Source organism: Eumetopias jubatus, unplaced genomic scaffold (genome assembly GCF_037043125.1).
Source record: "Eumetopias jubatus isolate StellerSeaLion01/CBP00866 unplaced genomic scaffold, mEumJub1_p1.0 scaffold_1, whole genome shotgun sequence".
In the NCBI taxonomy this organism is placed as follows: Eukaryota; Metazoa; Chordata; class Mammalia; order Carnivora; family Otariidae; genus Eumetopias; species Eumetopias jubatus.
The window spans coordinates 28,821,885-28,882,832 of NW_028274807.1; the positions used below are offsets into that span (position 1 = coordinate 28,821,885).

The window sequence follows — 60,948 nt, forward strand, 5'->3', positions numbered from 1 at the left end:
TTCAGTCTTGAAGAAGGGGATGCTCCTTGTCTTAAGATGAGACAGTGCAAGGTGTGCGAGAGTGCCTGGGCCAAATGCCCTCACCACAGTATATTAGGCTTTGGGGCTCAGGGGCTGGGGACAGGGGCAAAATGAGCCTGTGACTCCTCTCTTTGATCATGAAGAGATCAGATTAAGAAAGCCAAATTTTGGCTATAATCATAGTGTAATGAAGGTAAAAAACAAGATTGTAATAGGCTAAATTCCACGAGGAAGCAAGCAGGGCAGCAGCAGAGGCTGGGAATTTTACTGATGAGGTCAAGGCTTATTCAAAGATGAGATGAATACTCAGTATCTGTTTTTTGAGAATCAACATTTCTCTTTTTCTTTTCATTCTCCTGAGAATAAGCATGTACAGAGTGGTCAAAATGAATGTTAACAATAACTTGCTTTCTTTAATTTTATTTTAAAATAAGACATGATGTCATACCTATTTCACAAAGGAAGAATCATTTTCCAACTCTTTTACCCATTTCATGCAGGACTTTACTTTTTTCCTGCCTTGATTGTATTTATTAGTAAGAATGGTATTATAAACTATAACTTTGTGGAATACAGAAAATATTTCATATTTTATATTTCATATTTTTCATTTGTCTTAAAACTGACTATATTTTTCAGAAAATATATTCATACAGAGTCCACTAAAAGAAACTTTTAGAAATGAGAGTAATGTAAAAGAACCAATATGTTCCAGAACATATTCTTAAAAATCATCATGTGCTATGTAGAGATGAAGGTGTTAACTTCGGTCCTCAGGTCCATTTTTATGTTACCAATGCGTCCACTGAATTATAGGTGTGAGAGCCATTATCTGTCAGGAGCACCTTGAAAAAGAGATGTCTAATCTCAATAATGTGACTTTCTGCATTAAATAAATCCACCATGTTCAGTAGTTCTTCATTCTTAAGAGAAAAAAATGCCCCCCCCATTCACCTCTTCTAATCTTGAAAAGAATATCAAAGAAATTTGAATTTTTACTAACCAGAATTGATTTTGTTTCATCCTACTTGGTATTCTGTATCACATGGTGTGTGCGTGTGTGTGTGTGTGTGTGTGTGTGTGTGTGTGTGTGTGTGATGTAATGGATGAATAAACTCAGGAAAATCCATTTGCTGGCCAAATGTTAACCATAGAAACTATTTTCCTTATATTGACTTTACTCTCTACTTCTTATACTAAAGTATATGCTTATAAAAAAAAGCAATTAGCCTAATAAGCCTAGTTTAATGAACACACCTCTGAGGTAATACTTGGGCAATGCCTAAGAAAGTATTTAACTGGGATTTTGAAAGGTTCAGGAGGCTTTCACTTCTGCATTGCACATGAGCTACATTAGAGGAGCATCCTGCAGAAGCTTTATTTTCTTTAAAAAAATAACTCTGTTCTACATACTTTCGACTAGTTCTACACTAATAATAATGTGTGGCTTGACATTTGCAGGAAAAGTTTCTGACCAACATCTATTCAATTTTGGCATCAAAGCCGTGTCTTCTCCCTTATAATCCCATGAGATACAGTTGATGGATTATATTGAATGATCATTTGAGCAATAGAAAGTAAAGAGAAAATGCTTTTTTCTGTAAATTTAACTTTAGATGACTTCTTTCTCTCTTTACACAAACCAGTATATCCACCCCACTTATAATATCCTCTTATAACACTGTCCTTGTAAACACAGCACTACAAAGTCTTAAATATTGAACACTGAAGGACTTTGACCAGTTGGCATGATCACCCTTGTCTGTGTTTACCAGCTTAATGCCGGCTCTGCTTGGTAATTATGAATGAAGATTTCTTCATGTTTCCTGGCACGCTGTTCACCTATTCATACAGCTAAGAATTGTGCTTCTCTTAGTTACAGCGCCATGTTATTATGCCAGGTTTCAAGAGCGGTCAGCTCTGACCTCAAATGCCTCTCTGGCTTACAAGCCAGTCTAGCTCTCTCTGGGTATTTTTTTCTTACCTAATGGACGTGGGCTGCACCTGGCACTATATTCTTACTTCATCCTATTTAGACCTACAGGGTATTTCAGCTTATAAAAGTCATGTCTTATTTTAGCTAGTTTCAGCTAATTCATAACCATCAGAAAATTATGTCAAGAGCAGATTCACTGAAGACTGTATCTATACCATGGCCAAACTTCCGGTGGATTCAGTCAAATTGGTAAAAAATCAGTCCAGACAGTTGTTTGGCTTTTTTGAATTAAACAACAGATTAATTTATTGTTTTACCTTTCGATAGTTGTGCTGGATTGTTAGTGAAAAACATGAATATTGTGTAAGGGTCTAACATCGGTGGAATGCCACCAGATTTTGACTGCTCGGATCAAAAATATCCACTAGTAAAACTCCTCCTTGGGAATGACCCCTAGCAGTTTTACAGGCACCTGCTGATAATTTGATTTAAATCACATTTCCTCAATCTGTTGGTGAGTACCATATGCCATTTAGGATAGGATGAAGAGATGCATTTTGGTGAGACATATTGTGTCTCTTTCTTTTCCAACCTAGTGAGTTTGTCAATGTAATAGAAAAAGATTATTTTTATAGCTTTTAGAACTTGGTGTTTGAAAGCTTTCTTAATTGGGTTCCATAATTTTTAACAGAAGCCACGTGGTCGACAGAAAACTGTAGTGACTAACTTGAGCATGATAGAAAGTAACGTTCTTTTAAATAATTAATAGCTGCTAAAAGGTCCCATGCATTATGGAGCGAGGAGGGAGAAGACTAGATTTAATCAGAAGATTCAGGAAGGAGGGTTGATGAGAGAGATTAATCAAACCAGAGCATAGTCATATAAGGGACAGGATCAGATGATTCACTCGCAAAAATGAGTAAGAGCAAAGGAAGTAGAGAATGGGGGGAGGGTGACATGATGGAGAAAGTCACATATGTGGTGGTAGTCAAATGTCAAACCTCATTAAAGAAGTTGTCCACAACATCTCTAATGAGCTGGAAACAATGTGTGACAAACCTGGTTAGAGGCTTTTTTGCACAAATTCAAACTCAGGCCAGGTTGCTTGATGGGTCTTCAGAGAAATTACAAACACTGGAGTGAATCCTTGCCAAGGAGAGCTGTGTTAGCAGACTTTCCCTAACCACATAACTTTGGCAATTGAGACAAAGATAGAGACACCTTAGCTCCTTGAGGTAATGCTGAATTGGCCTCACCTACACGTTGCCGCTGAGAATTGTGACAGAAGATATTAGGGTTAGAGAAACTAAAATAAGAGCAACCACAAACACCGCAACACGGTTTTTCTAAAATGTCAGGATCGAGCAAGGCCAGGGGCCAGATATCAGTGAGCAGAAGAAGGATTTGATGGAAATCTGTGTTCCTCTGCCAAAGGAGTTAACTACACTGAGCCACCTAAGCCATCTGTATATACAGAATGACCTTGGCAGAAGTGGAACACATTATTTGTTTCCATGGAAGGTTTTTTGTTTTTGTTTTTTTTCTCCCCTAAGTCAGGCTACATGGTCTAGCGCAGAGGTGTCCTCACTGTTCCTGCCAAGAACTCCTGGGCATCTGATGAAATATTGTGAACTTCTTTTGAGTTTTTGATCTAAGTCTGTCCTCCATGTAGGCTTTAGAATTAAGGGATTAAAAAATTCATCAGACCTCAACTCATTTTTTTCTCTTTTCTTCCTCCAACCATAAGTAGAAGGAATGATCCTCTGCCATCATCTTTCGATTATGTTACTCTCTTTAAGTAAACCTTTAAAAGAACTTCCAGTTTTAATTCACATCAAAATAAAATGTTCTGACTCTCTTGCTTTGTCCATCCTGTACCTTACTGTTCTTTCGTTTCACACACTACTCTCTCCTCCCTTCCGCAGCCAGACAGAAACTCTTTGCCATATTGCTTCCCCTATTATTTTCCTCCTTTTAGATTTACTATTGTTCTCACTTAAAGCAGCATGCACACCACTTTCCAGTAAAGCAGGTCACTTCTTCCTGCCCAAACTTCAATTTTTAGAACTTTCTCTCAACTGTCTTCTGTTGTGTGTACACACCTGTTTCTATACGTTTAAAAATTCATGTGCAGTTATATTGTTCTTTGCTCCACCAGTAGTTCATAAGTTCCTTCCCAACAGGAACACAATAACCTTCTTTTTTGCCATTATCTTAGTGCAAGGCTTATCAATGTCAGTTGATGATTGGTCCTGTTTATATACCAGACAAACCATGCTCCTTTGCTCTCCATTCAAGCTTGGGCAGACTCTATTGCTTTGTTCTCAGATTAATCTTTTTAATTTATTTTTTATTTATTTTTAAGATTTTATTTATTTGACAGAGAGAGACACAGTGAGAGAGGGAACACAGCAGGGGGAGGGGGAGAGGGGAAGCAGGCCTCCTGCTGAGCAGGGAGCCAGATGGGGGGCTCGATCCCAGGACCCTGGGATCATGACCTGAGCCAAAGGCAGTCACTTAATGACTGAGCCACCCAGGTGCCCCTAATCTTTTTTATTTTTTAGTTCTTCAGGTTTCTATCTCAAATCTTAAAATGTTTCCCTTGAAATAATCACAAGAGTGATCTCTGAGCACACTGTAGATGAATTCAGTGTGCCAGGTCATTCTTTGGAAGGCGGAGAGAGTGTCAGACAAGTAACAAACCCACAACTCTCTGTTCCACGCAAGAGTTACCTGACTCTGTGTTTATGTGCATAATGTTAGGTTCTTACTCACATACGCATCAGTAGCCAGTGTGCCTGTGATTTTGTTTATACTTATGGTGATACCAGAGTATCATTTTTCTGTTGATTAATTTATATTGTCTAATTCCTAGCATGTTGCTATGTTCCCAGTCTCTCTTAATGACTTATTGATGACAATTAAGCCACCAAACACATTTTCTTTAGCAAATAATTGCAGAGCAAAAAAACAAAAAAACACACATTGTAAATGATGCCATTTTCCACCTAAGCCTCTCTTGAGTCACAGTCATGATCATGTTACTTGTTATGACAGCCAGATCTCCTGGCAATAAGCTCTGCGTGCAGTGCATTGAGACTATGTAGACATTTAAATGTGAAGAATTTAGGCCTAAACATGTATTTGTGAAATACCCACTTCTTTTCAGAATGTCTCAGACTGACCCAAACAATGTTTTTGTGGAACCCTACCCTCGAGGACTAGTGTTAGTTATGTAATTGCCTTACTATCACCCTGTCTTTCAGGGTGTAAGCCTAACTCTGAGACCATTGTACTAATTTAAAATACCTGGAAACCAGCAAATAGACAGACTTGAGGATGTATTGACGAAGGTCCTATCCTAGGAGGTCATGTATTTTCCATTGTGCTGAAAATGTCAAACTTAGCCCCTCAACATCTCTCTCAATTCTTTTCTAATCAAATCTCAATAGCAAAAATAACCAGTAATTGAGAGAAAGGATTGAGATGGCCTGATGAGAATACTGCTCCGAAGTTTTATTACACTTCTGACTAGGCAATATATATATAAATATTCCTGTTGGGATCCCTGTGGCATGTGAGTTAGAGAGCACTAGAGAGCTTTGTGAGATGTGCCTGGGGAGGAAAGTTTTGATAAAATAATGAAGAAAGATGACAAGTTGATCCAGGCTATTACTTGTATTTATTTATTTATTTATTTATTTTTTATTTTTTTATTGTTATGTTAATCGCCATATATTACATCATTAGTTTTTGATGTAGTGTTCCATGATTCATTGTTTGTGCATAACACCCAGTGCTCCATGCAGAATGTGCCCTCTTTAATACCCATCACCAGGCTAACCCACCCCCCTACCCTCCTCCCCTCTAGAACCCTCAGTTTGTTTTTCAGAGTCCATCGTCTCTCGTGGTTCGTCTATTACTTGTATTTTTAATTTGAACATTATGTAAAGCTACCTCCCTCAGATTCAGGAGGAGCCTATTAACAATGCCCCACAGGCCTCCGGGTTAACTTCATTGGGGATTTTATTTAGAGAATTCACCTTCTAACAGGGTATTGTAAGTGATGCTCTGGTTCAGGGAAGTTTGAGGACCACTATATATGCTAAAATAGCAAATAGAAGTATTCATTGAGTGCTGTGTGCTGTACCAGATGCTGAAATACAAGAGTAAATAAACCAGACTCGCTTCAAGAATTCCCAAAGGCAAATTATAACACAAAGAAAGTGAACACAGTTATGTACTCCTATAGAATTTATTCAAACTGTACAACTTGAGGACTGAGTTTTTAAGTAGGTTACTTTTAGATACTTAAAATGCAAATGGATTTTCTTATCAATTAACTCAATCTAAATAATTTATTTAAAATGTTCTAACTGTTATAGTCAGAAAGTTTTGAAAACTTATTTGCCTAAACCAATCTGAGACATTTTGGCAGAACTGGTGGGCAAAGTTGTGTCTTTGGGGCCCCAGATTCTCCTTTCTTTGTTTCTAGCATCTCTCTGATGTTTCTTCGAGGGTCCCCTGACCTCGTGGTCCTTCCTTTGCTCTCCTGTCAAAATTGCTCACATGATATGGATATAATGAGAGTGCTAAGCTGATAGTCAAGAGAAATGGGTTTGCACTATGGCTCCGGTACTAAATAAATTATATGGCTTTGAGCAAGTTCCTTGAACTCTCTTTCAGTTTCCCTATCTGAAAAAAATAAAGTGTTGGGTTTTAGGAGCTCTGATATTCTTTCCAGTTCTCTCTCTATGATTCATTGAGTTCTCCGTGCATTGCACTTCAAGATGGGAACTGAGGTGTCCATTTGGCAGAAGGAGAGATTGCATGAGAAGGAGTCATGGATGAATTGCTTATGAATTTTGGAACAGGGATTTGAGCCGGGCCCTTTAGAGCTAGTGAGGAGTCAGAGCACTGGGTTTGAGTAAGCTTAGTTCTACCTCTGACTTGGTAAGTGAGATAGGAACATATCCTCTGGCTTCTTTTTATTTTCCTCATTTTGAGGTAGAGGCAGTAATGATAACTTTCCTCACAGTGTCATTGACATTAGCGAGGGGATGAGCAGATGTGTTTAAGGTACATGGTAGGCATTCCATAAATTTTTTTGGGGGGATTTATGTATATTTTACAGAAAGGGAGAGCGGGGGTGGGGGTGGAGGGGCAGAGGGAGATGGAGAGAGAGAGAGAGAGTCTCAAGCAGACTCCCTGCTGAGCACAGAGCCCAACGTGGGGCTGGATCTCACAACCCTGAGAACATGACCTGAGCTGAAACTAAGAGTCTGATGCTCAACCTACCAAGCCACCCAGGTACCCCCATAAATGTTTCTTTATTCACTGTGAAGGTGCAGTTTATTAAATGCCTCACTTCACTTTCCCAAAGTTGAGTTCTTTATTTAATAAGCACATACAGAGATCATAATGTTCCAGGAACTAATCTAAGGGCTTCACTTTAATAGTAACTCTTTTAATCTTCATAATAAGACTGCAAGGAACTATTATTATCCCATTAGACAGATAAAGAATTTAAGACAGGTAATCTGCCCATGGTCACCCACATAGCAAGCCAGTCAGTTGGGGTCCATAGTCTGTGCTCTCAATCATTGTTCTACTAGCTTATACAGAAGGTCAGAGAACAAGAAATGTAGTAGAATGTGGGCAAGCCAACTATATTATTTGTCAAAGGCTGCATAAATTTGGTATATCAGAAAGATATCATAGTAATTTAGAAAATATTTAAAATTGTAAGTGTTAACCTACAAATAGTCCAACCGTCAGGTGTTGCTTTTGAAGAGACGTTAGTCTGTTATCAGGAATATTTACAAAGCATTTTAAATATGTATGGCAATCCCTCACAGAAAAAGCAAAGGGTGAGGACATTCAAAATCTTGAAATAGGAGTTGCAACATTTCTTAAACACCCTCTTTCCCAAATGTCTTCCTCTCACACTTCTCCTAGGAATCATACTCACAAGGAAGGTCTCCCCTGCTCTTCTTATAGCTCCTAAAACTCTTCCCTAGCTCCACAGAAATAACACCCCACCTGCCGCCTCAGGATGCTAGCTAGCCTTATCTTCTCTCCTTTTATTACTTAGATCATTATATAGTATCTTATTTTCTTAAATCCCTTTTAAGAGATTTAAGGGATACTCTGAGAGAGTACAAATGTAACATGTAGGGATAAATCTTTTTACAGAAGTAATCATGAAGGCCTGTTGCTTACCTGGTTTCCCTTACTCTTGTACCTAGAATCTTGATTATGATAGGTTTTCTTTAAACTGGAGATTTTATAAAGCAACAAAATGATGAGTTAAGAATAACTCAGGTGTGGGAACTACTGTATCTACAACTTAAAATATCATAAAATCTAGCACAATTCTTCACAGTAAACTGATAGTTATTTCTAATGTCAATTTCCAGTCTTGTCTTATGAGTAAATGGCCCCAGTTAGCCAATTAGAACTAAGAAAATAATTCCGCTCAGGGTTGGTTTCAATTGTTAAATTTTTCTACTGTTCAAATTCTACCAAACTTCTTGGGTAACATGAGATTCTGCCCTGGGAGGTTACTTCCTTATTTCAGGTTCCTTTTGCTGTAAGCATGCCATTCTTGGCCTCTGCTTGTGTAATTGCTCAGAGCATACTTTCAGTAAAAACTTTCTATCATTCACATTTCTAAAGGGGTTCACTCCCAGCAACATGCTCTGCCAAATGCCTGCTATTAATTACTTGTTGCCCGGGGTTCAGTTTCCCTTGATTGAAACATGACCCTGAAGCTTTCCATCTCCACCTGAGTTCCCCATCTTTTTGCTCAAATACCTTATGCTTTTCATTCTTCAAGCTTTGACTGAGCACCTACTTACGCTAGATACCTCTGGGCACTGAGATTACCAACACAGATAAAATACAACCTCTGTGTTCTGGAAGCTCACCCTTCACCGTGGGACAGCTGTATAGACAGACACCTGTGATATTGTTTGATAAGTGCCATGATCTATTTCCAGGTACCATGGCAACTTAAAAGAAAGATACCAATTATACGCTATCAAGGTGAGGAGAAAGAAGGCTTCAGAAAAAAAGTGACCTCTAAGTCAAGTTTTGAGAAGGGGGTTGATATTAGGTAATGAATGGTGTTGGAGAGGCCAGAGCACTCTAGAAGGAGAAGCAGAATGTGCAAAAACATGAAAAAGAGAGTTGGTGCATTTATGAAACTAAAAGATATTTTCTATGGCTGGGCATAAAGTGTGCAGGACAGATGGTGACACTGGGATGACAGAAGCTATTGGGGCTAGGTCATGAGGGGTCTTGGACTTCATGCTGAGGTCTGTGGCTTTGTCCTGAAGGTATTAACCTTGATTGTACTTCTGGCCTGTTTCAGAATCCGAAGGAAACAGAGCAACTTCTCCCAAGAAAAATAAACATTCACACAGGAAAACTCAAATTCATACAGATTTCAGAAATCTTTCAAGTCTCCAGATTAAAATCCAGTACTTTAGATGAAGAAGCATTGACTTAGGTGGGAGGGAGGGCTGTCCAGATCTCTCAGCAAAGGAAGGAGTTTTCTGGTGGTATAGAGAGTGGTGTACACAGGATACCTTGGGCACAGACACGCAATTAAGAGATGGTTGCAGAGAGCCTGGTGAACAATTATGGAGGCATACGCTGAAACACTGGTCATTGACACTGAGCAGAAGTAATCATGGCCTCAGATGTGAGCCCTATTATGGTTGTAGTATTGTTAGAAAGTATTTATTAATTGGATATAGTGGAGAGCAAAGTGTCCCAGAAAAGAAGTGTAGAGTTAACTGACTTGAAGCCTCCACAAGAAGTCAGTTCAGTGTAGCCCTGGCTGAGGCCTTAGGTAGGTCGGAAGCCCAGAGTTTCACTAGTCAGAATTTTGCCCTTTTGTATTTTTAGATTTCTGCCCTTGCTGAACCTAAGGAATGGATTCTTTCCTTCTTTCCTTTCTTCCCTTCCTTCTTCCCTTCCTTCCTTATCTGTTTTAATTAGTCTGGATGAGTCCAAGGGTCTTCAGGCTTTAAAAGGTCCTCAGGTCCTTCTAATGTGCAATAAGGATTGCATAGCATTGCTTTAAACTCTCCCTATTGAATATCAGTATTCTGTCCGTTCAATATTCAGTATTTTTGCACGACCTATGTTTTCATACATGTTACCAGGATGCCCCAAATCCATTGTTGATCTGACAAATACAGACTGCTGCCATCATCTAACTAAGGAATATCACCAACCCCTGTTAGGTGGGACTGCCCCAGGATCATGAGTTCCTTTTGGGCTGCACTACCATTTTGGTCTGTGTAGTGTGGTTGTGTAGGGATGGGGATGGGGGCTGGCCAGTTATCTCAACATTTTCTATTGTTAGAATTTTCCTACTATTTCATAAAAGTAAGTGTTTCCAAAAGGCAAGATAGAATTAGAAATTTTATGAAATGTTTCAACTCTCAGAATGGAGCTCTTCTTAAAATGTCTAAGCCTATTGCTTGATTTTTATATCTTTGAATTTTACTCAAATATTCAGGAATTATCTTTGTTAAACAAGGTAAATCTGCGTAGTAGGCAATTTCATTACCAATAGTTTTGGAAGTACTTACCTAAAATGAATTATCTTCTTTTATATTTATAGTTTTGTGACCTGAGTTCACTCCTCTGGTTCAAACAGCTTTATTTAGGACCACAGAAAAACACGTGTCCTGCAGAGAGAAGTGTTCAAGGTTGTAGGACTGATATGTGTACAGTTCCCAGTGGGGATTCAGGGGAAGCACTGGTTAGTAGCTGTGGGAGCGTGAGGCCAGGATTAGTGACAGAGACGACAACTGAGGCGATCGTTAAACTATCAGGTGCCAATCAGCAAAGAGAGAAGGACACTCTAGAGAAGCATAGACCAGAACAACACATCACACAAGATCAAAGTTCTTCCTGATGCTTTGAGCATTGTGTGCAAGAAGAAGGAGAGACAGGGTGCTACAAGAGGTAAGTTAAGATGTAAAGAAAGCAAAAGACCTTTGTAAGCCATCTGTAGCAGATGCTGTCAGAACCTCACCCATATCCCTTGTACCATAACCAGCTCACTGTGTTCTAGTGCTGACTTCAAGCTGTGCCTAGGGCTTTACTAGTCATTCTGGGCACTCCTGGCAGGCTAGAAGTGCCAAGAAAAGTGAGACTTCTGTCCCAAGAGCATACTGACCGGAGTTGATACGTATATACCCCAGCAAACATACCCCCATAGTGAGATAACTCTGAGACATGGGTTTTGCAGCATGTCTCATTATTCCAGCAGGATTAAGTTTCAGTCACCCTGCCTTCCTGTCTCTTTATCAGTTCCTCATTCCCTTACTGGTATCCCTTGTCCTCCCAAATAAACAGTCAGCACATAAACCTTTATGTCAGGGTCTGCTTCTGGAAAAATTTAAGCTAACACAACATGATAAGGTGTTCTAGGAAGTTCAGATGTTTTAGATAAGAGTGATTTTGAGAGAGATCACATTGACAGGAAGGGGATAAATGAAGTGGAGGTAGAAAAGAGTAGAGGCAGCAATACCAGTGAGGAGAGACTTGCTAGAGTCTAAGGAAAGATGGTAAAAACTGAACTAAGGCACTAAGGGGTTAGAGGGTGGAGATAGATTTGGAGGTACTGCAGAAAGTTTATGGCAATAGATAGGGAGGTAGTAGAATTGAGGTCTTAGGGAGGACTGAGAGGGAATGGTCAAAGGAATAATAGAAGACCAGGAGAAGGGGTTATCCAGTCCAGGAGGGAAGGCGTAATCAACTGTGCCAAGAGCTGCAGAAATGACATCACAATCAATGCCTCTATTGGATTGGGAAACTTTGAATCATAAAAACCTTCTGCAAACCACTTTTCATCCAGAATGATGGGGCTGGAATTCTGACTGTAGCAGATTAAAAATAAATAATATGACCGAGCAATTATAAACCAGTCTTTGGAAGAACTTGGCTATGAGAGGAAGGAGCAAGAAAGTGATAGTTAATGGAAGGAGGCTTAAAGTCACAGAGGGTGTTTTTAAAGGCAGGGACAGGTTGAGCTGATGTATAGACTACAGTGATAAAACAAGTAGAGGAAAAAAGGCTGAAAATACATCGTTAGTAGTATACGGTCTTTGCTCTGGAAGAGGTAGAGGGGATGAAAGCATGAACACAGCAAGGAGTTTAACCTCACACTGTCAAGTTAAAGAGAAATTGTTCAAATGCCAGATACATGAGAGGATGAAGGAAGTCGGGAAGCTAGTGTAAGAGAAATGGCAAATTCAAAATCCCTTCTTCTGGTATTTTTATAGGCATTCCTGAGAACTCACATTCATGAAGAAAGTCAGAGTGTTTTTGCAGGTGCAACCATGGGTCTTCAGCTGTGTGCTATAGATACAGAAGGGGACTATAACCAGGGATTGGGAGTGGGGAAAGAAGGAAGCCAACTTGGGAAATGGGACTGTAAAGTTTATGATGCTAATGATTTTTAAACATTTTTGGAAGCAATGGAAAGAAGAATGCAAAGAAAATGAGTTTATTTTTTTAAATGCTTTTTTTTGTTTTGTAATTCCCATTTGCTAATGTCATCGAAATTGTGTTGCCTAAATTTTCTGTATTTTGAAAATATGAAGACGACATCATATATGTACATTACTCCTTATCACTCCAGCAGCGAACAAGTCAATGAATACTCTAAGTTTTAATGAAGCAGGTCATTACTTTACACCAATTTACTAACTTCTCTAAATTCTACCTAAGATGTGTACACTGATCACCCAAACATCTACCCCTCCTGCAAAAACGCACAAACAAACCCAGAGCTCTCAATATTAATCCTAAATATAGCTCTGCCTGACCTCTGTCTGCTATGTATAGGCTTAGTAGATTTTAGTTTTTCAGATCTTCTTTTTGGTGTCTAATTTCCTAAAGTTCAAGAGACAGCTGTCTGGGGCCTGAGAGCTAAGATGATGAACATGCGGATATCAAGGAAATGGTTTTCTTACATCAACAGCTCCATTTAGATCTGAGCATTTCCTCATTCTTGTCTGACAGTAAAGCTTCATAAGTTACAATATGTGCTGAATCCAGACATGTTCTTTCTTACTGATGGGAGTGGTTAGGGCTAACTTCTCTAGCCTGCTTAAATTTAAGTAAGACAAGATCTAATTAAAGTAATTTCCAGGTTCCAGTAGTTTGACATTTCAACTGTGTATCCTGTAGAAAAACAGAGCATTCAGATATTTGTAAATTACAACAATGGAAAATATTAAAGTTTTTTTTTTTTTAAAGCATTCAAAGAAGGCTTGTTTTTATTTCTGGGCAATGATGCTTTCTGTTTTAGCCTTTGTTTCCTCACCAGTCTAAGAAAAGTAAAGCATTTTGTCTTCTCTTGCAGTTGGGGTTTCTCGTAAGAGTACACTACTTTTCTTTTCTGCATATTAGAACAGGAAGTACGGTTGGCTAGTTGACTGACTTCCTTTGTTTAGTATCTGCGTGGCTAAAGTTTGGGCTTCATAAAACTGGTTGGATCTTTGTGATCCAAGTGAAATTGAAGATGAAGCAATTAACCACTTAATTCAAACTATGTTAACAGTTAATCCAAGTAATTTTAACATTGGGCACTTTCACACCCTGAATTATGGGTAAAGACAAATCTACATAGTAGAATATGGGTGATGAGCCAGTGTCAAATTGGGTCATTTAGGACATGAAGCAGACAGTCCAATTTCTAGCATAGAGGATTTGTAATCATACTGGATGACTTCTATCAGTGTTGTCAAATGGCTAAACTAGCAATTTTCAGTGATTTCCAACTTGCAGTACTATAACGCTGTTTGATTTTCTGACGTGCTCTGTCACTTCTATATTCTATATGGCACTTTTGCATTTTAGTAAGTGACTTTATATTTACAAGTGAGTTTAGCTAAGCAACTACATGCCGCTTTACTTGCAGATTTTCTTTTTCTTTGAGTTACCTAAAAACCCTCTAATTTGCCTGAAAGGCTGTTTTGGAAATCATTGCATTAGAAATAAAGAACTGTGAGGAGTCCTAGGGACCATCTGGTCCTCATCCTTATTTTAGAGATAAGGAAACAGGCCAAAAGAGGTGAAATGAACTGCCTAAAATCAAACATCTAGTTACTGGTTGTACCAATTACAAAACGGTTGTCAATATTCTTGCCCCTTGTGTCCGCATCCATTGCAATGTGACTTTGCAGCTTCTTCCATTAAAAGGAGGCATCTGCTTCCCCACACTTGAACCTGCATTTAGGCTTCCTTTGGAGGACAGAATGCAAAAGAAATAAGGTGCCAGTTCTGCTATAATAACTAACACATACTTTATTTTATTTTACTCTCTGTCCAACTCCCTGAGTATTCTAGAAAATCAGCAGTACTCAATTTTTTTTTCCTCAACTCTTGCTTTCAGCTGCTTGGCAAATTTTCAAATATTTGCTTTCTTTGTTTGTATATTGTATAATTCCTCTTACATCTTCTACCTCATGAAGCTTTTTACGTGTGTTCTTTTCTGGTTTGAGTTTTTAGGAACATCTTTGGCTGAGGTGAAATTTTTGACTATGCTTTGGGCATTACTTTGTGGCACAAAATTTTAATCCACTTAACAGCTTTCAGCACATGTATTTTTTTGGCAGGCAGGTGATGCTGTCAGCTATGTCCATACCAGCTGGCAAATTGCAGCAAGCAACTCTTGAAATGAATAGGAAAATATCTTTAACCAACGGGGAGGTCAACTAGCTGTGTCTGATAAATTTCAGTTCTTTGTTACCTGAAGCTATGCACATTAGCATAAGACATTATCATATGCGTGGCCTGAATAGAATCATATTATCTGAAATCCTCTATTTTGGATGGTTTACTCATTCTTATCTGAGGGGCCATATGATGTAATAAAATGAGCACTGAATTTTATGATTAGGACTCCTGCATTCATATTCCAGATCATCTGCGCATTAGCTGTGTCACTTTGGGAAAGTCGGTTAACTTCTCTTAAATCCAGTTTCTTTAGTTTTAGTTTCCGATTTACTTGGGTTTTTTGTTTGTTTGTATGAGAATAAGGTGAAGGATGCAAGGCATTTTGTAAGCTGCAAACTGCAACTTCTCATCTCTAGTCCTCTGAGCTCTACACATTTTTCATTTGCATATTGGACATTCTCTGCTGGCTGTCTCACATCTAAAATCCATCTCAACATGCATTGCTCAAGCTTTTATTTTCTCCTGACTTCTGAAATTCTATTACTTGGTACTCACATTTTTGCCATTATCTAGGTTTCAAATCTCTGAATAAGTTTTTGATGGCTCCCTCTTATTTATTCCTTATAAGACATGTATTTGTTTTTTTATCCAGCAAATGCTTATTAGTCACCTTTCTCTTTTCTGCTCCTGCACACCTTCCTTCTTCCAGTCCCATCTCTGTGTTTCAAAGCAGACTTTGCTCCATCTTATCTCTCTGTTTCAAACTCTTCTCCTCTGGATTTGGCATCCATCTTGGATCTCTCAGCTTAGACCTTGACCAGATTTGATTCCTTCTCTTCTTGGGCTTTTCTCCAGCTCCAGTGACTCTTGTCTCTGGTAGGAACACCTTGCTCCTAGTCTCCACCCTTTAGGACCTGTCTCCTACCCCCAAGAGCCCGCTGTGCCACTAAGCCACTTCTTTCCCACTCCCATCTCCCTGATGGAGGAAGAGATTCAAACACTCTAAGTGACACTGAGGGTGTTACCCAATTGTAATCAACGTTTCCTCCTTGATAAAATCAGAGGGATGCCGACCACCTCCCCAGGCCACCGTGAAATGGGGGGACACATACGACCGACAGAGAGGAAGCCTTCACAACCGAACAGTCTTTCCCAAGGACCTGGGTATGGTAGCGCTATGGTCGCGCAAAGCTAGATACAGTGCTCCTCATCTGACGAATCAAAATAAAAGCAGCTTAGACTCGAATTAGGGAGATGAGAATGAAATGTTTAGTACAATCTGTGTATACAGATAAAATATGAAAGGCAGTGTAGGTGGATGAGTACAAAGTGGAAAGGTAAGAAGTGTGAAATAGGGTCATTCAAGGGACACAAGCAGGCAGTGACTTGTAAAGAAACTAACAGACGTGAATTGGTGAAAAGACAGCAGGAGGATGTAGGTGTGGAGAATGACATAGGAAAAGGCTGGAGAACAAAACAGTGTGACGTTGTGCTGCCAGCCTGATGAATGAGAGGATACGTTTTATGTTAAAGATGGTGTTTAGAGTGGTAGAGTCGAACCAGTCACAGCCGACTTAAACTCCTGTCCTAGTAACAGAAATACATGTGAGCCAGTGTTTCCAGGAATATCCAAATTTTATTTCCAATAAAAGCTATGCATTTTGTTGTGTCATTAGGAACTTAATGAATTTGTAAATTCTTTGATTTATATTAAGCAATGGTCTCTAAGCCCACTTTCAAATGTGTTATTTTAAATGTGAAATAATATTTGTGGAGGGAAAATTTGGCTGTGTTTAAGCAACCATCCTTCCAAGGGAGGTTTCCTGTGTTTTATTTATGAACATTAATTGCCTTCCCTTTCTGTGTGAATTGGGCTAGAAAATCACAAATGCAAAAGTCTTTGGGTTTGTCTAATCCAAGCCCTGCAAATTCACAAATGAGGAGCAGGAGAGGGAGGTTAAATGTCTTTCACAAGGTAGCCAAGTATGAAATTTAAACTTGGCTAGACAGTAGCCAAGATGAAATCTAAACTTCCATCTAGATTTTCAATCTAATGCTTTAAAAAATTACTAGAGGATTTTGGATAGCCAAAGCAATATCAAAGACAAAGAGCACTGCCGTAGTACATCCACTACCAAATAGCAAGACCCGCTCTAAAGCTATCGTAATTAAGAAAGTGTAAATGTTGGCACAAAGACCAATGGAATGTGATAGAGATTCCAGAAGCATATCCCCACCGAAATGGTGCCTTGATAAGATGTGGTGTGGATACCACTGTATATCAACAGAGAATCGATGGTCTTCCCAATATATAGTGCTGGATCAATTGGGTATAGCAATGAAAGACAAACAGAAAAACCCCTCCTTGACTCCTACCTTATACGCAGCACAGAAATTAACTTGAGATAGATCACAAATATTGGATGTGAAAGCTAAATCAATCAAACTTCTAGAATAAAACATAGAGAATATCTTCTTGACTTTGAAGTAGGTAAAGATTTCTTAACCAAGACACAAAAGTCACTAATCAAAAATGATAATAATAAATAAAATAAATTTAATTATTTAATTAATAAATAACTAAGAACTTCTGTTATATTAAGTGATAGCATTAAGAGGATAAAAAGTCAAGCCATGGGCTGGTAAAAGATTTTTGTAATATATTACATCTATATATATTTGTCAAAGTTCTCATTAACAGAGCATAAAGTATGCCTCCTAATAAATAAGAAAAAAGCAGGTAACTTAAGAATGGGTTAAAGATTTGAACAGATAGGTGGGGATGCGGAGAAAGGGGAACCCTCCTACACTGTTGGTGGGAATGCAAGCTGGTGCAACCACTCTGGAAAACAGTATGGAGGTTCCTCAAAAAGTTGAAAATAGAGCTACCATACGATCCAGCAGTTGCACTACTGGGTATTTACCCCAAAGATACAAATGTAGGGATCTGAAGGGGTACGTGCACCCCGATGTTTATAGCAGCAATGTCCACAGTAGCCAAACTGTGGAAAGAGCCAAGATGTCCATCGACAGATGAATGGATAAAGAAGAGGTGGTAAATATACACAATGGAATATTATGCAGCCATCAAAAGGAATGAGATCTTGCCATTTGCAACGATGTGGATGGAACTGGAGGGTGTTATGCTGAGTGAAATAAGTCAGTGAGAGAAAGACATGTATCATATGACCTCACTGATACGAGGAATTCTTAATCTCAGGAAACAAACTGAGTGTTGCTAGAGTGGTGGGGGGTGGGAGGGATGGGGTGGCTGGGTGATAGACATTGGGGAGGGTATATGCTACGGTGAGCGCTGTGAATTGTGCAAGACTGTTGAATCACAGATCCGTACTTCTGAAACAAATAATGCAACATATGTTAAGAAAAAAGAAAAAGAACAAGATAACAGGAGGGGAAGAATGAAGGAGAGTAAGTCGGAGGGGGAGACAAACCATGAGAGACGATGGACTCTGAAAAACAAACTGAGGTTTCTAGAGGGGAGGAGGGTGGGGGGATGGGTTAGCCTGGTGATGGGTATTAAAGAGGGCACGTTCTGCGTGGAGCACTGGGTGTTATGCACAAACAATGAATCATGGAACACTACATCAAAAACGAATGATGTAATGTATGGTGATTAACATAACAATAAAAAATTTAAAAAAAAGATTTGAACAGATATGTCAGCGTCAAAATGGCTAACAAACATGAAAAGTAGCTCATTATTGTTAAAACCTCAATTGAAACACATATACCAGCACAGCTAAAATTAAGAAAACTAACAATGCCGAGTTTTCGTGGTGATATAAAATGACTGAAATTCTTCACTGCTGATAGGAGTGTAAACGGGTGCAATCACTTCAGAAAATTATTTGCTAGTATCTACCAAAGCAGACCATATACCTAATCTATGACCCAATTTTCCACTCTTAGTTATATATCAAAGAGGAATGAATGCAGATAACCACCAAAAGACCTCTATATGGATGTTCAGAAGAGCTTCATTCATAACAATTGAAATGAAAAAAAAAAACAAACCAATACCCATTGCCCATCAATAATACATGGGTAAATAAATTATGGAATACTTACATAATGGAATACCACACTGTAATGAAGAACACATTACAGCACGGATGATTGTCCCAGGCATAATGTTGAATAAAAATTCAGCTCTACATTAAAATTTTTAAAAAGTGGAACTGATATATGGTGATAGAAGTTAGAATAGTAGTTACCTTGGGAGGGGGGTGAAGAGGGTACTCGCTTGGCAGGGGTGGATATAAGTACCCTTCTGAACACTGGAGGCTTGATCTGATCTGGGCAGCTGTTGCATGAGTATACATATATGTAAACATTTATTGAGCTGTATTATATACTTATGGCTTACCATGTGAATGCTATATCTCAATTTTTCAAAAGTGGCAATGATGTTATTCCCTGAACCAAATAATTCACCAGTAGAAAATCTTGGAGAACATTTGCCTTACTTCTTTTGGGCTAATAAATGCTTCAAATATTTGCTGTTGTCATCCCACCACCGTACCTCCCCATCCTTGTCTCATCATGGCACACATGGATAATGCTGATATTTTTATGGCAGACTGACACTGTTCATAGCCAGAGGAGACAGGTGCAGAATCACTAGACCCTCTAGGGCCTGTGTGGTGGCCTGGAGGCATATCAGCATTTTGGTTTGGCCAATTCTATGAAAATCTAGGCTGTTTTAGCATTATCAAACAACGTATTGGCATAAAGGCAGATACAGTCAGATTGTTCTCAATAACGATACATAAAGGCTACTTAAACAAAATGAGAAGTTCAGCAAGCCGACACTGATGGCCCTCTCATGGCATATACTTTTCTTGATCCTGAATTTGTACTTTGCCCAAAGCAAAGAGATATTACATTAACAGCCACGTGCACTTCCTCGTGTCATCCTATTTATAAAGGAAAAGTATTTCAATTTGGGTTGGACAAATGCAGTCTTCCAGAGTCATCAGTACCAGGTAGCTAATATACAGTGCTCTCTGAGGCTAGTGATCAGGGCTTCTCTTGAAATCTGTTGGGCAGAAGATAATAGTTGTATTTGCTTTTACCTATCTGTATCTTTTCTATTAAATTAAAACTTTAAAAACTACTAATTTAAAAAAATGACTTTATTTGTAGTCATAGATCATTCTTTAAATTGAATACATTTTTTTCATTTAGTTTACTTTTGTCTGATTTTTTTTTTAAAGATTTTATTTATTTATTTGACAGAGAGATAGAAAGTGAGAGAGGGAACACAAGCAGGGAAGTGGGAGAGGGAGAAGCAGGCTTTCCGCTGAGCAGGGAGCCCGATGCGGGGCTCGATCCCAGGACCCTGGGATCATGACCTGAGCCGAAGGCAGACGCTTAACGACTGAGCCACCCAGGCGCCCTTGTCTGATATTTTTAAACTCTAATGTATTCCAGGTTGCTTACAGTTTTAAAGTCATCTTTCATTCATTGCAGTTTCTACGGAAATTTGAAAAAAAGATGAAGAATCTTAAGATTATCCAACTCTAGGCCATATGCTTTACGGATGAAATTGAGGCACAGATATATCATGTATGCACTCTTCCTCCGCTGGAATACCCTTTATTAAATGTTTCTCCTCTCCACCATGTCTGCAAATCACTCCTTTCTAAAACAAATCTTTTGAACTTCCTAAAAGCTTATTCCTTGTCCAATTCTACTTTGATTGCAAGAAATATTAAAAACCGCTACCAAATAAAGGTTGAAGTCTCAGCATTGCAAAATCAACACACTTCTGTAAACCTTTATCTAATAAACATGGCTTTCCCCAGCTTTCCTTGAAAATCAGTCCCTGAAAAAGCAAGATACTTATTGTCTATAACAAAAATGTACATACTGTTAGAGCTCTCGCTCTCCTCTTCTCTCTCTCTCCCTCTCTCACTCTCTCCCCCCCGTTTCTTTCATTGATACTGGATGCTTAAAAATGGGGAAACAGTGTTATCTCGGTTGACTAGCTAATAGATATGATAGATAAATAGATAATTTCTATGAATCACTTCAAAATTGTAGGTATTTGCATGTTCCACTATTCTAATTATGCCTCTTCAAAATGTGTTACTTTATGTTTGTGCTTTGTTTATGAAATTTCAGAAATAGATGAGATAATAAATGATTATTTATTAAGCTAAGACACTTCTTTGCAATGAAAGGACTGTATGATTTATAATTATTTCAATTTCATTTAAGGCAGTGCCCCCTGGAGATATGGTAGGGTCTCAGAATTGTCTGCAGGACAATTTCATGTAGTAGTCCACAAGACTTGAATATAAATATTAGATTTACCTCTCCAGCCTGAAGGATTTTTCCTCTCCTCCCCCACTCTAATTTAACCATTTTCCCTGTTCTGAAATAGCTATCATGAGTATCATGAGCTAGAGAGACTTTAGAATTCTCCAGATCCAGAGCTTCCCAGCTGGCGTGTGGTGACATGCTGAGATGCCAGGAACGGCTGTGGATGTGTTGAGATGTCATCTCCTTGGAATTTGAAGTGACTGGTGGAGCCTTGAAGAAACTTCCATTTGCTTTTGTGTGCGTGCTGTTATGTGAAAAATGTTTAGAAAAACGCATTCTATCTCTTTTCTTTTGTAGATGAAGAATTGAAAGCCCTTTGAGTTTTGAAGGCTTTGTTAGAGGCTTCCTTAGTTCTAAGCCTAGGTGCAGAATCCAAATCTTGTGGCTTTTGCTCTGATGCACGTGGGCCACGACACACTTCCTTCCTTCTTTTGGAGTGAGACAGTAAAATTTAGTGGCTGCTCTTGGTAAGCACTTTTATTGGAAGGCGCAACCAAACTAATTCATAACAGTTTGCTGAATTCTTCCTGGAATTCACTTTATATACATGTGTATCAACTCATATAAGAAGACTTTAGGACAGATTCTATTATCACTTTTTTATAGAAGTGGAAATTGGCATTCAGAGAAGTTAGGTGACTTGTCAGCGATTTCATAGTAAGTTACTGAATTCAAATGCAGATCTGTCTGGCTCCAAAGCTTATGCTCTTTGCACACTATCTTGATAAATACCTGTTGGAATGAAAAGTAATTGTCATCTCTATAACATACAGAAATTCTGCCTGCAGAAGAGATAGATAAAAGATAGTTAATTTTCAGTATATGAGAAGAGAAGGAGAGGGGAGGAGGAAATAGGGGCATTCGCTGTGCCTACCAGGACCTAATCTCCTCTTTGAATTGGTGATGGCTTTTGGGGAGTGGGTGTCCTGGTACAATTCCTTGGAGACCTTTTGCAAAAAGAATCTTAGGATATTTGATTATTTTTCTTGCTTCTACCAGGCATATGAATCAGGAAATATTCAAGTTGAAGAAAAGTATAGAGAGACAAATTTTTACAAAGATTTAAAATGTTAGATACTACAGTATTATCTTTAGATTCTGCTGATGGTAACAAGTTAGTGGCAAGGAAGAGAGAAAGAGAGAAAGAAAGGAAGAGAAAGAGAAGTTCTAGACTAAAGAGACTTAAGAGACATGATACCCGAAAGTGACATGTGGTCCTTTTTTATTTGGATCTTGATTCAAATGGAGCAAATGAAAGCAAAGATCCTTTTTTTTTTCTTAAGATTATTGGGGGATTTAATTATGGAAAATGCTTTGGCTATCTTGGCACATAGCAGACCACTTAGTGGCTTAAAACAATTTATTTTCTCACAATTTTGCAGTCAGGTCAGGTCTTTTGGGGATGCCTCTCTGCCCCATTGCCATAACTAGGGTGACTCATCTGGGACTTGAGGACTTTGTTCCAGGATGGCCTCACTCACAGGGCTAGCACCTTGGTGCTGGTCATCAACTTGCAGAGCAGTGGGAGCTGTTGCTAGAACCCTTTATGTTCCTTCATGGAGGTCTCTTCATGTGCTGCTTGGGCTTCCTCACAATAGGACAGCTGGGGTCCAAGAAGGAGGAAATGGAAGCTGGCAGTCCTCCTAAAAGCTAAGCTTAGATCTAGCACAGTGATATCTCTTCCATATTCCATTTATCAGTGTAGTCACAGCTTCAGCCCACGTTGAAGGAATTGGAGAAATAGACTCCATCTCTCTGTGGGGGGGAATGACATGGGGAGGTACTTGAAGTTATCAAGGAATAATTTTAAAGTGTAGCAATGGCACTCTGATTATCTAAGAAAATGTCAAAAAAATTTTAGAGATACAAAGTGAAGCATGTAGGAGTGAAATGACATGATGTCTGGGGTTTCAAATACTTGCACAGGAAGGAAAAATGATAAGGATAAAATGGGATAGATTTAGCAACTGTTGTAATATCTTGATAATTTTTGAATATAGTTGATGGGAATATGAAGGGATTAGTGAACTCCACTTTTGAGTATGTATGAAAAGCTCATCATCAATTTTTTAAAATATTCAGTCTTGAAATAATATTATAGTTCCTAAAAGAGACTCAAAGTTCTAGTCTCATCTGGTTTCGATTTTGATTAAATTTTAATATCACATCTTCTCAGGATACACTGTAAATAATACTCCCCCAAAGTACTAACTTGGGAAAGAATGCAGAAATGGAGAAACGTACAGGGGTACTATGGTGGCTATTGGGAGGAATAATAGAAGGCAGCCAAACATGGAAGACCACTTTACAATGGTGCCGATGATGTACTTTTTTCATTTGAAAGCAACTGTGTGAAGACTTCATGCACTGAGGTTCTGCATCCATCCTCAGAACATGAAGGGAAGGCAGGGGAACCGTAGAAAGTTACCATGACTGACCCCTTGCATCAATACCAGCTGTTGTCAATGCACAGACCAATCCTTATATGAGAAGAGTAACTCTTCTTAAGGAAGCATCCTCAGATATGTAATCTGTTACTTGGAATCGAAAGCATTCCTAACTCACAACACTCTTAAAAGCAGAAGGTGCCAATGTAATTCTCCAGGGTTTCCTAATTAAAGAATAAGGGACAACTGTAGATGCCTTTTCTGAGGGTATTAGAAATAAATGTTATTTAAAGGGAAAAAAAGTCCAGGATCAGCTGAAGAAGAAGCATATTTGCAAGATGAAAATTGAACTTTCCAGCAATTCCATCTCTGGATATGGACACAAAAGAATTGAAAGCAGAGACACTGGAAATTTGTACAGCCTTGTTTATCGCAGCATTATTTACAAAAGCCGAAAGGTAGAAGCAACCCAAGTGTCCATCAACAGATGAACGGATAAGCAAAATGTGGTATATACATGCAATGAATTTTAAAAGTCTTAAAAAAGAAGGAAATTCTGACATATACTACAACATGGGTGAGCCTCAAAGACATCATGCTGAGAGAAATAAGCCAGTCACCAAAGGACAAATATTGTATGATTTTACTTATATGAGGTACCTAGTGGAAAAGAGGAATTCATAGAGACAGAAAGTAGAATGGTGGATGCCAGGGGATGGTGAGGAGGGAGGAATGGGGAGTTAGTGTTTAAATGTTCAGAGTTTCACTTTTCCCAAAACGAAAGATTTTCTGGAGATGGATGGTGGTGATGGTCAATGACAATGTGAGTGTACTTAATGCCACAAAACTGTGCATTTTTAAATGGTGACAATGGTAAATTTTGTTATGTCTATTTTACCACCATAAAAAGTACTTATTTCAGTATCTTGTCATAGAAAAGATCCAACTTTTTTTTTTAATTAATGGAAGGTAATAGAGTGATGGAGATAGAGAGGCACACATGGGACCCAGCCTTGACCTACCACCTTTGAAGGGAAGGTGCTACTTTTATATTGAAGGATGGTCTTTTTGTTCAAGGTTTGCTTCATCTTTTCAATTTAGTTAGCTAGGTCTATGATTGTTTTCACTGCAGTTTTCCTTCAGATTTTAGTAATATTATTGCCACCTTGGCAATCTGTTTACACAGAACATGGCACGTCTCCTTCTCTCATTTTATTAGTCAGGCTTCCTCATTAGTTTAGAAAATTTTTTGTTCAATAAAGACCTATCTTATTTGATCCTGGTCTCTGAATCCCGTGGATTATGGCAGGGATTTTACTCTGTAATAATCTCCCATGAGAACTGCCCAAACAGCTGTGAAGCCAAGACAGAGCTACAAGGGGTGACCACATTCTCTCAGGCACAGCAACAAGGGACCGAAGCCTACCAAAATGAATCTTTTCTGCTTTTCACTGGTGAGTTTCTTTACATGCACCATCGATATCCACATTTTTATTTTATTGTATCAATTAAAAGGAATGGAGTTAGGGATACCCTAAACTTCCTATGTGGTGATTAATTAACACATTTAGGGTGTCATAAAAAAAATCCACATCAGAAAGAAGAAAAGGATGTTTTTATTAAAGCACTTAAGCCAACTCATTCAGAGGCAAGTAATTTAACTATATATATATATATATATATACACATATATATATACATTTATCTAAAATAATTAGTAGTTATTTAACATTTTGATGCTGAATTTTTTTGATGCTGAATTTCTAAGAAATGTAAACGGTATTTTTGAGGAATATTTTATTTATTATAAATATGAGAAAAATTTTTGCAAAATATGCTGCATTTAGGTTACTTGCCTTGCTCTGAGACATCCTGGGATCAAAATTTTTTCTTTATTGTTTAAGTAATGAATTCTGTTTAATGTTGGCTTTGTTAAACTACCATGGAGGCAGCCTTCTGAGTTACACAGCACTGTAAATGCGAGGTACAATAGATTATTCCAGACCTGCAGATGTGATCATTCAAGAGCATAAGCACTTCTCAAATTCTTTTTTACATTATTACTTTTTTTTTTTTTTTTTTTTTTTTTTTTTTTTTTTTTTTTAGTTTAGCCTGAAGTGGATCAGTGAAAGTTAGCAGGTAGTCATAGATCTGGAAATACTTTATAACTCTAACCTGCAGTTGTGACCATCTGCCAATGCTAAAAATGAATTTCAAAAATAATTTTATTCATTTCTATCTGTGTTTACAGCAGTACATTATGCCTATTCATTGGTGTTTCAAGATGTGGATGGGAGATCCGTGTCATTTGTGGAAATAAAATGGTTTACTTTGATGTTTGTTTTCTTTCCAAATTGCAAATAAGATTAACGTAAGTGCTAGAGATGGTGCTGACATAGGTTGTAATACCTAAACAGGAGGCATTTTAAGCCAAGATAAGGGATTTAATCTTGGAGTATCTTGAAAAATAAAATGCAATTGTGAGTTGTGGCAGGCTGAATCATCGAGTTCTGATTGCCTATATAGTCCCAATTTACAAAATAATTGCCAGTGCTCAACTTTGCTTTGTGCCAAATAAATCTGACTAGAGAAATCCCATTTCAGGTGATTTAAGTGGTATTGTGCATTCTTTTCTAGCCAATCTAAAAGAGCTATATGTGATTTATGTGAATATACTTTCCATGGAAATAGGCAGTGTAACAGCAGAGAGGACTGCATTCCGAAATCACTCGGAATGGCTCTATAATCAGTATGCTAATGTTAATGTAACATAGCATGGCTCAGCATAGTGTGGCATACGTTTGTAATCCTGCTATTGAAGACATCTAACCATCTAATGAGCATCACTGTCTTTCTCTGCAATAGAGGGAAAGGAGCATGTACTCCAAAAAGATTGCTTCAACACCATGCCTCATGGCCTCAGTCTGACTGCAACTCTTTTCCGTGTTTTAAAGTTATCCTTAAACATTTTCTCGTTCGGAAACATGTTTGATGAGACGGAACCATCATGAACACTGAAATATTTTGTTCAAGCATTCCAAAGTTTGTCAAAGTTAATTGCTCTCATAATAAAATGTCCACAAGGTACTTGGAAAAAAAAATCAAAATTATTTTAGGTGCTTTTTATTTCTTCCTGTGGGGTAAATAAATAAAATTGTTTAGTGTTTGGGCTCTCAACCAGGGTGTTGTGACACCCTACTGTGCTGTTATGAGCTGTGACAAAGGGGTGTGGCTACAGCTTTCGCCAGGAATTTGTGCATAATTCAAAACATATTTTGTCTGTGCCTGTAGGAATGTGAACATATGGGACAGGCATTTAAAATAAAGAGAATAAAAATCACTGATTTAGTGGAAAGAATGATTTCAGAATTAATAAGTAGAGGTTGTATATTTCTATATTGATCTTTAATTCTGTAGGAAGGAGGTGGTTTTAAATATTAAGCATCAAGTAAAGATTACCACTAAAGAAAGCCAGAGAAAGAGTTAAGCATTCTCTTATTTAAGTGGAGGGGGAAATTGTAAATCTTTTAGTAAATGGGGTTTTTAAGAGAAATAATAAAGCAAATTTAATGAACTACCCATTCTGAACCAAGGATCCTATAAATAATCCATTAAAGGTGATTGCTGTTATTTTGGATCTATAAACTTGAAATGGGGTCTGTCTTTCAAAAGGGAGGCAGGGATATCCTTTTATGTATGCCACTCTGACTCCAGAATTTTTCTTACAGTTTTAACACTGTGATAAGGCTTTTAGAAGACTTGCTCATTAGAAGCAGGATGATTTTCTTATTGAGCTCATCATATAATTACTGAGTTTAACATGATTTTGTAACCCAGTAAAGTTACAAATCAATTATCCCTGCACCATTTCTTCAGTGATTTGTAATAATGCTGCCTCTATTTTATTTGGACTATATTCTATCCCTTTGGTTTACCTCTACTCCTTTCCTTATACCTGTTCTTTTATTAGGGTAATTCTAATGCTAAGGGAGACATCTTATTCAACAGAATACCCTCTCCTTGTCCTTCTTCAAAATTTGGACTTCTTAAGTCTGTGCTTCTAGGTAAATTTCAAATAATATGAAAATCTTTGATGGGATTTTGGTTAAAATGGACTTAATCTCACATCATCTTTAGGGGAAATTGACTTAATTATGGAGTTGAGTCCTCCCATCCACAAACATGTGTAGCTTCTCACTTATTCAAGTTTTCTTTTATGGACTCTTAAGATATTGTATAATTTGCTCTATAAAATTCATGCACATCTTTTACTAAATTTATTGCTAGGGATCTAAGAATTTTGGTTGCTGTTGTGATTATTTGTTCCTAATTTGTTTCTGCTGATTTATAGATGCATTATTGACTTCCTGATATTGATATTGCAACTAAATAATTTTGCTGAATTAAAAAAATTCTGGTAGTCTATGTTTTTTTCTTAGATTTCCCATACAGATAATCTGTAAGTTTTCCTCTTCTTTGTTAATTATATCATTCTCAGCTTTTCTCTATCTTCTTGTCACATTGACAAGGAAGAGTGCCATAACAGCAGGCCCCCTAAACCTGTTTCTCACATTCAGGTAGTTACTCCTAATTGAGTCTTCCCGAGGCTTTTGATAAATAATCCTACTGAGGTTAAGGAAGTCCTGTCTTTTCCCGACTCGCTAAGATTTTATCACAGGTGAATAATAAATTTTTCAAATACCTTTATTATTTCAATAAATTTCAATAAATTTTCTGTTTAATATTTTTAAAAAGACATCTAAATGTTGAAACATCCTTATATTCCCATATTAAATACTGATTGACCATGGTGTATTTTTTTTAAAGATTTTATTTATTTATTTGACAGAGAGAGACACAGGAAGAGAGGGAACACAAGCAGGGGGAGTGGGAGAGGGAGAAGCAGACTTCCCGCGGAGCAGGGAGCCCGATGTGGGGCTCGATCCCAGGACTCTGGGATCATGACCTGAGCTGAAGGCAGACGCTTAACGACTGAGCCACCCAGGCACCCCAGACCATGGTGTATTTTTATGCAGACTACTAAATTTAATTAAATTTAAATGTGTACATCTCATTTAGAATTTCTTAAAACTATAAGTAAAATTGGTCTGTAGTTTTTCTTGAATTGACAAGGAAATTCTGTCATTTTATTTTTCTAGAATTCCTATTAATCTTATGTTGTAACATCTTAATATACCTTCCACACTTCTACCTGAATGTTCTGTGTGTTTTCTCATTATCCTTATATGCTCGTGATCTCAGGGTCGTGAAATGGAGCCGGGCGTCTGGCTTCACGCTCAGCGGGGAGTCTGCTTGAGGTTCTCTCCCTCTCTCACCTTCTGCCCCTCCCTCTGCTTGTGTGCTCTCTCTCTCTAAAATAAAATAAATCTTAAAAAGGAAGACTTTTTAAGGAAATATCATTTTATTTTTTACCTCATAAATCTCTTTTATTGCAGGAAGGCTCCATGGACAGCTTATATGAGCCAGTCCCAGAGCAACAAACTAACCAAGAAAGCACCTCTGTCAGGACTGGTTCTCTTATCTCACCTTCTGGGGAGAGTGGAAAAGCACACGACAATCTCTTTATGGTGAGTGAAGCCTCGAGTTTTGTGGATTGCTTCTCTGTTATATATTTAGGATCACTTGCTTCATGATACCGGTTAACACAGCAAAAACCACTGTTCTCAGAAAGTTCTTCGTTTACTTTTGGTTTCTGAGTTTCTCTTCGTTGTTGTCTCTTTCATGATTTTAGCTTATTAATATAAACTGCCATTTATAGAGTATGTATTACATAGGTTAACTCAGTTAATCCTCAAAGCAACCTTAGGACAAAGAAATAACTATATCTTTTTAGAGATTAGGAAACCGCAGGAGAGAAAGCAAAATAACTTGCTAAAGGCTATAAACCGTGAAGTGGTAAAGTTGGCAATTAAAGATATATGGGTCTGCCTCAGTAGTTCATCACTAGGGTACTGGTAATCAGGTCTTTGGGATGGATGGAGGGAACCCCAGATTTGTAGCATTTGCCGATTGACTTGGTGTAAATGCTTCTACCATGGTCATTTTCGAGCTACCAGTGGTGTAATAATAGGCTTACAATACCTGAATATTTATTTGTTCACTATCTCCAGTGCCAACTACAGCACACCAGTGGTGGCTTTAAAATCTGTGCTAACCACTTTACTAAGCTGTTCTTTATATTTATGGACACACACTGTGAACTTACAAAGCATGAGTATTACTAGAATGCAAATGCAGATAGTTTTTTTGAATTATGTTTATAATTACTAGAGGCAGAGAGTTCTCGGTGCTCTGCAAAATTGGCCCTGTCTTTGTTTAACAGTGCTGACTGTTCTCATAGTTGATTGTCCTGTATTTAAATTAATCCCATACTAGCGAACTTATTTTGCTTCTCTTGTGGCTTAGTACAATACAAAACATCCCATGTCTGCTACAAATAAAGAACTTCCCTATACTTATAGGGAATGATCATACTTTTCCCCAATAACAACACAAAGATTAATATCCGATTCCTTTTTTATAAGTAGGTGATGTTATATATGACATTATTTGTGTTGATCCTCACAATAACTTTAGAGAGGTTCAGAAATGTTGAGAAAGGGGGCGCCTGGGTGGCTCAGTTGTTAAGCATCTGCCTTCAGCTCAGGTCATGATCCCAGAGTCCTGAGATTGAGCTCCTCATCGGACTCCCTGCTCGGCGGGAAGCCTGCTTCTCCCTCTCTCTCTCCCTTTGTGTCCTCTCTCTCTCAAATAAATAAAATCTTAAAAAAAAGAAATGTGGGGGCGCCTGGGTGGCTCAGTCGGTTGAGCGACTGCCTTCGGCTCGGGTCATGATCCTGGAGTCCCGGGATCAAGTCCCGCGTCGGGCTCGCTACTCAGCGGGGAGTCTGCTTCTCCCTCTGACCCTCTTCCCTCTCGTGCTCTCTCTCTCTCTCTCAAATAAATAAATAAAATCTTAAAAAAAAAAAAAGAAAAAAAGAAATGTGGAGAAAGGTTACATAACTCTCCCAATTAAAAAAAGGATGACCCAGGATTCAAATCCAGAGAAGTACCTTCAAGTTCTATACCTACTTTCACACCTACTCATTTTATTCCTTGGGCACATTCTTTGAAAACCTTTTTTGTAGAGCTTACAGATGTAAGCAATGTCACATTAGTTAGCAGCCAAGTTCAATAATAAGTCTCAGTCAGTAAAAATAATCCAAAAAAATTTAGTGTAGTGGAAACTCTTCCCTCAATCATACCCTTTTCAATATCCATGAAGGTGTTGATGTTGACAGATATGCAGAAGAGGAAGCAGCGATACATTTTACATATTAATGTGAGAGAGTAAGACTTACATGGAGACTCTCAAATGACATTGCAAAATGTTTGTAAGCATTTTTACTCTATAATTAAAAAGAAAAATTGAATAGGCTGAAGAGCCTGAAGATATTTCCTTAAATGTGTTAGTTTAATAAATATGCACGAAAAATAAACAAGTTCATGGCCAAGCAGTCTACTAGAATTTTTATCAAACTTCCTTACATTGCAAAGTAGATGAGAATAATGAAAACATGATTTAAATTTCTACAACTCTCTTTTCTATGTATATATACAACACACACATGTATATATACACGCATATCATGTATATAGATATATATCTCCACATTTAATTTTAAAATTTATGCATACATACATACAAACATAAATGTGTATGTGCATGTGTGTATACACTTTTGAAAGGCAATCAGTTCAACCATTGATTCTACTATTTTTTTTTTTAAGATTTTATTTATTTGACAGAGAGAGAGACAGCCAGAGAGAGAACACAAGCAGGGAGAGCAGGAGAGGGAGAAGCAGGCCTCCCGCGGAGCAGGGAGCCTGATGCGGGGCTCGATCCCAAGACCCTGGGATCATGATCTGAGCTGAAGGCAGACGCTTAATGACTGAGCCACCTAGGCGCCCCTGATCCTACTATTAATTGTTAAATTGTACCAGTCCTTTCAAATTACCACTGAAATTTTATTCCTAATAAAAATGATTCCATAGCTTGGATAAAATGAAATCAGTCTTTTGAAAAAATGACATTTAGTGATTTAGAACTTTCTCTCTGAGCCTCTGAAGAATGGATCATTTTTTCCTTCTAGTATTCTCACTTCCTTTTTTTCCCCCTAAATCAAGGGAAAAAAAAGTTTTGGACTAGTCTTGACAATATCAGAAAAAAGTATTTTTTTGGATTCATGTTCTAGAAATATTATAAAAACACCCCTAAAGTTCATGGAGTTATATCTCAAGCTCCCAGTCCTCAACCCAAATGTATCTGTAACCTTCCCAGAGAGGAGAGGTGCTCTCATACTCAGACTCTTTAGAAGCAATCAGACAGCATATCTAGTTGTTAACAGTGGAAATTAATAGCCCATACTAAAAATAATATCATTTGTCATATGAATTGAAAAGAAAAATCCGGGGTACCTGGGTGGCTCAGTCAGTTAAATGTCCGACTCTTGATTTCAGTTCAGGTTATGATCTCAGGGTTGTGATATCGAGCCCCTCATCAGGCTCCACACTCAGCATGGAGCCTGCTTAAGATTCTCTCCCTCTCCCTCTACTTCCCCCCCACTCTCTCTCCTTCTCTAAAAAACAAAAAAGAAAGAAAAGAAAAATCAAAATGAGAGAGGAATCCTAGTCTTCCTGGTTTCCCTTAAATATGTTTTATTTATTCATACTTATTAGGAGTTTTGTGATGTAGAAAACACTGTTCTAGGCAAGGTGTGGAGTTATATAGATGCATATAGTTATATAGATCTATATATAAGATAATCCAGACTCCCAGAGGAGATTATCCAGTGTAGATCAACTTCACATTTAAGGGTTGAATAGGTATTAAAGGGAAAGAAGTTTATTTGGGGATTTTTAAAATTAAAAAAAAATTAATTGAAGTATAGTTTACATATACTATTAGTTTCAGGTGCACAACAGTGATTTGACAATTATCTACATTATATGCTCATCATGATAAGTATAGTAACCATCTATCACCACACAAAGTTATTATAATATTATTGATTATATTCCCTATGTTCTACTTTTCAATCCTGCAACTTATTTTATAACTGGAAGTGTATACCTCTTAATCTTCTTCACCTATTTTGTCTATCCCCTGCCCCCTTCCCCTCTGGTAACCACTAGTTTGTTCTTTATATTTATATAAAGTTATATATATATACTTTATATATATGAGTCTCTCTTTTTGTTATTGTTATTCGTGTGTTTGTTTCATTTTCTAGATTCCACATATAAGTAAAATCATATGGTATTTGTCTTTCTGTCTGACGTATTTCACTTAGCATAATACCTTCTAGGTGTATGATTGTTTTCGCAAATGGCAAGATTTTGTTCTTTTTATGGCTGAGTAATATTCCATTGTGTGTGTGTGTGTGTGTGTGTGTGTGTGTGTGTATATATATAAAACACATCTTCTTTATCCATTTACCTATTGATGGTCACTTAGGTTATTTCCTTATCTTGTCTATTACAAACAATGCTACAGTAAACATAGGTATGCTTGTATCGTTTTGAATTAGTGTTTTCATGTTCTTTGGGTAAATACCCAGAAGGGGAATTACTAGATCTCATGGTATTTCTATTTTCAATTTTTGGGGGAACCTACATGCTGTTTTCCACAGTGGCCATACCAATTTACATTCCCACTAACAGTGCAGGAAGGATCCCTTTTCTCCACATCCTTGCCAACAATTGTTATTTCTTGTCCTTTTGAGACCACCCATTCTGACTGGTGTGAGATGATATCTTATGGTTTTGATTGAATTTCACTGATGATGAGTGATGTTGAGCATCTTTTCATGTGTCTATTGGCCATCGGCATGTCTTCTTTGGAAAAACGTCTATTCAGTATTTTGGGATTTTAAATGATGAACATCTGAAATATCCAGCTTCCATTTTAATTGCAGTTCCATGAGGGGCTGGTAATGGAGAGCTGGTCCAGAGATGAATCAATTTAAAGTACAAGACTTCAGGGGTGCATGGGTGGCTCAGTCATTAAGCGTCTGCCTTCGGCTCAGGTCATGATTCCAAGGGTCCGGGGATCAAGCCCCACATTGGGCTCTCTCCTCAGCGGAAAGCCTGCTTCTCCCTCTCCCACTCCCTCTGCTTGTGTTCCCTCTCTCGCTGTGTCTCTCTCTGTCAAATAAATAAATAAAATCTTTTAAAAAATAATAATAAGTACAAGACTTTATTAAATTTTGTGAAGAACAATAATAAGTGATCTACTTGTATGTTAGCAAAGCCAGAGAGTTTTGGAGGGCTACTAACAACAACAACAAAAAAAATGGGTAAAAAGTTTTTTGGAGTGAATGATTGTGCAACTAAGTAAATATGCTGAAAGAAACTATGCTAATATACTAGCCTAACTAAGGATTGACTACTTTGTTATTATATTAGTTAAACGTAGGGCCATTATGGCTTGATTCTCTACCTATTTTATTACTTCTTTATTATATCTGAAGCTAATAAAGTGTCTTGATTTAGAAACAGAGTGAGAACATAAAGTGTTTGTACCTCTGGGGCGCCTGCGTGGCTCAGTCGTTAAGCATCTGCTTTCGGCTCAGATCATGATCCCAGGGTCCTGGGATGGAGCCCCACATCGGGCTCCCTGCTCAGCGGGAAGCCTGCTTCTCCCTCTCCCACTCCCCCTGCTGTGTTCCCTCTCTCGCTGTGTCTCTCTCTGTCAAATAAATAAATAAATAAATCTTAAAAAAAAAAATTTTACCTCTGCCAATTGGGGGTTAACTGGATCGGTCCTGAATTATCTGGTTTGCCCTGTATTGACTGAAGTAAGCAAATAATTGTCAATTTTCGCTTACATTTTGTAACCCATAAATTAAATTGGTAAGCAATTTGAGCCTTTTCAAAAATGAGCTTTAAAGTGGGGTGTGGAGTAGGGGCAATGTCCTTTCAATATTGCACAAATATTCATTCAATAAATATTTGTAAGCTAAATGAACGGATCAGTGAAGTTCCATTAATCAAGCTAAAGGAAGTCTTAATAATGAAGTATGTATTGAACAGACATTTCTCCAAAGAAGACATACAAATGGCCAACAGACACATGAAAAAATGCTCCACATCACTTGGCATCAGGGAAATACAAATCAAAACCACAATGAGATACCACCTTACACCAGTCCGAATGGCTAAAATTAACAAGACAGGAAACAACAAATGTTGGCGAGGATGCAGAGAAAGGGGAACCTTCTTACACCATCGGTGGGAATGCAAGCTGGTGCAGCCACTCTGGAAAACAGTATGGAGGTTCCTCAAGAAGTTAAAAATAGAGCTACCCTATGATCCAACAATCACACTACTGGGTATTTACTCCAAAGATACAAATGTGGTGATCCGAAGGGGCACCTGCACCCCAATATTTATAGCAGCAATGTCCACAATAGCCAAACTGTGGAAAGAGCTGAGATGTCCATCAACAGATGAATGGATAAAAATGTGGTTCATATATACAATGGAATATTACGTGGCCATCAGAAAGGATGAATACTTACCATTTACATTGGCATGGATGGAACTGGAGGGGATTATGCTAAGTGAAATTAGTCAATCGGAGAAAGACAGTTATCATATGGCTTCTCTCATATGTGGAATATAAGAAACAGCACAGAAGATCATAAGGGAAGGGAAGGAAAACTGAAGGGGAATTCATCAGAGTGGGAGAAAAACCATGAGAGACTCCTAACTCTAGGAAACAAACTGAGGGTTGCTGGAGGGGAGGTGGGGGAGGTGGGGTAACTGGGTGATGGGCATTAAGGAGAGCACATGATGTGATGAGCACTGGGTGTTATAGGCAACTGATAAATTATTGAACACTACATCTGAAACTAATGATGTACTATATGTTGGCTAATTTAATTTAAATACAATTTTTTTTTTTTAAATAATGAAGTATGTATGATGCAGTGTCGAAAAGCATGAGCTTTAGAGTTGGGCAAATAAGAGTTCTCATCCTTACCGGCTATTTGACCTGGGAAAGTTGCTCAAATTCTCTAGACCTCGGTGTCCTTCTCTATAGAATGAGAACAGTCCCCTGTACGGGTTCAGCTGAGTTGTGTTGCAGGAAGACAATCTCCTCTTGCCCCTCCTCCTCTGCACATGCAGGAAGGGTTTAGCACAGAAGTTCAAGAACCTGAGAAAGACCGCAAGCTGCAGCCTGAGGGGGCCTGGATTTTATGGCCCATGAGCTAAGAGCCACTTTTGCATTTTAAAAGATTTGCTTAAAAACAAAAGCAAAAGTAAAGAAGACTGTGCTGTATAAATTGCCTCTGAACCCCAGAGCCTAATATATTTCTATCTGGCTTTTCAGAGGCAAAGTTTACTGACCCCTAGAGCTGTGCAGTTACAAACACAAGGGGCGATTGAGTGCTTGAAAAGGGGCTGGTCCAAATGTGAATGGCAGGAGGGGTAAAATACATGCCATAGTTTACAGACTTTGTATGAGAAAAGTATAAAACCGCTTATTAACAATTTTTATGTTAATTGTTGAAATGAGAATATTTCAGGTACATTAGGATAAATGGAATTTCACTCATCTCTTAACATAGCTACTGGATGGTGGCCTCCACGTCACATCCCACCATTCAAATGTCACATGGATGCTTATATTCTTCCAGACTTCAATTATATCTGTTCTCCAGGCTTTAGGAAACTTGTAGAACGTGGTTTTTAGCCTTTTGGCCTCTGATGGATGAAGGCACACCAGAAGGGAGGTGAGGAGATGTTAAGTGTTATTCTACTATGTCCACCATCCTTCCTTCTGAGACTTTTCGTACTTATTGTTAGCATTACCATCCTCAAAAAAACAAAACAAAAAAAGAAAACCCTTTCACCTCTGGAACCCCTCTGCAGTGGACAAGGAGGATGGCTAGCTTTCTGAAGGTGGCTCTCCTTTGTCTCTGTAGAAAATAATTTGCATCATCCCTACTCCAGGCTTACAGTATTATCCTAACATTTAAAATGAGTTACAACTCTTCTGTAATATTTGGGTCTTTTTTTTTTTAAGATTTTATTTATTTATTTGACAGAGAGAGACACAGCGAGAGAGCGAACACAAGCAAGGGGAGTGGGAGAGGGAGAAGCAGGCTTCCTGCGGAGCAGGGAGCCCAATGCGGGCCTCCATCCCAGGACCCTGGGATCATGACCTGAGCCGAAGACAGCCGCTTAACAACTGAGCCACCCAGGCGCCCTGTAATAGTTGGGTCTTATAAAGTGGTGATAAATTAAGACTTCTGATTTTTTCCAGTTAAGATGGAGAGGAATGATTAAAAAAAAAAAAAAAGACTAATACTATTACAGTAAAAACTAAACCACGGGGGCGCCTGGGTGGCTCAGTCAGTTAAGTGTCCGACTCTTGATTTTGGCTCAGGTCATGATCTCAGGGTCCTGAGATCGAGCCCCATGGTGGAGTCAGCTGGAGATTCTCTCATTCCCTCTCCCTCTGCCCCTCCCCCTGCTCATGCACTCTCTCACTCCTTCTCTCTCTCTCTCAAATAAAAAATCTTAAAAAACAAAACACCTGAATCACAAACAAAAGAGCTGCTATAAAAAGACTTTGCTACGACTTTTGGCTGTTGTTCTCAAGAGCAGCTGGACTTCAGGATCACCTGAAGACACATACATTTAGACCCTCCTCTGGGTCTACCATATCAATAAGATAGGATTAGAGTAGCCCCGTCCAGTAGAAATATAATGCGATCCACAGATATAATTGTAAATTTTCTAGTAGTCACAATAAAAAACTTTAAAAAGAATGTAATTAATAAAAAATGTTAATGAGACATTGTACATTCTTGTTTTTAAACTAAGACTTTTGCCTGTATTTTATACATCAAGTCAGATGCTAAAGTGTCAGTGGTTAAAGTGAAATCATAAAGATTGTGTATTTTGTACCCAGCTTCAGTTTCTAAATTAAAATTAATTTAAGCTAAATTAAAATTTAGTTCCTCAGTCACACCAGCCATCTATCAATTGCTCAATAGCCACATGAAGCTAGTAATGGCTTCTGTATTGGGCAGGATGAGAGGCTTGAAAACTGCTTGTGCTATTGAGGCATCAAAGTAACCAGATAATATCATACTCCACTTCATTTAAGGAAGTATAGATATTAAAGTATAAAAATACTTGATGATAAACATTTAATTATATACTTGCAGAAGGAGACGAGACAATAGGAAACAGGTGTGTGTTACCCAATGAGGAAACTGAGATTAGTGACTTGTATGGAGAGACAGATGGAGTCAAGACTGGAGCTCTGGCTTCCCAAATACTGATCTTGTCCTTTGGCCCCTCTGCCAGAAGTGTGCGTGAGAGAGAGAGAGAGGTATGAATGTGTGTATACACAAGAGTTAGAGAAGGCAAGAGACAGGTAAGTGGCAGAGTGCTTTTGGGAGATAAGAAGTGAAGAGGAGCAGAAAATAGGAGGATAAAGAATCCGATCTTGTAATATATATGCTAAATATAATCTGATGATATAGAGAACATAGCAGAAAGAACTTGAGATGGGCAATGCAGTTAATAGACTCGAGTTTATTCTTGCTCCCCAGGCGGCTGAGAAATGTGTGTCCTTGAAAATGTTATTGAACTTCTCTGACCCTAAATTTCCTAAGCAATAGAATGTGGCTAAAAATGTCTGCCTCTTGGTTTGTAGTGAGGATCAAATGTTATAACACACGTTAAGCACCTGGCATAATGCATGTTAATGTTCGTTTTCCTTCCTTCTGCAACCTATCACACCAGGGCAGAGTGATCCTTTAATTTAATATCCTTGATTAAATGACTTTAAGTCAAACTCTCACTTGAGCTCGGATGTCGTTTTAAAATAACTGCTCAAAAATAATTTGTAATCAACACTCCTTACCTAAAAGCATTGATTTTTACTGGGCTGGACAAGAAGAAGCAACAGGATTTATTGTTGATGTGCATTAGAATACCCAAGATTTTAATCTCCACAAATTGCCTCAAATCATGAACACTCAGGTTGAGTGCAATGTTTGACAATTCAGCCCTAGATTTCCCATCATGTGTAGACAGCAGTGAACAAGAAAATCTATCACAGGGGCTCTTGTTTGCCTAATTCCTATTTCAGGGTGTTTTTTTTGTTTGTTTGTTTGTTTTCATTTTGGTTTTGGGGAGTTCATTTTAACTTAAGTATTATTAAAATGCAAGTTTAATTTTTTATATACTCACTCATCAACATTCTGTACTGATAAAAAGCACTGTGGAAATCAATTAAATTGTTCCCAGTCACCAGATGTTAATGAGAAAGTAATATAGCAGATTCAAAGATAGCTTTAAAGACAAACAATACAATACAGGTCTAACAGTTGGTTAGAGCTCAGCACTAATGAGGCCAAGGTCAGGGGTTTAATCCCCATATGGCCAGTTATTTTTGCTGTGCTCCATAGCCACTGGCATCATCCATGACCCCAGCCTGCTGTCTTGGCTATGTGTGCCATTGATCATTAAGGAATCTAGGTTGGAGGATGAGGAGGCACCAGCACAAAACCATTACCCACTTATGGGAGGAGCAACTCAAGGGAAGAACAACCTTGCTGACCAATAATTCATCTGCCCACGAAGAGTTTCCTGCACTATAATCAGTCTTCGGGCCACCAGTGCAATTCTCAGCCTTCAGCTTGGGATAATTCAGGGGTCAGTGGTAAGAGCATTATGAGAGAAAACAATTCTTGCCTCAGCTCTGTTCCTAAAGAGTGTTGAATAAGTCCTTATACTCTCTGGATCTCAGTTTCCACTCTATAAGGTAGTAGATTTAGACTAGATGATCTCTAAGGCCCCTTGCTGCTCTAAAATGTTTCCTTAAATACATTTTAAATTATTTTGGAGGTGAAGGGGCTCCTGGGTGTCTCAGTCAGTTAAGTGTCTGCCTTTGACTCAGGTCATGATCCCAGGGTCCTGGGATCAAGTGCTGCATCAGGCTCCTGCTGAGCAGGGTGCCTGCTTCTCCCTCTGCCTCTCTCTCTCTCTCTCTCATGAATAAAGAAATAAAATCTTTAAAAAAATTAAAAAATTAATTATTTTGGAAGGGGAGTGTTGTCTAACATAAAACACTATTATTTTCCTTTTGGAACTATAGAAGGTGGACTTCTAAGATGTCCTCTAATGAACCTGGCTATATTAGTCAGTGTTCTCCAGAGAAACAGAAAGGTAACAGGAAGTCCCTCCCACAATTAGGTTACAAAAGACCCTGACTTCTGTCTTGCTAGTGGACTGACTCCATTACCTTCTTGGCTTGAACATCATGATGAAGCAAGATCCCGTCTACAGAGGCCCATGTTGGAAAGGGACCTAGAGCTGCAGTCAGCCTACAGCCAACAAGGTCTTTATTTCAATAGCCCTCAAAAATTTGGATGCTGCCAACAATCATTAAGAGAGCTTAGAATAGGATCCTTTCCCCAGCTAAGCTTTGGATGAGACCTCAGACCCTTAGACCAACAGCTTGGCTGCAACCCTGTGAGAGACCATGAAATAGAGGACCCATCTAAGTCATGGCCATATTCTTGACCCACAGAAACTGTGAGATAATAAATGCTTATTGTTTTAGGCCATTACATTTTGGAGTAATTTATTACACAGCAATATTTTTATTTATTTTTATTTATTTATTTATTTGAAGGAGAGAGTGAGCACAAGTGGGGGGAAGGGCTGAGGGGAGGAAGAAGCAGGCTCCCTGCTTAGCAGGGAGCCCAATGTGGGGCTGACATTCCAGAACCCTGAGATCATGATCTGAGCCGAAGGCAAACACTTAACTGACTGAGCCACCCAGGCACCCCCACAGCAATATTTAACTAATACAGGAACTAAAATTAATTTGACAAGTTATTGATCAAAGTTGTTTGCAGATAATCAAATCCATATTTAATCAGAAAGGAATATAATACCAGTTAAAGAGAACTCAGAACTATTAGGAGGTTGATACCTAGCTGAGCTTGCAGGAATTACTCTGAGAAGCACACTACAAAATTTGCCATCTAAGAGAGCTGCTGCTTCTGTCATAACCAGGAAGTGGCCAAATCAAGAAGACACTATCACTGTGGCAGGCTCCAGAGCCATATTGTCTCTGCTGAGTTTTGTTACATTAAAAATGGATGCCCATAGCTTGTATTCTGCCCCATGTTAGTCAGTTTTGTATCAGTGCCTTAGGTTGGTGGATACGGTGGGCAGAACCTAACGTCCCACATCTTATTCTCATAACAAGAGAAGTTTCTTTCTTTCTTTCCTTCTTTTTCTCTTTTTCTTTTTTTCTGCCCTTCCTTCCTTCCTTCCTTCTCTGCTTCCTTCCTTCTCCCCTTCCTCCCTCCCTCCACTCCTTCCTCCCTTCCTCCCTCCCTCCCTCCCTCCACTCCTTCCTCCCTTCCTCCCTTCCTCCACTCCTTCCTCCCTTCCTCCCTCCCTCCCTCCCTCCACTCCTTCCTTCCTTCCTCCCTCCCTCCCTCCTTCCTCCCTTCCTCCCTCCCTCCACTCCTTCCTTCCTTCCTCCCTTCCTCCCTCCCCTCCTTCCTCCCTTCCTCCCTTCCTCCCTCCCTCCCCTCCTTCCTCTGTCCTTCTCTTTCTGCCTTCCTCCTCTTCTACACATTGATTTTAGGTTTAGTGAATGACAGATGTCAGCTACAGCAAGAAATACAGATGCCCAAAATATCTAGAGAGAAATAGCTATGTAATTAAATGCTGTATTGTAAGCATCAAGCCTGACTTCTATAAGAATTCTCAGAAGGAATTTCAAAAGAAAAAATAATATAGTTGTCAGCAGCACAAAATTGGGGGATCAAATAAGCCTTAAAAAAATCCCAGCTTTGAAATTTACTTGCTGTGTGATATTGAACAGTTTCCTTAGACTCTTCAAGCCCCATTTCTTCTATACAATGAAGAAACTGTTATTCGTCATTTGAGAATAAAAAGTAACAATATAATTAACATTATTAGCACAGTGGTTGGCACAGAAATAAATGATCACTAATAGGTGTTATCTCTATAAACAGAATTGTGGTTTGTGGTTTAACGGTGCCAGTTCCACAGAAATGAGATTTCAGATTTAAAGGAAGATCTAGAGTTAAAAGTGGTGAAAGGAGGTGGTTAAGACATTATCATCGCACACTATTCTAGCATCTTTCACAAAAGAGCTTAAAAAGCACTTAAAACCAAGTGTCATAAATGGATAAACGGACACATTGAAATGTGACATGTCATTTTAGAATAGGTGAGTAATGGAGAAGTCAAGGTAGGTGACTTTCAGGTTGGTATTCTAACCACTCAACTGCATTTCTTCCTCGCCTCCAAACTATTAAAATTGGGAGTTTTTTGTTCTGTCTCCATATTAGTGTCAGCATTGACAGAGCTATTAATAACATAGACACTAAAGAAAGAAAATGAGATTAACAATGGCATCCCATCAGCTAGGTCTTCATCAAACTATGAACAAGAGGAGTCAGTGTCAAAACAATGCATGTAATCCTTTTCTTGATTTCTGGATTGTAAAATGACTCCTAACAAGCTGACATATAAAACATAGATTACCTTCATTAAAAAGAAGACACTGTTCTTTCATTTTTATTTTTTTACCCATTATATCTATGATCACATACAGTGATTCTTTGGACACCAATTCCTGTGTGAACACTTTCTGGTGGTTTTAATTAGTTTCCTCTCGTAAATAGAGACTTATGTTAAAATAAAATGAAATCAATAGATTAAGGTTAATTATGCCTTATTCTCTTTTTTATTTCCTAAGCTTATGATACAATTACTAATTGAATCTAATGAAAGCCATGGTTATCTCTTTAATCATGTTTTAAAGAAAAAGCTGTAAAGCAAAAAAGCCCATTCTCACTTGAATTTTCTCTTAAAAGCTTTTGTCATCCCTACTGATTTTGGATTGAAATATTGTAGATTAGGAACCATGGCTTGTTCCTACTGGAGGAGATTGTAAAGTTCTCGTTCATCAACCTTATTCTGTGGATGCAGAGACTGAAGCTCTGCGAGAATTTTTGGATCTTGCACAGTTGAGGAGCAGACCTGGGGAAGCAAGCCTGGTTCTGGAATGCCAGGTCAGTGTTTTCTCATTGTAAGGTTGGAATTTCATATTTTTACCCATCACATTTCCTACCGGACTTCTCGCAAGTTCGTTTGGCTTGCTCTCTGCTCTCGTTCCATTTGTGGCTGTGAGGAGTAAATAAGATAATGATCTACATGGCAGCGACTTAATAAGCATTATTCCCCTTCCCAAAACCTTGTGTAAATATAATTTCATAAATCATGACACATTTGAAGATACTTCAGAAAAGCTCTCTTTTTTAAGAAATCTGGAATGGAATCTTTTTGTAAAGGAAGAATCTTTTATAATGCAAATAACCATCCCCTAGGAAACTTGTTTTGTCATCCTGGATATTTATAGCGCTGTGAGAGGAGTTTGTTAGTTCAGGATTGATAGAAAGCTCACTTAGCACACCAGGAGACAAATGGCAAAATTTTATGTGATTTACCAGCTCTGTCCCTGATGGAGTAGATACAGTAGCTGTGCATTCTCCGGGTACTACAAGCTCTGTGATCTGCCCTGACATGACGGGCCGTGTGGGGATGCCATATACCACCTGCTTCTCTTGAGGAAATCAGAATTCATTAGCTATAGAGGGTTGTTACTCTTTGACAGGAGCTGGACGGGCTGGCAAGAAAGTCTACTTTTCCCATCAGGATGAGCTGACATTGCTTCTTCTTCTTCATTGCATTCTCATGGGGGGATGAGATCTGTTTTCCCTGAGAACTGTAATATTATTATAGTAATATACTGGGGGACCTCCAATGTACAGACTGTCATCTAAATTCAGTGGTTCCTGAAATGCCCACTTTTAATTAAATGTGCTGTCATAAATTCCTGGGCATTCTTTGATGATGACGACAGCATCCACAAAATGATTAGTGCCTTTAAAACACATCAGTGTGCTGTCTATGCACTTGCCTTCAAATAATACTAAATTATTCATATTAGTGCTTTGATAAGGGTATACTTCCTGAGTTCTTTGTTCAGTAGTGGGAAATAACATGATATTTCCTTGGCTTTTTTATAGCCACTCTCCCTCTGGCCAGTAGTGCTCATTTGTGAGATCTCTGATCTAAATGACAGGTAGATTCTGTAGCTGTGCAGTCAAGTATAGAAGTAGTATTGTGTGCTGGCTAAGACATCAGGCATAAAATACCAGTCTTACCACATACTAATTATGTGACCTTAGACAAGAATCGTGACTGCTCTGTGCCTCGGTTTACTCATCTGTAAATTGAGGATAATTATAATACTATCCACCTCACAGGATTGCTCTATAGATTAAGTGAATTACAATATATAAAGCATTTAGAATTGTACTTAATATGACATGACTGTTCCGCCATTATTATTCTGCAAATATGTTAAATCAAGGAATAGAAAAGCAATGTGATTTAAAGTCATATCGTTCTTAGCAGCTTGCTTTAACCATTTGGGTTCAGACTAGCTACATTCGCTAATATGCCTCTCTGCTGTGTGATCCATTTGATAATTTAGGAGACTTCTCCATTATGGGATTTTTCTCCACATGTTTGCACTAAGATGTACAGGCAAGGGAGAAGAGCTCATGGGGGGTAGGACTCCTTCCCATGGGTGATGGTTTGTAATTCAGTCACACCAACCTCCTCTTTTGACAAAAGAACTGATAGCTCATGTATATACCTCTGTCTGTGGGTGTGTGGGTGTGTGTGCGTGTGCATGTGTGCGTGCGTGTGTGTGTGCGTGTGTGTACGTGTACTCTCTCTGGTGCTTTAGGTGCATTGCAAAACTACTCTATTTTATTAACTTTGGAGCATTATAATCATCTTTGCCAGATGTCTCTAAGAATTTTTTTAAAAAGGAACTTCCATTAATTTCCATGTCTTTTTTGAACATCTGTGGGAACTTTACTGAAGCATAGAAACCTAAGAAATGTACGGAAAACAGACTCATTCAGTTTGGATGTGGCATTCTTGGAATTGCTGTATTTTAATATTAGTAAAACCATTTCAGTTATGTAAGTGAATCATCCTCATTCTCTCAAGAGAATGAGGCGGACAAACTAGAAATTGGGTTAACTTATTTTAATGAGAAGTTATATATATACATAAAAGTGTGTGTATTTGTATTATGTTCAACTCTTGCTTCAATATTAGAATTGAATGTGACTAATAATGACTTTAATGAGAAATAACATCTATAAGTATCTTCAATGTGTTTGGCATCGTTAAGGATTTTATGAAGGCTAACTCATTTAATCTTCAAAGTTAAGAAAATCATAGACTCCAACAGGATCCTGAAATCAGCAGTCACTCATGGTTGAATATTTGAGAGGACCACTTATAATTCTTCTTTGCATCTAAAACAGTGTCTGATACATAGTACATGCTCAATAAATATTTGTTGAATAAACTGTGAATGTATGAATGAACGACTTATACAATTCCAAAAGATATATTAGAATGAAAGCATGACTAACATTTAATCAAAGTAAAGCACTATATGCATGACCCTAGACAAGTTAATTTACCATTTGGGATCTCAGTTTACTCATCTGCGAATCAGAGGTCAGATCTCTACAGTCTTAAAAGTCCATATGGGATTTACACCGTCATTTACTGCCAATCAATTTTCTCTGGTACAGAAACATGTTTCACATTTCCACTAGTTAGGCAACAACAATCCCTGACATATTCACTTCATTTTTCCTTTTTGACTTTGTGATTTGAAAGTAAGATTTAAGGGGTGCCTGGGTGACTCAGTCGTTAGGCATCTGCCTTCGGCTCAGGTCATGATCCCAGGGTCCTGCGGATCGAGCCCCACATCGGGCTCCCTGCTCAGTGGGAAGCCTGCTTCTCCCTCTCCCACTCCCCCTGCTTGATCTCTCTCTCGCTGTGTCTCGCTCTGTCAAATAAATAAATAAAATCTTAAAAAAAATTTTTGTAAAAAAAAAGTAAGTAAGATTTAAAAACCAATAAAGCAAGAAACAGACACATATTAGACTCAACCCCAAAGGACAGTCAACCATAACCACTGCATGAGAATAGAAATATGGCATTAGGTATCTAAAATTTCTCTTAAGTGGCTTCTTCTCTTTCTTCATTTTGAATTTTTTTTAATTTGACCTAATACGACCTTGTTGCATAGTTATGTGAAAATGTTACTCCTACAGCCTACTCTCATCTACTTGAATAATAACACATGTTGGACGTATTTTTTAGTTTCTGCTGGCCCATTTGTAATAATTTGCCTACATTTCATTTTTTATTTTCCTAACAATTGCCAGGGGTAAAAATTAAATTAAGCCACAAACTCCCTAGTGAATGAAAGGTAAGACTAATGATTAGTGCTTGATTTAGGGAATAATGAAATGAAGGCTAACAGGAGCAAGTTTTGTCTGGTATTTATGGCAAGTGTCAAATTAATGGACTAGACAATCATTTCATTGACTCTCTGAAATGGTGTCTTCTTTTTGGAGTTCAGAGTAACACACACACACACACACACACACACACACACACACACACACACAAATGTAGCTCTAAAAATAAAGCTGTGTCTAGTCTTTCCTTGACTTGCCCCTCTAGGAATACAGGGTCTGAACTCTGAATACATAGCAGTCTGCTTATGTAAGCAGAAGTCAGAAAGGAAAGCAGCTGCTTTGAGTCTGGTACAAGCAGTACTAAAAATTGCTTAACCAATTCAGTAGTAATCTACAACTAGGCAACACCCAGGGAACAGATGTACTATTAATTAAGTAGATGTTGCCCTGTTTGAGTAATCCCCTTCCCCCATATAATCACACTTCAGACACACATTTAATGTGCTTGACTCTCTCTGCCATCTTGTAGGAAGCAGGTTGCTGAAGGAAAACTACATTACCTCTTATATCTTATTAGGGATTAAAAGAAGTTTTAACCCAAAATCTTTTTCTTTTTTTTTTTAAGTTTTATTTATTTAAGTAATCTCCACACCCAACAGAGCTTGAACTCACAACCCCGAGATCAGTACTCTTCCTACTAAGCTAGCTAGGCACCCCTCAAAATATTTTTCAATGTATCCATTACAAAAAAACTCTTTAACAAAAAAATTCCCAAACCAAAGTGATTCATAAGTAAAAATTGGATAACCCGGATTCCAGTAAAATAGAACAAAGTTGATAGTCCCTAGAGAATGTTGTGCCAATATATGCCCTAAAAATAACCAATCTCTATCCCTGGTCTTAGGAAATTCCTTCAGTCTTGATCCAGATGTCTCCTTACCTCAGCCCAGAGCTAACTGTATCTCTTACCATGATCAGCAGCCACACGTATTTGACCAGTTTTGCATGGGCTCAATACCTGCTTGTATTAGCTTAGTCAAAGGCTTCACCCAAGTGAAGCAGGAAACCGTGCTTGAATAATACACCCCCTGTCCCAGATTCAAACACTTAGAGCTCCGTTGCATACAAGTTGTGTGAGTGCTCTGGAATTAATCTCTTTGGTAGCATTTTTCATGCAGCACAAAATAAACTTTCCCATGTAAAACAAAAACCAAAATAATGGATTACTGATATAATAAGTTAATTCAAAAGTATTGTGACTTGCATGATTAAAAATACAAAAGATATCTAATGTTTCCCATCTTTCATCTTTATTGCAAGTCGACCTTTTGGATTGGTTAACTCTAGACTACGCACCTCATTCTCTGTAGTCAAAACAGGTAGAAACTATTTTGAGGACTATGAGATTTGCAATCAGAAGAAATTTATCTAAATCCATACAACAATTCATTAGACTCAAAACAGTGGATTCTAATTATTGAGACATATTTGGCCCAGATGTTATAGATTATGTGAACATGGAACTTGCTCCTTCCCAGCTAAATTCCAAATATATGTGACAGGAAAGTGTTATTAGAAAGATGGATGGCCATCCTCTTTCCTGATGACCCTCACAGTGCTGGTGTGGTTGCTGATGGTGGTGAAAGAACACAGTTGGCTTCCAGGCTGAGGTGTGGAGCCATCCAGAGCAACACTGAGGGAATTTCATAAAAAGACCGTGGATAGAGATGGATTATTTTTTAGGACACATGATGACAAAGCATAGAGAATTGAAGGAGTTGTCAGTCTGACCATTAGCTCTTCAAAGGTCTGTTGATATCCCACCTCACCTCAGGGTTTGTTTCATGATTCCCAAGCACCTACCCCTACTCCTACCTGTTTCCTACTAGACATTGTCCTTCAGGTGATCCCCAGGCATTTTAACTTGGCAAAACCTGCTCCTCAAGTTCAGGGATGGAGTGTTTCAGCATCTGGAATTTTCAGTGACACTCTACTCAGCAGCTTGAAATAGGTAATTTAAATTGTCCTTGAGAGTTAAATCTTGACAGAAACACAGTAAGGGTTAGGGAACGATTCCTTTCAGTTACTCTCCCAGGGGACAAGTTATCCTGGATTTGGCAGTGCTCAGACGAATACTATCAGCCATTGGTATAATAAAACCAATTTTCCTTTTTCTGATTTTCATTCACTACTCTTCCCCAATTTTGCATTTCTGTTTTCCCCCATGTGGAATACTGGTTCCAATATTCTTTACTATACAAATTCCTACCACACCAATCAAACCTCTCTACAACATGGTCTGTTGCCTATGATATAGTAGATGTTCAAAAAGCACTTTGAACATCAAAAACATAAATGGTTTTGAATGAAGGAGAAGATGAATGATAACAAGAAAATCTGAAGGGTTCTTAAAGGTGCAGTTTTAGCTCTTTCAAGGATGGTGAAAGATGTGGCGACATAGTCTTCCCCGAAAAGTGTAAGGGATTTTACACAACATTCAGTTGCTCTGAAGAGAAAGGCCAGATGAATCACAGGTGTATTTCGACACACTCAGGATATTGTGATAGATTAAATTGTCTCAAAGGAAAGTACTATGTGATATAATTAGCATACTCTAGTGCATATCTCTGCCCTTGGTGTTGGTGGGTTGATGGGGAATGGAAACTTGAGGTTATGAGGATTTAATTGCATGTTTTTATTTAAAAGACTTGCTTTATTAACTGACCAGGGCTTAGAATAAGGTATAAGCCCTGGTTAATAAAGGAAGCACTCTACATCTCTCAAAGTTACAAAGACAAAAAGAGAAAGAAAGAAACAAATAAACAAACTTGAACTGAGATTCTATGACATAGTACTGAAATACAGGGAGGAAACACCAGTCATTTTACTGGGAAGAGGCAAAATGAACTACATTTGGATTATCCCTGAAGACAAACCATACTTGAATTCTTCTGATTTCTTGGAGTAGTATTATTTTATTTTATTTTGTATTTTATTTTTCAGGAAGTTTCTAATTTTGAGAATGCACAACCAAAAAGAAAGTAAGTCAAGTTTACTTTGAAAACTTTCTGTTCTGTTAGTTCTATAATGTTGAATGGAATATTTTAGTGGTTTTCCTGTCAAAGCGCTTTTTTAAAAACTGTACAAATCTAGATATTTTTTTCTCAGCTACCATTTATCTGTTTATGCTGATGCATAGGAAACCTGTGTTGTGACATTTCTGTCCACAGGGAGGTGAAAATTAAATTTCCAAAGAAGAAACGTGTTCAAACTAGGCTCAGATTAAAGTGGGAGCCTACTCAAAAACATGCTTCTATCGGTGACATATTAATCTTCTGAAGGGTTCTTCTAATCCAAATAAAAATGTGTTTGTAAAGAGATTTGGGTTATTTAGGTCAGGCTTGGCTTTACATTCAGCACATCAAGCTGCCTGAGGATGTGGGGGCACACACATGTTGCATAAGGTAATGGGATTTTAACTAATAAGCGGGAAATACATAGGGGTCGGAAGTTGGTTTATGGGGAAATTTCCAGATTGGTTGCTGATGATACGGAATAGCTTCCTTGCACTCTGGAATGGTCTGAGACCAAACTGTTAATATGTGAAATTCTCTCTGGATGGAGTTTTTCTGGACAGCCTTGCTCTCCTGCCTCCAAGGCATTCTGTGCTTTCATATACTTTCCTTCCTTTCCTGCTCAAAGCTTTCTCCCAGTAAGGGTATAAAACACACCCATAGGAAGTAGGTGATTGGATGATTAACAGCTTAGAGCACTGGCAGACAAGGGTTGTTGGCTTTTAGCCACAGTTAACTATTTAAACCACAACAGTGGCATTTTAAGCCTGAACAGGAGTAAAGAAGGGGTTTTTTGTCAGGGCTCATCTCAGTGGGAAAAACCCAGCTGCCTATTAGCGGTTCATTCCATCCACAGATAAGGAATTCTAAATAAAATACTTAAATGAAATGACAGCTATTGGGTTATGATTGATGCTTCTATAGATCAGAGGACACCAAAACATGGAGAGGCAAAGGGGAATGGATGAGAGGGAAAGTACCTGATGCTGACTGAATTAGGATTTTTCAAAATCAGTGAATGTGCTCCTCCAATTACGACCAATTAAAATAAAATTGAAGACTCTTGAGTTCCTTAATTCTCTTGTCTACCACTCCCCTGAAGGAAATAACATCTTAATGCTGTTCTGCACCTACCTCACCTTATAATACTATAAATGCTGTTTGGGAACACTTACTCTTTGCCAAGAGGTGTCCTAAGTGTTTGCATTGACGAATAAAAAAAACAATAAAATGGTAAAGACAGAAATTGTATATACAGATTTTTTTCTTACAACCCTGAACTTAAGGAAAGGTGAACTTGGCATTGATTTAATGACTACCAAGAATATAAATAGTGGGAAACAGTCAAGCTACCACAAAGTTAATTATATGTACACAACACGCGTGTGTTCACCCAGTGCATAAAGTAATTAACACGATCGAGTCAGTGTAGTCTTATCCTCTGTTTCTGTTTTGGACATTTTCTTATGGAAATTTTCAATTATATGCAAAGGAGGAGATAATGATGAACTCACATCACCAAGCTTGAACAAGCGTCAGCCTATAGTCAATCTTATTTCATTTCTACCCATTTGACTCACCAGCCCTCCAACCCCCACCATTTTTTTAGAGCAGATCCCAGACACATAATTTTATTTTTTGATATATATTGCTATAAAGTAAGTACTGTATTTAAAAAAAAACATAACCACAGTGCCACATTGCACTAGAACACAATAAGAAAAATTGTATAATATGGCCAAATATATAGTCACTGTTAAAATTTTTCTGAGAGCCTCAAGTGCTTTTTTTAATAGTTCATTTGAATCATGATCCAAACAGGATCATTGCAATGCATTCAGTTCATGTCTCTTAATTCATAGGTCCTTCTCCATTGATTTGTTGAAGAAACTGGATTGTTTGTTCTGAGGAATTTTCCATATTTTTGAATTTTGCTGATTGCATCATTGTGGTATTAAAAAAAAAAATGTTCTTCTATCCTCTATGTTTCCTGTAAATTTTTTAGTTAGATCTCAGGGCTTGATAATGTTCAAGTTTGATATATGTGTATATATTTTAAAAGTAGGTCATCAGTGACTGTAGGCTTCCTGTTGTATTACTTTGGAAGCTCATATATCTGGTTGTCTGTAGTTTTATGACTGTGAACTTGCTTAGTGGGTTCATATGGTATCAGAATGATCCATCCAGCACAAAGTTGCCCTTCAGCCTTTCAGTGAAAAGTTTTAACAGCAATTGTTGATTACTGCCCAGTTCTATCATTTCATTGGGGATTGTACATGATTATATTCAATCATTCTTTCTGTATTTATTGAATGGAATTATTTCAAAAAGAGCTTTTCCACATCAACTATATTGATTATCTTGAGATACAGTCATGTAAAAATGGCCCACTTTTTTTGTGTGGAGATTTTATGAATGTTGCATGGACATTTCTCCAAATTGCATGGAAATTTCCAGTCCAAGATTATACTTATATTAACTGTTCTTTGCCATCTAGGATCAGGAAAATTCAGGGCTATATATAGACCTTAGAGGTAGAATATATTTCTGCTCTCAAACATATTGCAAGCATGTCTAGGTAATCTAATTTCTGTTTGATTAAAAATATTATTTACTAGATGTAGACTTAAATAAATATGTTTCTTTTATTCTTCTAGGTCAATCCAGAGATCTATGTCTGAAAACAAAGGATTTGGTTAGTAATTTAGAAGATTACTCATGCAAATAATCTGTTCTGTTTCTCTAAAATTCTTTTCTTCTGCCACTTCCATACAGCAACAATAATTGATTAATGAAAGTTAAATTGAGTTGTCTTTGAATTCTATAGAAGAAATTTTTTAAAAAGGAAGGTGGTTCCATTCTAACTATAAATGGCTAAGACAAAGAAATCATTGATTTATTCAGAATAATTTCCTTTTACATTAAAAATATTCTGTTTGATGGTTTATTGGCTGATTATCTTCCGGCTTCCCAACGTTAGATTGGCTGGCCATGGTCAAGGTGACCTGACCTCTTCCGTATCTTTTCAGATATATGAATCTAGGAGTGAATAAAAAGAAATAAAAAATGTATTTCAAAAGACTCTTCCACAGCATTTCAAAAACCAGAACTTTTCTTTAGTTTCTGTGATTACAGTTTCTGTAGTTATAATAAAGGCCATTGGCTTGATTTGTATTTTAATTCTTAAGTAAACATCTAATTCTATTAATCACTTTTAGAAAGCTAATGGATAACGTCTCTCCTCTTACAGACTATAGTGTCACTAATTATAAAATAGTCACAGTGGCAAAACATCTGGATTAGGGGTGCCTGGATGGCTCAGTTGGTTGAGCATCTGCCTTCAGCTCAAATCATGATCCCAGTGTCTTGGGATCTAGTCCTGCGTCCGGCTTCCTGCTCAGCGGGGAGCCTGCTTCTCCCTCTCCTCCCACTCTGTCACTATCTCTGACTCTCTCAAATAAATAAATAAAAAATCTGGATTATTCAGGCAATACTTTATTTTTTATTTTTTTCTTTTTCTTTTTTTTAAGATTTTATTTATTTATGAGAGAGAGAGAATGAGAGAGAGAGAGAGCACAAGAGAGAGGGTCAGAGGGAGAAGGAGACTCCCTGCTGAGCAGGGAGCCCGATGCAGGACTCGATCCAGGGACTCCAGGATCATGACCTGAGCCGAAGGCAGTCGCTTAACCAACTGAGCCACCCAGGTGCCCAATACTTTATTTTTTAAAAGATTTTATTTATTTATTTGAGAGAGAGCACAAGTTGGGGGGGAGGGGCACAGGGAGAGGGAGAAGCAGACTCCCCACTGAGCAGGGAGCCCAATGTGGGGCTTGATCCAGGGACCCCGAGCTCATGACCTGAGCTGATGGCAGACGCTTAACCGACTGAGCCACCCAGGCACCCAGGCAATAATTTATTTTTCATGAAGTTTGTTAAACTTGTGAGTGCCCTTTCTCCCCAGTAGAGTCTAGGAGTTGGATGCTCAAACTCCTTTCCCTGTCTTTTCAAAAACCAGTCTCCTGGGTAGATCTGAAAAGCTCATTCAGACCAAGGTGATGATCATCAATGGATGCATCTTCCAATTAAAATGCCTGCATTTTAATCAAGTCTGATATTCTTCAGGTGGCAGCAGCCACAGAGTTGTGTCCTATCTCACTAATCAAGGCACTGTGGGCAACGAGTTGTTAAATATTTTGAATATCAGCCCTGATTTAAATAATCTATAGTCTTAAATATAAGGAAATAAGGCAAAATTTTATTTTCCATCTAGATATTTTCCATCTAGATTTATTCTCATAACTTGCTATGCAGTTTGTAAACACAAGGCTATAGAGATTTCCATCCTAACATAATTCTTGATGCTCGACTGCCTTCCTGTAGTCAAATATGAGAGTAAATAGTGTCTTTAAAAACAGCACAGGTGTGCTGACTTTGTTTCCATGTGATGCTTTGGGTGTGTTATCTCACATTTGCTTGATCAGTACGATGACATGACATGTGGAATGATCGTCTTTGGTGAGGAGATGAGAAGCGATTCTAATTCTTCATGTTAGCACAGTTCAGTTCTTCACTGCACGTCCAGGCCCTGCTCTAGGTGGTGGGAGGACAAGACCAAATAAGTCATTGTTCTTCCACTCAAGACTTGAGAGTTTCTTGAAACCATCACAGCTAGTGTTCTCTCCACACACTTGATCTTTTTGTTATAAATGATGAGGAATGTGGAGGGTGGGGACACTTGAACTAAGCATAAAAACATGTTAATTCATGAAAAAATCCTTCCAAGAATAATATAATCACAAACCATCAACAGGTATTTCAATAGCAGCATACTACCATATATGCTTGGGTGCTTATGTAGTTTATGGAAATAAGTGGGGGCCCACAGGACACTTGGGATCGTCCATCAGGCAGTAGAACTCTCCAGGATGGACCACAGAGCTCTCCTGTCACCTACCAAGTTACAACTGGGTGCTGATTTTGTTTTGATTTCAGATTTCTTACACTTACTGGACAGATGTTACTGTGAATTCTGCTAACCAATCTTCTCCTTTATTTTAGAAAGAAAAACAGTGAATGACACAATCTGGCAGGAACCCTGCAAGCCTGAGAATGATTCCCACATCAGAAGACTCTGTCAGCTAAAAGGTAATTGCTAAATTCGGTTCAGCTGACTTCACATTTTCCAAAAGTAGTTTAAAGGGCAGGTAAGAAAAATTTACATCTTTCCCTATTAAAATAAGCAGGGCATTGTGGTCTACTTAAAAAAGGAAAGACAACTAGAATAGGAAGTATATGTTATTAATAGGATATATACGTGTGTCCGGGTGTGCCTAGATATGCATAGACATATAGAAAGGAAGTCAAATCTAATTAGGCTGACTGTCAAAGCAAAGAATCAATTGCCAATAATATTTGAAAGTCTTTGATGTCTATAAGAATTTTTAAATGTATTAAAAATCAGCACATAGAAAAACTCTCTAAAATAACATCAAAATATTAATAGTTGTTAAAGCATTTGTTTTCCCTAAAAATATAGAAGAGTAACCTTGATTATTAATACAAAATTGTATCATTTCATAATTTAAAAATTCCCAAGAGAAAATTAGCAGCCAGGTGTAGAAAAATTTATTAATGATAAATGACTTCAAAATTAAAATTATTTAACTTTGGGAAGGTAATGAATAAAACAGAAAGTCTTCAGAGTTCACAAAGTTGAACAGCATAAAAAGTTGATCTGCTTGGTATTCTCCCTCTAATGTTACTGGAACAAGAAATAATTGATTATGTTAGTTATTGATTATTTAAGAGTTTCTAATTTTTAATTAAAGATATTTTTTAGTATCTTGGGACAAAGGGAATTATAGTGCATATTTATCATGAGTTTAGTGATTTGACTAGATATTCTGTCCAGATTTTACCTTTTATTTAAGAGTGCCCTTAGATTTACAAAGTAATTATTTATGAAAATAATTTATTTTTAAATATTTCAATTTTATTCAAGATGATGTAACATTTGCGGGAATAATTTTAACTGAATTTTTTAATAGTTATAATTTTCTCTATTATAAATAAATAGGTGAAACATTTTGGGATTTGGATATTTTCTTTTAATCACAACATGGGAAATGTCTTAATAAGATCGTGTTTTGATTGGACTGTATCTTTACCTTATGGATGCCAGCTATGTTCATTCACATTTTCTATAGATTAGTCAAACATTCATCTACATCATCCATCCTCTGTCCCTTTAATAAACATGTGATTTTTAGATTATTGTATATTGATCGACGGATCAAGAAGTTATCATTGTACTATAGATTATTTTTAGTTATAAATTTTGCCATGTTTCTTCAAAAATTCAATTTGCTAAAACTGCCTTTCTCTGTTTTTTTTTTTTAATTTAGAAGTCATAGGCAGGTAATTCTATCATAGCCAAAAAAATCTTGGCTTTCGGTGGGGTGTTTCTGATTAGTGATGTGCTCTATGTCAGAGAAGAAAAAAGCAAGCCTTTACAGAAACCTCAGCTTTGGTTACTTCTGAATCTTGAGCTACCATATATTCGTGTGTGTGTGTGTGTGTGTGTGTGTGTGTGTGTGTGTGTGTGTCTAAAAGTTGAGCTGACATTTCAACCATAGCAGCGGAGTCACAGGACGTTTCCTAGGGATTAATGCTGTGCAAGGAAGAGTTGATGGCCCGACACCAAGGCCATCTGTCTGTGCCACTGTAAACTGAAGGGAGAAATTCAGTCGGGGAGGGAGGGCCACAGGTTGTGGACTTGAATTTTATGGGTGAAGGAGCTTTATTTGGAAAGCTCAGAGTATTTCTAGACAATTAGTGCCCTACCCATCAACCCATAATATTTCTTTCTCATTTTTAAACACTACTTTTATTACTTAATTGCATAATTACTTAAGAGAGGTTTACTGTGTCTGAGGATAGGCAGTCTGTCAAGTTTAGGGAGAGGAAAACCGGAAGGTGCCTCATCGCTATGGCCAGAGCCCATTATTTTATTGAACATGTATGATGAAATTTTAAAGACAGCCTCAATAAAAATAGAAGAAAATATACAGGGAATTAAATGGTAGGAGTGGTACTAACTCCTAAGGAATCTGTTACAAACTCCAAGACAAAAAAAAGCCACTTCTCTCAATTTCAATTTCAAAATGGTATTTGTGCATGACACATATCAACAGCGTTTCAGGCCTAAAGAGTATTGGGGCCCGATGAAAGAAACATCCACGGGTTATGTTTAGCAAGGATTTTTCCTGGTGTTTGAATCATAAAGATATTCACGTAGCTCAATAATATGACTGTGTTATGTCAGTTAAGACAAAATTTATCAGAATACGTTGAGTGCCAGAAGCATAATATTTTTAGTTTATCTAGCCGATTTCCTTCTTCTAAGAAGAGCTTTATCGAAACCTCCATCTGTGCTGCTAAAAGAGACTACATCTGTAAAGTAAATGCAGGATAAATTAAGTGCTCAGGATTTTATGACTAAAGCACTGGCATAGTTGAGATATCAAGGAAAATTAATCTGTAATTCACATTAATTGTATTTTCAGCATCATAAACAGGCAGAATATTCATAATATTCATTAGAGTAAATCAAAATCGATTTTAAAATTTTAAAATCGATTTTGGCCTTAGTTTTATGAAGAAACTAAATTAAGCCTGAAAAGAACAAATTTTAAAATCTGTGAATTGGAGTTTACCTAAGATCAGGTTTTGATTTAAGTAAAGTTAGTATCAAGAACAAGGTTTTTATATTTTATGTCAGAAAGTACAAAGAATAAAAACAAAGCAAAATTTTTTAAAAAATAATAAAAAGGAAACAAAACATATTTAGAAATTTTTCAAACAGTGTGACCATGACAGACTATTCCATAAAACAGAAAATAGGCAAAGTAATAATAATAATAATAATAATTGGCCTGTTAGTAAAGGAAGTAAGGGGCTGGATAAGATCAAGAAATGTGGTTAGTATTGAAGGGAATATTAATTTCACCCACACTGCTTTCAAATTATTTTAAAAATAAATACTCCTTACATATGATTTTGATGAGATTCATTATCAAAAATCCTATTATAGGAGGGATGTTATTAGGGCCTTCCAGTTTCACATTTGAATTGCCATGGGTCTGAAACCTTCTTTCCTGAATTCTAGTCAATATTATTATTTGGCCAGCCTCTTCAGAGTAAGCATATAAATATTCTGGCTTGATTTTTCCAGACCTTGTTAATTCTCTTTCTTTTTTGGCTTGATACCCTCACCTTCAGGATGGCAAGTATATAAAGTCACAAATGTATTTACTATTCTGTTTAATTTTCAGGGACCACCATCTAATTTAAAAATTGTTTCCCAAGACCATGTAATTTAACTCTGGTTAGACTGGCTCACATGAGGAGTGACAGAGAGAAGCCCTATTTCACACCTGAACAGCTGCTTATCATGTGGGACTGAACTCCCTGAGCAAAGGCTCCTGTGAGCGGGCCTCTTGCTTCCAAGGAGGGCTTTCTGAATTGAGTGATGAGAACACTCAGCATCCTAGTGTTTTGGACAAATGAGCCTCCCTTCAGTTCTTTAGGGAAGTTCTTCCTAGGATTATAGTTACCTGAGTATGGTCAGGAGTATCTTCATTAGAATCACCTAAAACCTGATTAGAAATATTGCTTTTTTTACCTAATCTCATTTCTTCCCCACATCTGCATTTGAGGGGCAGTTGGAGTCTGAATGTTTATGTTGAATGGTGCATTCCTACATACACTGTTGTTTGTGACTCACATAGTTTATAGTTTATGCATGTTCTGATAATCTTGTTGCTGCAAACAAACCACCCCCAACTTTAACGGCATCAAACAACATTTTATTAGGCTCGTGGATTTTGTGGGCCAGGAATTCATTCAAGGCAGTGCTTCATGATATCTGAGGCTTCTTTTGGAAAGACTTGAATGACTGGGGAGGACTTAAATATTTGGTGGCTTGAATCATCTAGAGATCTTTCCACTTACATATTTGGCACCTGTTCTGGGATAACTCGCAGGCTGGGCTTGGTGGAGACTTCCAATATGTAGCCTCTCCAAGTGACTTAAGCTGCCACCCATCCCCCCCAACCCAGCAAGGACTGGGTTGCAAGAGGGAAGGAGATATGAGAGAGAGCTTCACACATCCTGGGAGGAAGTGTCTGGAAAGTGAGCATCTCAAATGAACAAGGCAGAAGCTGTAAGGCTTTTCTGACCTAGTTTTGGGGGGGTCACAAAGCATCATTTCCACTGCATTGTCCTGTGACAAGTGAGTTACTAAGATCAGCTCAGTTCAATAAGAGGAGAATTGAACTCTAATTCTTGATGGAGGCGTGCCAAGTTCACATTGCAGAACATGTGTGAGAGAGATTTCTGTGGCCATCTATGGACAGTACAACTGCATATTGCCTAATTCAACTATTGCAACTTTGTTGCTACTTAGGACCAGATTGCTTCTGTTTTTATAAATATTCTCTTATAAGGCAATATTTGGGAGACTGCAAATAAAAATGTATAAGACCACAAAACGAACAGCTAATCCTTTTTCTACAGCAGAGGCCACATACTGGTAACTCTGTAACTGAATTTATTCTGAAAAAAGCTTCTTTGAACCATACTATATTTTAAAAATCATGAAATTTTACATCAATATCCATTTATTTATTCTCTCTTGAAAAACATGAGGGAAACCGACAATCCTGGGTTCAAAGTCTGAAGTGATTTTGGTTGGGAAAGTGGAGAGCAATGGCCGCCCTTTAGCAGTGGTGACCCTTCAGCTCACCACAGATCTTTCATTATCTCCCTGACAAAATTCACCTCATTTAGTTAAGATACTTATTTGACTCCTGCAGATATATTTATATTTGCAACATCGTTCTAGTAGGTTATGTCTAAATTCCTCCACCTGGCACTCAAGGTTCCTTAAAATTTCACTTTATCTACCCTCCCAGCCCTACCTCCTCCTGTGCTACATTCAGAATTGCCTGTCACTTGACCAATTTCAGTCTCTATACTTAAGTGCGTTCCACTTATTCCACACCAGAGCCTAGTGGTCACATTGCTGCTATATTTGTAATTTTTCCTTTTCTTCTGCCTTTCCAAGCTACAGCCACTCTTCAAGCTATCACTGGGGTCCTACCTCTTCCAGGAGTAGCCTGACTCATAGTGATCTCTCCCCAGAGCAGCATCTGAATCACTCATTTTACTACTTTCCATCGCTATTTAAGTGATGTAATGTGTTGTGCATATGCCTCAGCTGCTTCCAGATTCTAGAATATAGGTGACCACTGTATTGTTCTTTTTCTCTACCCAGAAGGGTAACTATAGAGGGAGTTTCTCCAAAAATTCATGTTAAAGGAATCTAAAGGGAAGAGATGAAAAGGAATGAAGGAAGAGAGGACAGAATTTTTTTTTCCTAAATACAAAAACTTAAAGAAAAGAAAAAGGTTGCCCAAACTGCTTCTTGCATCCTGAAGCTGTAATGGAAGATCTGGTTTCAAAGAGTCAGATCACAAAACCAGCTTATAATAACATTTAAGTATTTTCTGGAATCTTGTGTGGTTATTCTGATTTTAAATATTGTTAACTATATACATAACTCTGAGACTGAGCTGTGAATTTAAACTATATTTTCACTATTGCTAAAATGGGGATTTGGAGGAGAACCTGCCCCCGTTTTTCACTGTGCGTAGAGGGTAGGCCTTGCCCACTCCCTTCCCCCCACCCTCCACCCCGTGGAATCTGAGAATGAGGAATAGTGGGAAACGGAAGCAGTGATTGCAAGTAAAGCATGAAGGTGAAGGGAGTGATTTCTGCGGTCATGGTATCCTCTTCGGTAAACTAAGGGGCTTGGATTAAGGGAACCCTAAAGTTCTGTCCTCTTTTAGCACAGGTGCATTTCAGATTTAAATAAAGGGAGGCCCCTTTTCCAGTGCCTGAAAGGGAAATGCTACTACTTTTTGAAAGGTTTCATGTAGCTGCAAGCAAATGGATGCCACATTGCAAACCCTTTACTAAAGCGTGCATGGAACAATTTCAACAAAATAATCCATGTTGAGAAGACATCTATAAGCGAATGAAACCCAAAATGCCAGGGGTGGAAAGCTTAGTTTAACAGAATCAGGTGAGGTGATAACTTCATGGAATCATAGCATTTTGGGGTTAGACGTGGGTTTAGTAGGTAGTATGCTACTCTTTTATTACTGAGAGGGACACTGAGTCCCAGAGAGGTTCCGTGGCTTGCTCAGATACTCAGGTAGCCAGTGGCATTCTTCATTTTTACTTTGTTAAATTTGTATTTTGTTTTGATCTGTTTCTTGTGAGAATAACATATCTTTAAGAAAATAAAGATTTATGATCTGGGCAATATAGTACCTGAATAGATTAATGAAAAGTATAATGAGTATTAAATTGCACTTAAACTTCTTAAATCCTGTAATTTCTGATAATCTGCATATAACATTTATCTCTTTTCATAGATATAAATGAAGATGATTTTTTTTTGAGTAATAACATACGTACTTTTCAAGGAAAAAAACCACCAGGCATTTCCTGTCAGGTAATGTGAATAATCAACACTTGGCGTGTGTTTTGTGAAAATCATCTTGTTATTGAGTTCTGTAATATTTTAGATGCAGTGTACAATACTTAGCCTTGTAGCTATTTTGTATTTAGGTATTATAGGTTGTTTTTGTAATTGATATGCTTGTATCTCTGTGAATTGGAAATGAAAAAATCAAATGATGACTTGAGTTAATAAACTATTTTGATTATGCAAAACATTATGCCTTACAGCCTTTTGATAAGTAACTCTGAGCCTGTTAAATTAATGTACTGGGATTTTCTCTGACAAGACCTATGTTAAGTGCTTAGAACTATCTGGCAACCTTCAGTGAGGGGCACATCCCTCATGTTTTTACGTTTGATATAAAAACATATACTGTTATTCCTGACATATCCCTTATAAATTGCATTAATTAGCCCAGGAGTTCAGGCAATTAAGAATGTCT

The 60,948-nt window shown here is 37.9% G+C and overlaps 1 protein-coding gene across 1 annotated transcript; it reads left to right on the forward strand.

Moving 5' to 3' along the window:
• The first annotated feature begins 24,830 nt into the window (after positions 1-24,830).
• LOC148164990 (putative uncharacterized protein ENSP00000383407) lies at positions 24,831-60,506 on the forward strand. Its single transcript, XM_088024231.1, has 6 exons — positions 24,831-24,854; positions 28,857-28,988; positions 48,846-48,883; positions 51,574-51,611; positions 53,975-54,061; positions 60,418-60,506. The coding sequence occupies exons 1-6, from the start codon at positions 24,831-24,833 to the stop codon at positions 60,504-60,506; spliced, it is 408 nt and encodes a 135-aa protein (XP_087880357.1).
• Positions 60,507-60,948: the final 442 nt, after the last annotated feature.

Excerpts from the sequence above, each read along its gene's own strand:
- LOC148164990 (XM_088024231.1), top strand. The coding sequence starts at position 24,831 with ATGAATCTTTTCTGCTTTTCACTG. Across the intron at positions 24,855-28,856 it reads ATCTTTTCTGCTTTTCACTG|GAAGGCTCCATGGACAGCTT; the intron begins GTGAGTTTCTTT and ends CTTTTATTGCAG. Across the intron at positions 54,062-60,417 it reads AAGACTCTGTCAGCTAAAAG|ATATAAATGAAGATGATTTT; the intron begins GTAATTGCTAAA and ends CTCTTTTCATAG.